The sequence below is a fragment of the Lissotriton vulgaris genome, chromosome 4_1 (assembly GCF_964263255.1).
Source record: "Lissotriton vulgaris chromosome 4_1, aLisVul1.2, whole genome shotgun sequence".
NCBI classification, from domain to species: domain Eukaryota; kingdom Metazoa; phylum Chordata; class Amphibia; order Caudata; family Salamandridae; genus Lissotriton; species Lissotriton vulgaris.
Genome location: NC_141691.1, coordinates 74,829,169 through 74,901,257, shown reverse-complemented (window position 1 = coordinate 74,901,257; position 72,089 = coordinate 74,829,169). Strand labels below are relative to the sequence as shown.

Below are 72,089 nucleotides of genomic sequence, written 5' to 3'. Positions count from 1 at the left end.
TCTGCACTCGGGTCTGCCGCCTCTAACCAGTGAGCCACACCTCTCTACAAGACAGACATGCACAGACATGAGTCCCGTGCTCTCCATGCCACTGGAATCAAGCTATCCTGGCTGATGAGGGCTGAAAGCCTGAAACCGGTCCTAGGATGCTTGTTTCCAGTCCAGGGAGGACCTGGCTTGGCAGTTCAGGCTGGAGTCTGGACTGTTCCCATGGGGCACAGGGTCAAGACTGATTTGCATATGGCTGGGTTCAAACTGGAATGGCATGGTGAGCAAAAAAACGATGGATTTAGCCCAGATCTCTGTACTGGGGTGAATGTATGACATATTTCTGCATTCTGTCCATCAACTGTTGTTTTTGCACTCCTTTCCTTGGGCCACTCTTCAACCGGGAGGTGGGTGAGGGATAGATTGAGCGATTCAGTGGAGGGAACACAGGGGAGGAAGAATGTAAGAATAAAAATGGACAGTGGAGAATCAAATACAGGAGTTGTATAAATGAAAAGAATTGGGGGCATATTATGAGCGAAGGCCACACCTGTCTGCGCAACCGATACCGACCAAAGGGCGGGCTATGGAACTTATTATTTGCTAAAGGGTCCAACCACCCCAGATTCTTCTACGGGAGCCTGGTAGGCTCAACTACATAAGGCCACCTAGTACAATAAAGGGAGAATTAAGACGTGCAGGATTCACGCTGACCCAATAACCCAGATAACCCTGATGAAATTGCCGGTAAAAGGAATTCGGCGATGAAACATGTTGGTTGTTTTTAATTAGAGCGGGCACACAGCACAGAATAAAGTTGGAGTTGCTATTGTAGCTCAGCTCTTTTTATGGTGATGGGACCAGATCTCGAGCACAGGAGGTTTGGTATACCACAGTGGGTCACTAACATTTAGAACACATTTAGTCTTTTCTTTTCATGCACAGTCTTTATCTCCATTCTTTTCGGTTGGCAGTTGCTGATGATGAGAACGTGAGGATCCAGGCGAGTACCAGTCTGCCATATCCTCCCCCGGGTGTTGCTCCCGTGAGGCACTGCCAACCCCCCTCCCCCTTTTTTCACAGGAGAAAGGTGTAGTGAGGTGTGGGGTAAACACGTGGGTTTTACGCATACACATACCCTGTTTTACAGGTTGTTCTTATTTTCTAAATTGTGACTGTAATTAGCACACACAGATAGAAGGTGGCAGTATACCCTCTGTTTAGTTGATTAACATATTAACAACTAGGGGTCCCCGACCCCATAGTTAGTAGGGGCAGGCCATTGATTGTCTATGGCATATTATCAAGAAACAGCATTAACATTATCGCTGCTTTAGCTGCAGAAAACTGCCGCTAAAGTGGCGATAATGGGCTTGATAAAAGCCCTTGTGAATTCCCATAGAAGCCCATGTCTGGTGTGAACATGGGCTTCTATGAGTTTAAGAAAAAACAGTGGTCCTTGACTATCAATTAGGAAACAAACTTTACATGAAAAACATTTTTGACTCTGAAAATGCAAATTAAATCAGCATACTTTGACTCAAGCTGGATAAGGGAGATATACGTCTTATCTGAATTGGCTCTATATACATTAAATGAAAATGAAATAGTACCCTAGCGTATCAACGAAATCAATAAATTGTCACCACACTCTGAAAAGTGTACTTCTGGAGAATTTACATATTTATTTACAGTTTTTATAAAACAATAGTAATCAAAAAACGGAGAAAGAAAAGGGTGCTCAAGTGTTTAGAAAAAGAAAGGAAAGAAATTTAGTATACAGTTCTGATATTTACAATAGAACAAAGCGGGCAACCTTCCGCTGTTGGTGTGTGCCTGTCCGCACAATTTGTTTTTGGGGGTAAGAGGAGGATGGGGACGTTATGGGTACAGGCACATTGGTAATAAAAGCGTCGACGTTTTGACCCTGATGCTCATGGGATGTTTGGGGCCTCGGCGGCGGGTCTTCCTCAGGACGGGGGAGGGAAGTGGGGAGGGGTAGAGAGCTGACTTGGCCGTAGTCCAATGAATGGTCTGGATCGGGCACCAATAGAGCTGGTCAACTGGGAATTCAGTTCAGGCTTCCAGGGTATGAATCACCTACTGTCTTGGGGAATGATTCACTGAGTAGGTCAATCTGTTCTTTATTATAATACCAATGAATGGATGTAATAGGGCAGTCCTACCGGTGCCCCCACGGGCAATCCGGTGGCTTAGAAGGAATATCGCCTCTGTTTCTGGCTGGGAATATTTTATGTCACCTCGAAGTAAGTATTCTGTGCCCCGGTGACCGCGAGCAGCGTCTAGCGCGAACAGCGTCTAGCGCGAGGAGCATTAGCTTTAAACGGCGGAGGGGCTTCTATGGGCATTCTCTACCGGCGTATTTCAAGCCCATTATCGCCATTGTAGCAGCAGTTTTCTGCCGCTAAAGTGGCGATGATGTTAACGCCATGCTTGATAATATACCCCAAAGTGCGGAACACAGGAGTTGTAAGCATGAAAAGAGTCAGTGGGGGGTCACAGGGGAAAAGAGACACTGGGATAACAAGGGAAGAAGAATGAATATACAGTATTAGATATAGAAATAATGAAAATAAATTGCAAAGGGAACATAAGGGAGAAAGAAGGAAAAGAGAGAATTGGGGAGCATTGCGAGGTTTATGAAGGGAGCACAGAAGCAAAATAAAGAATATATCAGTTGGGGTAAATATCATTATTATTCCTTACAGTTTCAGCAGCACACGTTTTTAAGCAGATCAAAAAGGTCTCTTAATTAGAAGTGCTATAAGACTCACCGGAATTATGGTACATATGGTCCCTATTATTCTCATTGAAATGCTGTTCAAGCAACTGGGGTGGGGGATTCGTGCCGCACTGTCATAATCGTTCAACTTGTAATCAATAGTGTATCCAATCCCCATACTGCTCAGTCAGTGCTGGAAACTTCGGAACAGATTTACTAACATTTTGCTTGTTTGTGACAGAAGTGACACAAACCTGTGCCCAATGTTTATTTGGGATTTTCTTTCCAAAAGTTGCCTGAAATTCACACAAGTCAGCGCCTTGTACTGCTTTTCACAAGGCGCTGCCTTGCATTGCTTTGTATCAAGGCCGTGTTCCATGGGTGGTACAAGGGCGTTGCCATGCAACCACCCATGAGTTCTGATGCAAAGTTCTATCGACTAACAATAATCAACATGGTTTTGTGCCAATAAAGAATGCCTCCTTGAGACAGGCGTTAAAAATGGAGAGAAAAGAAATTTCTTCTAATTTGCATGTGTGCTGCACTGTACAGCACACATCCAAAGTGGGCAAAGTTTTAAAGTTTGGGCTGGGTGGGGCAGGGTCAATGCTGATTTGCATATGGCTGGGTCCGCACTGAGGTGGCAATGAGTGCTAAATAACGATGGACTGAGATGCGGCCCGAGTAATTACCAGTGCCTGAGATTGATTCAATCATTCCATCCATCGCTGTTTGCATACTTCACTGAAACAAAAAATAAAGGCAGGCGAGGGGCTGTAGATGGAGGGTCGCATGCCCACTGTGCCACTGCAACCAACCAAGCTATACCTGGCTGATGAGCCCTAATACAGGTGAAACCGGCCCTTGGTTGCTTGTGTTCCGATTTAGTGAGGACCTGGAATGGCAGTTTGTGCTCGGGTGGTCCTATAGGAGCAGGGCCAAGAATGATTTGCATAAGGCTGGGACGAAATAAAGGTGTCATTGATTTTCAAAACAATGATGGACTGGGATGTGGCCCGAGTAATTAGCAGAGGCTAAGCTTGATTGTGGCATTCCAGGCATCACTTTTTGTATATTTTTGTGGGTCCCGTTCACACTGTGCTACAGGAACCATTCTATACCTGGCTGATGAGCCCATAATTTTGGGAATGGCACTCTTTGCAGGTTTCCCCCAAACCTTTTGCCTTCCTCCTCTTTTACTGACTTTCTTTTTGTTGTCTTTAGGTAACGTTGGGTGTAGTGGGCGGAGTGGTGCTACACGGAGCGCCACAGAGTTGAAATCAAACTCTGTGAAACTCCGTGTAGCTCTGCTATGCCACCCGCCTCCACCCTCCTATTACTTTAAACATTTACGGTAGTTAATACAAAATTAAATACACTTACCTTAAGCGCTATCCCCGGGCTGCCCTCCTCGTCTGTCTCCTCCGTGTCCAATACAGATTAAAGAAACTGCACATGCACGCGCACACCTGCGCATGTGCATTTCTCGCAAAGAAATTCGCATGTTCGGCGGGGCTCGCATCCGCAGTTTCCTTAATGTGTATGAACACGGAGGAAACAGACGAGGAGGGCAGCCCGGGGACGGCTCGCTTAAGGTAAGTGAACTGATTTTTTTATTAACTACTGTAAATGTTTAAAGTACTAGGGCGGTGGAGGCAGGTGGTGGCGGGCCAACTCCGCTCCGCTGCAGAGTGGTGCCTACTCCGTGTTCTCTGCGTAATAGGCACAACTCTCCACACTCCGTGGGCGGAGCAGAGTTCTCCACCCACCCTTAGCTTTAGGACTCTGAGCCCTTTACTACTGCTAATCAGTGCTAAAGTGCATATGCTTCTTCCCTAAATATGTGTAATTGGTGTATACCTGATTGACATATTCAAGTTACCTCTAAGTTCTTTGTAAGGTGGTATACCATATACCCAGGGCCTGTAAGTTAATGCTACTAGTGGGCTGTAGCACTTATTGTGCCCCCCACAGAAGTAGGCTTTTAAACGTGCCTCATGCCTGCCACTGTAGTGCCTGTGTGTAGTTTACTGCCACTTCAAATTGGCATTTAATACTACTTGTCAAGCCTTAAGCTCCCCTTTATATTAAACATGTCACCCCTAAGGTTGGCCCTATGTAGCCCTAAGGGTGTAAATGAATGGTAGGATATGCACTTTTATGTTTTGCATGTCTCGGTAGTGACAAATAGCTAATTTCGTTTTTCACTACTGTGAGGCCTGCTCTCCTCATAGGTTAGCATTTGGAATTCCTTAATACACGTTTGAGCTGTAATTCCTGATTAGAAAGGAGTTGCTCTTTCATGTTTTATATGTTTGGAATGGCATCAATAAATCCTCCTTACTGGTGGAGTTGGATTTAATTTTACTGTTTTAGAAATGGCACTTTTAGAAAGTGGACATTTCTCTCTACTTACGGCTCTCCGTGCCTGACAACCTGTCTCCAATACACGTCTGGACTGGGTGACTGCAACATTTGTGCATTCCCTCTACTCACACATCACAGGGCACTCAACTGCATTTGCATTCATCTGCATACTGATGGGTCATCCTGGTCAGGGAGGAATGGGAGGGTCTGACACTTACACGTCAATAGATAATGTCCTGTCCACACACAAATTGCTGATTACCCTCCACAGGTAGACCTGACAGACAGGAATGTTTTGAAAATGATCCTTGTGCACTTCAGAGGGCTCCTTTCAAGTCACCCCCCACAGCAGAGGCACTTTTGGGTATTAGCACTTTTTGGACCTGTAACCAGATACTGCTGGCTCTACATCTCCACACTGCCAGAAGGACGGCTGTGCTGCCAGGACGGACTGCCACTCTGTTAACTGCTCTGCTGTGTTGGCCTGCTGCTTGTTGAGCTGCAGGAAGGACTGCCACTTTGCTACCTGTCTTGCAGTGCTGGCCTGCTGCTTGCTGGTTTTTGCTGCCCAGACCTAGGTGTTCGCCATGGGCTTGCCTGCTTGCCCCCTTGCATGAATTTTCAGTGCCATCAAAGATTTCACTTGCTTGCCGTTGCTGTGGGACTCACTTGTGAGCCCGACAGTGGTACCTTTTTTCAAACAAGCAGAGCATGAGTCCCATGTAAGGAGAACGACCGCTTCACTTGAGGGCAACTGAGCTCCTTGGTGCTATTACATAGACTGTCCCACCGAGGGTAGCCCTCCAGCGCAGCCCCGCCTGACTGCCTAGATTAAGATCTAGTGCTTTCCTCTGTTAACACCCAAGCGCCCTGCTGTCTCACAAGACACCACATTCGATGCTTATGCTCAGGGATCTGATGATGCATTGCCTTGGCAACCCCAGAATTCGCCGGCAACTTTGCATCTAAGCCCCTCCCCCTACGGGGTTCCCCGACAACGCTGAGCCTCATTCCTCTGGGCCCATGATGCTGCATCACAACCACCCGTCTGGGGACTGTTGATGGAGAACTCCTCTCGAGATCACCGCCGTCCTCCCAGGTACTGTGTGAGCCACTAGACCCATAAGGTCCTTGAAAGCTGAGCTGTGTGCTTGAAGTCAGCGGAGATCCTTTACGCTACTGTGGTCCTGAGGGACCCCTGAGTGCCTTCGTCTAGACACCTGCTTTAAATATTACCACAATGGAAGTCCGAAGGGACTCGGAGCCTTCGAATATTTTGAACTGTTGATCGTGAGTGTTTTTAAAGGACAAGCACACGATTTTTGAAGGGAGCATTTATGAAAGAATTTAAAGAGTGGAAACTACTTACAATAAGCTGTCTCGGTGTCTCTTCTATTGGAAGTCTCTGTGTAGCTAAAATAAACAAAGGACTTCATCAGCTTATTCATCACCTTATTCAATGAAATGAACAACAGACTCTATATCTAACTGCATCTCATACTGCATCCCATATACATTAATTATTTTAGATTGTCATTTCAATCTATTATATTAATTAATTATTTTAATTAATTATTTTAGATTGTTATTTTAATTAATTGTGTAAGCCTATTATTTTCGCTTGTTATTTTTAAATTTAATTTACAGGTATGTCTGATGAATCGATGTCTGCACCTCCAAAATTTTTGGCAGTCCCTGGTGAACCTTCCATACCATGGAAACGTTGGAAGAACATATTTATAACTTATCTATTAGCTATTGGAGGGGACAAATATGGTCCTGTACGGAGACAAGCCATACTTTTACAACATCTCGGTGTGGAGGGTAGGAGAATATATGATGACTTGCCGGAAATATCATTGGGCACAGGAGATGGTCAAGCAGTGAATATATATGAAATGTCTTTACTAATGTTAGAGAAACACTTCACTCCAAAAGTAAATACTGTTTTTGAAAGACATAAATTCTTTTGCAGAGTACAAAGGTTTGATGAGAGCATCATGTCATATGTGGCGGATTTGCGTGGTCTTGCTGTCACATGTGATTTTCAAGGTTTATGTGATTCTTTGATAAGAGATCAAATTGTTAGATGCACAAGTAACAAAAGACTTAGAGAAAAATTGTTATCTAAAGATCCTACTTTGGAACAAGCTATTAGAATTGGTAGAAGTATGGAAAGTACTGACATGTGGGTCAAAGAAATTGATAAAGGTAAAAGTGTTTCTGGCAATCCGGTTGTGACGCCAAGCAAAGAGAGTGCAGTAGAAGTTAAAGAAGTAAAGAATGAAATGTATAAGAAACCTCAGATAAAAAGCAATGATAGTGGATTGACCAAAACAAGTGATAAGAGACCCATAATTTGTTATAGGTGTGGATGTCCAGGTCATGTAAGTTCAAGCTTTGCATGTGGAGCTAGAAATGCAACCTGCAGAATATGTGGCAAGAGGGGTCATCTGGCAAAGGCTTGTAGATCGAAGGGATACACTAAAAGTGCTACCATTAAGGAAATAGAGAATGGCGAAGAAGAAAAAGAAGAATTGTTTCTTTCTGTTGAAACTGTGGAAGAACCATCACAAGTTATTGGGTCACTGGAACACTTTGACTCTGATGTATCAAAGATTGGTGAGGCTTGTACAAATTTAAAAAGAGAAAGTACAACTAAATTAGAGAAACCTCACTGTGAAATTGCTCTGGGAAAAGGAACTGTAAATCTTTTGGCTGATTCTGGTAGCCTTTTTACTTTAATTTCAAAAGAGACTTTCATAGAAAAGTTAAATGGAGAAATAAAAGATTTGTTACCTGCGGATATGAGAGCTGTGGGGTACAATGGATCAAAAATTAATATTCTTGGAATGCAATGGATGGACATTGTTTTTAAAAAGAATGGAGTCCATGGAAGGGTATATATTACCAAAGAAGGATCTAATTTGCTCGGATGGCGTCATCAGAAAGACTTAAGTATTGTACTCAATCCAAATGCTGTGGAACCTGTGATGATTATTGAACAAGATGTGGATAATGTATCTTCTGGTGGGGAGTTGGAAAATGAATGGGGTAAAAAGTTAATGGAAAAACATTCTCAGATATTCTCTGATAAATTGGGTATGTTGAAAGGATTTTCACATCGTATAATTTTAAAGAAGAATGCTAAGCCAATAGTTCATAAAGTTAGAACAATTCCACACATGATGAGGGAACCACTTAGCAAGGAGTTAGATAAGCTATTGGAGGCTAAAGTTATAGAACCAATTGCATCATCAGAATGGTTGTCTCCAATTGTTGTCGCACCGAAGGAAGGGAACAAAATTCGTTTATGTATTGATTTGAGGGATTTGAATCGTAATATCTGGGTAGATAGACAACCTTTACCGAATATTGGAGAAATGTTGAGTAGAATGGGTGGAGGTTGTGTTTTTAGTGTGCTTGACATGTCTTCTGCTTATCATCAAGTGAATTTACATCCTGACTCACGGCCTTTAACATCTTTCGTAACTCCTTTGGGGGCATTTAGGTATTGTAGGATGCCGTTTGGGTTGGCGTCAGCCTCAGCAGTATTTCAACGTGTTATGCAGAATATTTTTAAGGGAATGGACAGAGTGTTGTGCTTTCAAGACGACATTATGATTGTTGGCAGGTCATTTGAAGAACATGATCAGTTGATGAATGATGTGTTGCGTAGAGTTTTGGAGCATGGTTTGACAATAAAAAAAGAGAAGTGTCAGTTAAGGCTAAGTCAAGTTAATTATTTAGGTCATCAAATATCTGCAGATGGTATAAGACCAAAAGGTAGTATTGTGAAAGCTGTCAGGGATGTTCCATCTCCCACTAATAAGGAACAGTTAAAGTCATTTTTAGGTCTCGCAGAATATTGTGCTAAATTTGTGCCTAAATTTGCTGACTTAGTGGAGCCTATGAGACTTCTTTTAAAAAAAGGAGTGTTATTTGAGTGGAGTGTTGGATGTCAGGACGCGTTTGTTAAGGTAAAGGAATGTATTTCAAAGGCTCCGTCATTAGGACATTTTGACTTTAAGAAGAAGTCCATTTTAGTCACAGATGCGAGTAATGTTGGATTGGGGGCGGTGTTGATACAGGTGTCAGATGGTAATGAAACCATCATTGGGTTTGCTTCACGTAGATTGCAGGGAGCAGAAAGATCGTATTCTACCATAGAGAAGGAAGCACTGGCATGTTGTTGGGGGATAACACATTTTAGGTATTATTTGTGGGGGTTGCCATTTGTGGTAAAGACAGATCATAAACCTTTAGTTCATGTTTTTAAAGGGGGACGAGGTCTGGATGGAAGTGTGACTCCCCGTATATCAAGATGGTTACTATCGGTCTTAGATTACAATTTTGTGGTGGAATATGTGCGAGGGAGTAGGAATGTCATTGCAGATTGTCTTTCTAGGATGCCAGTAGATGATGATATTTGTGTAGAAATATTAGAAGATTATGTGGTGAATATTGACAGTGAATTTGCTGTTAGTCAAGAAGAGTGGAGAGAAGCTTTGGAGTTAGATATGGAATACAAGAAGATAAAAGAGTTGATAATGAATTCTTGGAATGGATCTAATGAAGAGATTGTACATAAGCAATTTGTTTCTGTTAAGGATGAACTTAGTTTGCAAGGTGACAAGATTTTAAGAAGAAATAGGATAGTTCCACCAATTTTATTGAGGTCAAAGTTGTTGAGAATTGTACATGAGGGACATCTAGGTAGGAGTCTGACTAAACGTAGATTGAGAGAATTTTATTGGTGGCCAGAAATGGACAAGAATGTGGAGGATCTTGTGCGTGATTGTCATGCTTGTAGCAATAGTGATAAAGTGAAGATTACAAGGGAACCTCCGTTGAGGTGTGTGGAATTGCCCATGAAACCTTGGGAGAAATTAGCCTTGGATGTTTTGGGTCCAATTGATAAATTGGGTTGCAATAATAGGTTTTTGCTTGTGTTAGTGGATTACCATAGCAAGTGGTTTACTTGGAAATCTATGGGGCAAATTTGCACTTCAAATGTGATTGCATTCTTGAAAGAAGTTTTCTTGGAAGAAGGGGTACCCAAAACTCTCATAACTGACAATGGTGTTCAGTTAGTTTCTTCAGATATGACTAGTTTTCTTCTAAGTCTGGGCATTAGTCATGAGAGAGTGGCTTTGTTCCGTCCGCAAGCAAATGAACTTGTAGAGAGGGTCAATAGAATGATAATGGATTCCATACAACTTTCTTTGGCGAATGGTTTATCTTGGAAGGATGAGTTGCGAAGAATGATGTGGGGTCATAGAATTACATCACATTCAGTTACTGGAGTTTCTCCTTTTGTGGCTTTGAAGGGAAGAGAACCAGGTACTAAGGAGTCTCCAATGTGGTTGAAGGAAAAAAATCAAGTTTGGGTTGATAGGGAAAAAATGAGATCGAGAGCTATTGATTGTCAGTGGAGCAACACGTTAGAATTTGATAGTAGGAGACATGTGAAGGATTTAATTTTCAAAGAAGGTGATTGGGTTGTTGTAAGGAAGTTTGGTTTTGTAAGAAAAGGGGAAAGTAAGTTTTCTCAGCCACATAAAGTTGTTTCAGTTAAAGGCTCTGTGGTTGAATTAGATGATGGGAAGAAATGGAGTTTTGGTAGTTTGTGTAGAGTGTCTCATTTGTAAGTATATTTTGATGCAATGAAAACTGTGAATGTGATTTATTTGTGAAACAGTTCATTGATATGTATTGTACTTTGCAATGTGTTACATTTTCTAATGTTTTCTTATTTTCTTTCTTTTTTGATTCCGTAGGGGGGAAGATATGTAGTAATGCTTAGAATTAGATGATGCGGTCATAATGCAGTGGAATTGCATCAATGTGAATGTTCCAATTTAAACCAGTATTTGTGGGTTTGCTGATGGTTGCTGTACTTGACTTGTACTGAATAAAAGTCATCTTAATTCAACAACTTGAGTGGATTACTACAGTATTCAATCAGAATTTTCTCGTTTTGGTCTTGTTTTGCTGATAATACACTAAGCTATTTTTACAAAGCTGTGTGGTGGTTTCTGTGGTGTATTCGTTGTTTTACTGTGTGTGTTGCACAAATACTTTATACATTGCCTCTTTTGATAAGCCTGCCTGCTCTGTGCCAAGATACCAGAGGGTGAGCACAAGTTATCTCAGTTGTGTATCAGCTTACCCTGACTAGAGTGGTGGGTTCTGCCTGGTCTGGGTTTCATATCTTAGCCAACCACAAATCCCATTTCTAACACATAAGAATGGCAAATCAGGTTGTGGGTTGCGTGTGTTCTTGTTCAGGGAGGACCTGGCCTGGCAGTTCGGAGTTGGACTGTTCCTATTGGAGCAGGGTCAAAACTGATTTGAATATGGGTTGGTCCAAACAGAGGTGGCATGGTGTGCAAAATAAGGATGGACTGTGATGCGGTCCATAGTAATTATCAGTGGCTGAGATGAATTCAAGCTTTCCATCCATCACTTTTATGTATCCTTTAGTTAAATAAAAAATAAAGACAGACAAAGGGAGTGTTATTAATCTATGGCCGGAGAAAAGGAAGCATCCTACATGAAGTATTCACAGGCACAAATATGGTGACCATCACATAGAGATGCTGCAACATGCACCTCCAGAAAACAAATGGCATCAGATTTCACGCGAAACATACAGACCAGGCAGGTCAGCCTTGGAGTGGAACAGCCACAACCATCACACGCCTTTTGGCTTCTGAATGCCCAAATTACTTCTAGAAGCTCCTAATAGTGGTTTCGCCTCATTTTTAAAGATAGCAAATTGTTTCCAGTTGTGGGACTAAGTGAGAGGCATCAATATTATTTTGTTTCATCGTATCACATCACCTCATAGCAGAGCACCTCACTTTGGCATTTACAAAGGTTTCACATCTGAAGCTTAGAGTAGGCTGGAGTCGGAATAGTGTTTACCTTCCCCTAAAGCTCATAAAGGCAGGATCATTGTAAGGATAGCTTATCCTCTGATATGGGCAGCAATCAAGCAGCTCCTGTCCCCTCATGTGCTTTTGGTTAAGTAGGAGGCTTGCTTGATTGAATTGGATGAGGTGTGATGATTGGTCGCACTTGAATTTTTCCTGCAGAGAGGGAGGTGCAGAGGCACACACGTTTTAGGTCTCGTAGAGAGACCTATTGGGGTGAAACCAGAAAGTTAAACCAGGCGGATTGCGAGTGCGGATTTTCAACAGTTCACGTGAAATCACGTGACCACAAGCACGCGCATTTCCCCACCTCAACGCCATCAGCCTCCCTCCCACAGGCTTCCCCAGCGTGCGCAGTGCGCGCTGGCTTCCCTTCTCCTCCCCCTAATTGCTTGTTTTCACGGCCGCACTACATCAAAGGGTTCGGCTCCCCGCCCCCTGCTTCACGGACGCTTCTCAGGCCATCTGTTTTTCTCCTCTAACCAGGCTCGAGGCTTCATCCTGCCACTGATTACCCGTTCCCACCCAGGCAAGTCTTTTGTATCTCACTTCCACTCCCTTTCTTTTGGAGGCATGACACCTTCTGGTAAAGTCTGCACTATATCAAAACGCATAAATAAACAAATCTCGGAATGGTAACAAAAAGTCCCTCCATTGCCCGCACCCATATGCGTATCTCTCTGCATTCATTGTCCTGGATGGACCCCTCCCCCAACTCTTCTCATCCCTCTTTTACCCTGCAATCTGACCCTATTATCCCTCCTCCATGGTCACCTAATTGGCGCCCTTACTGTGATTTGCCCAGATTCACAGGATCTTGACCCTCCCGCCGAGACTCAAACTCTGTTCCCCAGCTTCAAAAGCGACCGCTCTAGCCGTTATGCCACATCCCGTCTTGCCGGCTGTGTCTCTCATTTCCCCTCCCCCTCCCCCTCCCCACAGCAATGCCAAGAGCATGTTATGCTAGCACATACGGCCGTCCTTTTGCCCCCACACTCAATACAAGTGCATGTGTTTGAACTCAGTCTCCTGTGTTTTTTCTTCACTTTAATATAACGCAAACTCGGCTTGATGGTATTGGAGCGCTTTACATGATGAGCCAGTTGCAGTGCACACACACAGATTCATTTATATGCATGGAGAGATTAAGTGATTTGCCCAGATTCACAGGATCTTGACCCTCCCGTCGAGACTCAAACTCTGTTCCCCAGCTTCAAAAGCGACCGCTCTAGCCGTTATGCCACATCCTGTCTTGGCAGCTGTGTCTCGCAGTTCCCCTCCCCCTCCCCACAGCAATGCCAAGAGCATGTTATGCTAGCACATACGGCCGTCCTTTTGCCCCCACACTCAATACAAGTGCATGTGTTTGAACTCAGTCTCCTGTGTTTTTTCTTCACTTTAATATAACGCAAACTCGGCTTGATGGTATCGGAGCGCTTTACATGATGAGCCAGTTGCAGTGCACACACACAGATTCATTTATATGCATGGAGAGATTAAGTGATTTGCCCAGATTCACAGGATCTTGACCCTCCCGTCGAGACTCAAACTCTGTTCCCCAGCTTCAAAAGCGACCGCTCTAGCCGTTATGCCACATCCTGTCTTGAAGGCCGTGTCTCGCATTTCCCCTCCCCTTCCCCACAGCAATGCCAAGAGCATGTTATAATACCACATTCTCGCCTTCATTCTCTGCCACACGTGGTTGGTGTCTGTTGGCTGTACTCCATGTAAGCTAAATATGGACCGACCTGTACATATGTAGGAAGCGAGTTTGACCAGGTTGTTTCCGATTTGGAATTGTTATACACTTTTAGACTTATTTTTGACTATATAGTTAAAATGTTGTGTGGCACAAACGCTCGCTCCTATTATCTTCCACTGCATACAGTATCATATGTAAGTTCAGTTTTTCCACGAGCTAAAATAATGTGTCCAACACTTGTTTTTTGCTGTTCTGGAAAATTTTTTCCCTGTTCATTTCATGCTGGTGTGGTGCAGCCTCCCCGTGTAGTAAAGCCTGCAAACCCCTTTCTCACATGCTGATCCTAACAACTCATTCCTTGGCGGCCCTGGGAGCTTCGAGTCATTCGATTTTGGAAAAGGGGGTGGTGATGGACAGAGTTTCTGAATGATGCAGAATACTCTTACCCAGTCAAGAGATCAGGGGTTGATCCATCACAGTTTTTTAGCTCACTGCACCATCCCAGCTCAGAACCTGGCTACATGCAAATTAGTCTGTTCCTGTCCCAGTGCATGATGGGAACAGGGCAAACCAAACTACAAGCCAATTCTTATACTGGGAAGGAAACAAGCTTCCGGGGACCAGTTTCTGGCATTTCAGCCGTAGTCCGCCCGGCTTGCTTGAATCTTGATGGTGCAATTAGCAAGGGACTCATGTCTGAGTATACCCTCCCCCACATAGTGTGGACAAAATCGATTTTGGAAAAGGGGGTGGTGATGGACAAAATCGATTTTGTCCACACTAAGTGTGGGAGGGTATACTCAGACGTGAGTCCCTTGCTCATTGCACCATCAGGATCCAAGCAAGCCGGGCCGACGACGGCTGAAATGCCAGAAACCGGTCCCCGGAAGCTTGTTTCCTTACCAGTGTAAGAATTGGCTTGGTAGTTTGGTTTGCCCTGTTCCCATGATGCCGTGGGACAGGAACAGACTAATTTGCATATAGCCAGGTTCTGAGCTGGGATGGTGCAGTGAGCTAAAAAACGGTGATGGATTAAGCCCTGATCTCTTGACTGGGTAGGAGTATTCTGCATCATTCAGAAACTCTGTCCATCACCACCCCCTTTCCAAAATCGATTTTGTCCACACTAAGTGTGGGAGGGTATACTCAGACGTGAGTCCCTTGCTCATTGCACCATCAGGATCCAAGCAAGCCGGGCCGACGAAGGCTGAAATGCCAGAAACCGGTCCCCGGAAGCTTGTTTCCTTACCAGTTTAAGAATTGGCTTGGTAGTTTGGTTTGCCCTGTTCCCATGATGCCGTGGGACAGGAACAGACTAATTTGCATATAGCCAGGTTCTGAGCTGGGATGGTGCAGTGAGCTAAAAAACGGTGATGGATTAAGCCCTGATCTCTTGACTGGGTAGGAGTATTCTGCATCATTCAGAAACTCTGTCCATCACCACCCCCTTTTCCAAAATCGATTTTGTCCACACTAAGTGTGGGAGGGTATACTCAGACGTGAGTCCCTTGCTCATTGCACCATCAGGATCCAAGCAAGCCGGGCCGACGACGGCTGAAATGCAAGAAACCGGTCCCCGGAAGCTTGTTTCCTTACCAGTGTAAGAATTGGCTTGGTAGTTTGGTTTGCCCTGTTCCCATGATGCCGTGGGACAGGAACAGACTAATTTGCATATAGCCAGGTTCTGAGCTGGGATGGTGCAGTGAGCTAAAAAACGGTGATGGATTAAGCCCTGATCTCTTGACTGGGTAGGAGTATTCTGCTTCATTCAGAAACTCTGTCCATCACCACCCCCTTTTCCAAAATCGATTTTGTCCACACTAAGTGTGGGAGGGTATACTCAGACGTGAGTCCCTTGCTCATTGCACCATCAGGATCCAAGCAAGCCGGGCCGACGACGGCTGAAATGCCAGAAACCGGTCCCCGGAAGCTTGTTTCCTTACCAGTGCAAGAATTGGCTTGGTAGTTTGGTTTGCCCTGTTCCCATGATGCCGTGGGACAGGAACAGACTAATTTGCATATAGCCAGGTTCTGAGCTGGGATGGTGCAGTGAGCTAAAAAACGGTGATGGATTAAGCCCTGATCTCTTGACTGGGTAGGAGTATTCTGCATCATTCAGAAACTCTGTCCATCGCCACCCCCTTTTCCAAAATCGATTTTGTCCACACTAAGTGTGGGAGGGTATACTCAGACGTGAGTCCCTTGCTCATTGCACCATCAGGATCCAAGCAAGCCGGGCCGACGACGGCTGAAATGCCAGAAACCGGTCCCCGGAAGCTTGTTTCCTTACCAGTTTAAGAATTGGCTTGGTAGTTTGGTTTGCCCTGTTCCCATGATGCCGTGGGACAGGAACAGACTAATTTGCATATAGCCAGGTTCTGAGCTGGGATGGTGCAGTGAGCTAAAAAACGGTGATGGATTAAGCCCTGATCTCTTGACTGGGTAGGAGTATTCTGCATCATTCAGAAACTCTGTCCATCACCACCCCCTTTTCCAAAATCGATTTTGTCCACACTAAGTGTGGGAGGGTATACTCAGACGTGAGTCCCTTGCTCATTGCACCATCAGGATCCAAGCAAGCCGGGCCGACGACGGCTGAAATGCAAGAAACCGGTCCCCGGAAGCTTGTTTCCTTACCAGTGTAAGAATTGGCTTGGTAGTTTGGTTTGCCCTGTTCCCATGATGCCGTGGGACAGGAACAGACTAATTTGCATATAGCCAGGTTCTGAGCTGGGATGGTGCAGTGAGCTAAAAAACGGTGATGGATTAAGCCCTGATCTCTTGACTGGGTAGGAGTATTCTGCTTCATTCAGAAACTCTGTCCATCACCACCCCCTTTTCCAAAATCGATTTTGTCCACACTAAGTGTGGGAGGGTATACTCAGACGTGAGTCCCTTGCTCATTGCACCATCAGGATCCAAGCAAGCCGGGCCGACGACGGCTGAAATGCCAGAAACCGGTCCCCGGAAGCTTGTTTCCTTACCAGTGCAAGAATTGGCTTGGTAGTTTGGTTTGCCCTGTTCCCATGATGCCGTGGGACAGGAACAGACTAATTTGCATATAGCCAGGTTCTGAGCTGGGATGGTGCAGTGAGCTAAAAAACGGTGATGGATTAAGCCCTGATCTCTTGACTGGGTAGGAGTATTCTGCATCATTCAGAAACTCTGTCCATCGCCACCCCCTTTTCCAAAATCGATTTTGTCCACACTAAGTGTGGGAGGGTATACTCAGACGTGAGTCCCTTGCTCATTGCACCATCAGGATCCAAGCAAGCCGGGCCGACGACGGCTGAAATGCCAGAAACCGGTCCCCGGAAGCTTGTTTCCTTACCAGTGTAAGAATTGGCTTGGTAGTTTGGTTTGCCCTGTTCCCATGATGCCGTGGGACAGGAACAGACTAATTTGCATATAGCCAGGTTCTGAGCTGGGATGGTGCAGTGAGCTAAAAAACGGTGATGGATTAAGCCCTGATCTCTTGACTGGGTAGGAGTATTCTGCATCATTCAGAAACTCTGTCCATCACCACCCCCTTTTCCAAAATCGATTTTGTCCACACTAAGTGCGGGAGGGTATACTCAGACGTGAGTCCCTTGCTCATTGCACCATCAGGATCCTAGCAATCCAGGCCGACGACGGCTGAAATGCCAGAAACCGGTCCCCGGAAGCTTGTTTCCTTACCAGTGTAAGAATTGGCTTGGTAGTTTGGTTTGCCCTGTTCCCATGATGCCGTGGACAGGAACAGACTAATTTGCATATAGCCAGGTTCTGAGCTGGGATGGTGCAGTGAGCTAAAAAACGGTGATGGATTAAGCCCTGATCTCTTGACTGGGTAGGAGGATTCTGCATCATTCAGAAACTCTGTCCATCACCACCCCCTTTTCCAAAATCCGCATCGAGTCATTCTACAGTTATGTGAGCTCTGATGGACCTTTGCCAACTGTTCATCTGTTATACTTTGACTGTGGGTAATTATTTCTGTCCTCTGGCACGACGCTGCAAACCCTACAGTTGTCCAACACAGGATATTGTTTTATGTTTATAAACATTGGAACTGCACCGCCTATGATCCCATTTTAATAGCGAATATATTTGAAATAACTAAAAACGGCAGACACGACATTAAGTTTGGGTGCTGGACGCATTTTTCAGCATCACTCAGCACCACCACAATATCACTCAGCGCCACCACATTATCACTCAGCACCACCACATCACCACTCAGCACCACCACAGCATCACTCAGCACCACCACTCAGCACCACCACAGCACCACTCAGCGCCACCACAGCACCACTCAGCACCACCACAGCACTACTCAGCGCTACCCCAGCATCACTCAGCACCACCACAGCACCACTCAGCACTACCACAGCATCACTCAGCACCACCCCAGCATCACTCAGCACCACCACAGCACCACTCAGCACCACCACAGCATCACTCAGCGCCAACCCAGCATCACACAGCACCACCACAGCACCACTCAGCGCTACCCCAGCATCACTCAGCACCACCACATTATCACTCAGCACCGCCACATTATCACTCAGCACCACCACAGCACCACTCAGCACCACCACAGCACCACTCAGCACCACCACATTATCAATCAGCACCACCACAGCACCACTCAGCACCACCACAGCACCACTCAGCACCACCACAGCATCATTCAGCACCACCACAGCATCACTCAGCGCAACCCCAGGTTATAGGTGTCACATTTGCGAAAGTTATAACTATTGGCATTGTAAATAACAAAGCTATTAATTTAGCTATTTTCAAAACCAACACATAAATAAAAGAATTGTCATTTACAAGACCAATAGCTCAAACTTTCCTAATGCGAGACCTATTGCATTGCAAATGCTTGTTGTAGATGAGGCGCTGGGGTCCGAAGCACCCCTGAGGATGCCGCACTTCAGCTGCAGAGGACCGGTAGATGCATGAAAGCACGTGCTACAAAAGGCGAGACACCCACGTACCAATTGGGTGTTCGCGCGGTCTGTCACCAGCTTGCCCTGCGCAGGTGAAGCTGACCTCAGCTTTAACGTCAATCATTCTGTGGCTAGAGTGCCATCTTCCCAGGAAGGTCAAGTATATTGCCCTACGAGACAGATCCGTGATAAGCAAATTCGGGTAGACAGCGATTTGTGAGACTTGCCCTGCCTCCGTCCACCCACAGGCGCGTTTGGTACAATTTTGAAATTAATCAATTCATTCTAGGGAATGTAAACTCTAAAAAAAAACTTCTGCAATACAAAAACGGTTGGTCATTTATTTATGACAGCAAAACAATCAAAATGAGAGCAATCATTGCAAACTATTTTTAGGAAGGAACACAGAGAGGGGTTGGAGGTTACAGGTGTATTCCTGTTTTCCAGGATAAAAAGAAAAAATGAGAACGTCAAGGGGACAGAGACAGGTGGTGGTGAAGCTCTATGCTCGTATGAGGTTTCAACCAGAAAGGAGCAAATGAATGCCCAGCCAGGCAAAAGTAGCTAGAAGAAGCGTAGTAAACAAGGGCTACTGCCCAGCAAAGGCGAAGGTGGGAAAACCACCTCCTCAGGCGGAAACATGACCAACATTAATAGACAAACAAGCAATGAATGGAGGTAAATGTTACAGGACAAAAGAAGGACGTCAAGCAATAAAAAGTTAATTACTGAAATATATGCTTTAAACTTTATACCAAACCCTAAAAACTTTGGGGCAGATTTATGTTAACTGGCAAAAACGGCACAGATGCGTCACGCATATGTGCCGTTAAGGTGGCGCATTGCTGGAGTTGCGTCGCGCTTGCGACGCAGCTCCAGCAAGGCTCGGGGGTGCCCCATTTTAACAATGCTGCGTCAAGACCTACGCCTGGTTCAAGCAGGCGCAGGCTTTTGACGCACCATTGGCCTGAAAGTGACTGAGTGAAATCTTATAGATTTCACTCAGCCACTTTTGCGAGGCGCACCTGCCCTGGAACGCCCACCCTGCGCCGGAACGCCCACAAGCGGCGCAGGGCTTTACAACATGACGCATCTGCCTAGATGCGTCACGTTGTAAATCGTTCGTAGGGATGCGCCACGTTTACGCCGCCTTGCGTGACGCAACAGCGGTGTAAACGTGGCGCAAGGGCCTCAGAAATCTGCCCCTTTGAACGCTCCGAATGAGATATCAAACATTTTACTATTTTCAAGTGAGTTGCTTGAGTAGGGTTCATGGTTTGAAATTAATTCTCTTAAGATTATTATAACGGTTAAACTATATATATATATATATATTCACAGAAAAAACCATAGGTTAAAGACCATATATAGTTAGGAATTTGCATTTACAAAACCTTGAAAATTCAATCAAAAAACCATAGGTTATAGACCATATATAGTTAGGGATTAGCATTTAAAAAACCTTATTTTATTTGCACAAAACCATTGAAATTCCATATATAGTTAGTTGCACTAACTATATATCGCGGACCCGCAATCCACTGCTAATGATGTCACATATTACATCATTCATGACATGGTCAGTGACATTGCAACTAACTATATATGGAATTTCAATGGTTTTGTGTGAGTAAAATAAGGTTTTGTAAATGCGAATTCCTAACTATATATGGTCTATAACCTATGGTTTTTTCAGTGAATTGTCAAGGTTTTGTAAATGCTAATTCCTAACTATATATGGTCTATAACCTATGGTTTTTTCAGTGAATTTTCAAGGTTTTGTAAATGCTAATTCCTAACTATATATGGTCTATAACCTATGGTTTTTTCAGTGAATATATATATATATACATACTTATATAAACATATATCATCTGTATATCTATATAAATACAAACATAAATGCATGCATACATATACTTATATGCATACAGATGCATGTTATTTACATGAAAGTTGAAAAAACACTAATAAAAGCAAAGCTAAAAAGCCACCTCATTACAAACAGAATGGCTTTAACTTAAACGAGGGCGAGATCTATTGCATTTTCAATGCTTGTTTACTTTGGTTCCATCAAGAAGGCATTCAGATGTGTCACACATTTGCCATAAATTCTGAATGTTAGCACTCTAGTTGCACATTAGATCACTGTAGTAAAGCTACTGCTCACCAGGGACGTCTGCTGCTGGTATTCAAAGTGCATGTTTCAGTCTGCATGTCAGAATTTTTTTAATGAAATAGAAGAGGATTTGAGAAGTCACTCAAAATGTGCCCTAATGTTTCATTCTGCAGCACTAATCATACTTTCTATGGCAAAATAATAATAATAATAATAATAAAGGATTTTATAAAGCGCCTGGTGACGCCATCTCGGCGTGTCCCCGCGCTGTGGAGAGAGAAGCAGGAGAAAGTAACCCCCTCATGTTGTTTCTTTTTAAATTAAATGTTTTAAGAGTTACCACTTTATTCCAATTATTATTATTATTATTATTATTATTATTAATGAGTTTTATATAGCGCCCGGTTACCCTTGGGCATCCCCGCGCTGATCCAAAGGAAGACACTGCCACTGAAACCAATCCTGAAGCCAATCAAGATGGCTTCAGGTGTGCCATACCTTTGTAATAAGTAGGACTGTTAGCGCTCTAGTTGTTCTTTAGAACACTCTAGGAGGCTGCAGTAGAACACAAAGGAATCAACTGACAGTCTCTGTCCTTGTTGGATGTACATGTTTTACTGAGAATGTCAGACTTCATTTTCACATGACTGAGAAAGATAATGTGAATTTACAGAAAATATGCTTTCAGTTTAGCTTATAGATCCCCTTCCAAACCACTGTGGGAAAATCATGAGATATTAGTTTTCTTTCAAACAATATTCATGATATCACAGCAGAAGGTTTTTTCACATGGTAAAATCACCTTAGAACCCACCACAATTCCTAAAACGAGTATGGAACCATCAACAAATGATTTATAATGTAACTAAAGTCCTAAAACCCTCTATTAACTACAATGCTTTTTAATGAGGTGCTATCATGTATATTGGTCCCAAGATGGCTGCCAACACTTCTTGGATGAAGTGCTGGCAGCCAATCAGATCAGATGTGTGGTTAGGCTCCGCCCAGATATATATCTTTTTTTGAACCTAAATTACTCAAAATCCACTGGAGCACATATATTGAGACCTAGCAAAGGCACATCGGGCTAACAGTCCCTACAATTTTGCCAAGTTTCGTGCAAATCCATTCAGCCGTTCGAGCTAAAAGTGAGGCCAACCGCCCTATGGAAATTAACATGGGAAAAACGTGTTTTGGGACCCCCCCTTTTTTTCTTGGCCCCCCCTTGATGAAACCCCCCCAAATTGTCAGGGGCTGCTCAGAAACAAAATGTTCCATTTTCCTGAAAATTTCAGCCAATTCCGTCCACAAACGCCAAAGTTATTAGACATAGAATTTTCAAAAATCACATAGAGAAAAAATCCTAACTATATATACCTACTGGCGACCGCCAGTAGGTTATATATATATATATATATATAAATATATATATATATATATATATATATATATATATATATATATATATATATATATATATTTCAGTGGGTAAGACCTGCACAGAAAATTCATCAGGTGTTCGCAATAGGGGCATTAATAATATGCAATATATTTTGTTGATGTAATACACTAAAGGACACATTTTAAAAAGTGAATTTCATGATTTAAAGGAGGTATGTCTGCACACTCGTATAGTAACCAGGAACTGGAACACCTTTCCATTGATCTTCAGTTCTGCCTCCAAACCCTCCTCACAGAAGACACACCTCTTGAAAGAAAACTAATTCACAACCCAGTAAGAGTCCTCTTTCACTCTCTACTCTTAATTGTATATGCCTTTGACCCTGTAGAGCGCTCCAGTGTCTTTTGAGCAGTTACGCACCATACAAATACTCCAAGCATGCATACACCACAGCTTATGTCTACAGATATGACTCTGCCTTTCAGTCTATGCCTCTCACATTAACCCATCAACCACTTCCTTCCTAGAAGATCTCCTGCTGTCCCCTGCCACCAAAGAAGACCGCAGATTCTAGGATATACAAAATGAAGGTTTTATTCATATACCAAGCAGCATAAGGCAGGAACAGATGGGTAGATTCACACAGGGGGATGAGTTCTGTCTCCTCGGTTTAGCCTACTCCTGGGTTACCCCAGCTAGTGCTGGAACCTCAAGCATCTGTAAGATACTGCGAGTACTGGAGACAGGCACATCCATGGCTTCAGCAAAGCGATGCAGGCAATGAGGAGCTGCAGGATGGACCGGCTCCTAATCGGTAGTCTCCAGGGGTTCCTCTTCCTGGACCTCCCTGCGATTCAGACGGTATTCGCAGATAAAGGCTTCCTTCAAGTTACAAGGTAGGTCGTTCCATTTCCCTGTTCCTGAAACAGAAATACTCAGTGTGAGGCAGGGACCAAACAGCAAAGAAAGTGTTGGAATGGGCTTGGAGATGGGGGGTTCTAGAAGGATTGGGGGTTCTAGTAGAGTGTGGGTTGGACTGAATCCAAGAGGAGAGTTTGTACAATAGTGACATCAGCTTCACTGAAAAAGGTGGAGAAGGCATGAAGCAAAAGTGGAAATTAGTATAAAGATGTCTGAGGATGGACTGATCATAATATGTATGTAAGGCGAAAGATGGAGAAAATGAAATACTTGTCTTGAAAGAGCAGATATGGTAAGTAAATCCTGGACTAAGATCCTTATTATCCAATGTAGTGAATCTGACATGCACAGTTGTACATACACACATGGGCCCAGTCGTGCATGAGAATATGGTACACGCTATACAACCCCACTCATAACAAAGTAAAGTGTTCATTCGTGGGAACCCTGGTCAACTGTTGTGATTTGAATAGTCGCCCTGGATATGGAAAATAGATATTTGAAGCTGTTGGTGCATAATCAATTTTATAGCTATCTAGAATGCCATTCCCCAAATTTTAGAATGTTATTGTCTATTAAAAAAAACAAAGAATTGCACTAAGATGGCGTCCTAAACCAGCCCTTTTAACATAATTCAAGCCTGGCGCAAATGGAAAAAGATATTTTTCCCCCACATGCTAGTAGCTGAACAGTTAATTACTGGGTATCTTCAATAACTAGAGTCAAAGTCAAGATGGGTCTCCAAATTAGTGTCAGCCGCTACAACACCATCTCATTGCTACTTGTGGGTGGTTCCATCAGCAACTACGCCTCTTCTAATGAAAATTAATGAAATAGGGAACTGTGTGTCAGCGACTGCCTACCAGTCAGCTCCCGATCCGCAGGGCATATTTGTCAAATGTTCACATTACGCAGCGAGCCTCCTTGCTGTGCTGCATGAAAGGGAGAAGGCAGGATAGCATCGTGTTTAACATTATATGGCGCATTCCAGCTCTCTGCCTGCGCTGGCGCACAAACTGCTTACTAGCACCAACGCAGGCACTCTTGCACTATGCTGCAAAGGTGCCTGCATTGTAGGCAGACTTGTTTTTGTGCAGCACAGACAGAAAGAGGAAAAACAAGGAGAAATAAGCATATTTTTCCTTGTTAAGCCTCTCCTGGGGAGATGTAGCATTTTGATGCATTCTCCGGACAACCACTAATGATATATCTTTTGATATGTGCCAAAATCCATGGCTGGATACATGGGAGCACCCACGGAATGTCTTCCTGCGGCAGAGACACAAGGCAGTGACTCAAACAGCCTTGTGCTACTCCACATTTACCAAGTCAAGCAGGTCAATGCAAGGTGGCTTTGCATGGCTTGGGAAATGATAGTCTAGGTTTTGCGTCCCCTTGCGTGGCGCAAGGGCGATGCAAAACTAGCATAACCATGGCCCCCTGATTTCTCCCACACAGGTGAACAATATCCTATCCTTAGCACAAACTACCCCTGCCAAGAGGAACGCTTCCCAAAACTCCTGAAAGAAGATGCGAGTATCTCCATTCCAAAAATTCTAATTTAGTGCTCTCTAATGTGGGCACGGTTATACGTTGCAGTATTAGCAATAATTCTAGTGAAAATCGTTGTCACAGAACTTCAGTAGCATTTAGACAATGACATTGATTATGGTTCTGGACTGCTACTCCCGTCTTGGATAGGTTCCTGGTGCTGATGCCCTTCAGATTTTGTGGCTGATGTCATGTCCGCCTCTTTGTCATGTTGAATCTGCCTACTGCATTTGACACCACGAGAAGGTTATCTACAGTTGCAAGAGCTGAGATATCACCATCAGATAGTTCACACCTTTTCTCAGCCAAAGATCTCAGATGGTCTCCTTGGTTCGTTTTCTTTTGTTAAAATGGCCACATCACTGTGGAACACCTGACAGCTCTCCTCTTTCACTCAGAGATGTTTTAAGTTCTGGACAAATTTGACATTGTCCAGGGCCTCCCCCTTCCAAGAGCTCTCCTGTGAAAGTGAACATTATCTCTATTTTACCACTATCTATTCTATTTCTCTCTCTTTAAACTCCCCTCTCTCTGTTATCCTCTACCACTGGCTCAGGCTCTCTACCCAGTGTCATCTTAATGATTTTTAGTGTCCTGGGTAAAATATATTTTAACTATCACCCTGTTAAAGCTTAACATATAATGTATTATTGTTTGCCACCATGGATAGTGTGAATTATCAGGAAATGGGCTATGAAATATTTTTTTTCCACACATGGACTCTAAAAACATTTTCTGGCTTGTGCCCTTAAAGATCTCAAGATTACACTGCTCTCACTGCCTAGTTCATCCCCTTGTTCAGACTCCCAACAGTGTGGAATACTTTGCAGTTGGCCTGGGTGGAAAATTCCGTTCCGCTCGAGGAATTTGGGTAATGTCGCGTTACGCAGAGATCGCCAAATTGCCCAAAATTCTGCATTCCGCGGCTTTGTGGAGTTTTGTGCTTGTTCGCATTCGCAAAATTCGTTCTCAAAAGCAGTGTTTTAAGTGGGCAGGTTCCTGTCTCTACTGAGCCCTCATTTCTTTAATTTACTGTTCTGTCTCAGCAAAAAAAATCTTTTAGCTAAAAAACAAAAGACTCTGGGTAACAGGATTGGAGGGTGTAGCTGAATAAAGCCATTCTGGAGGGGGTCTACTGGGGAAGGAAGGAGTAGGACCAGTAGGAGCAGGATGAAGATAAGTAGCAGAATAAGGGCCAGAAAAAGGATCCCAAGGATGGCTAGTATGACGACAGCCACAAGGAACAAGACAAGAAAAACCAGGCTCAGGGAGACCTAATCCATCGGAATCAGTGTTATCAATGCCAGAAGGGACCAGGAACAAATAGACAATAAGGAACAGGGCACAGACAAACAGGACTAGGGGCATCAGGACATGGGTGAGAAGGTTAAAGAGGGTCAGGATGATATGGAACAGGGGAATCTTGACTCAGTGGACAAGGGCCCGAAGGAACAGAAACACTAGGGGTAGAAGGAACAGAAGGCCAAGGGCCATAACAACAAGGAGGGCTAAGAGCGCCTTGGTCACCATCCAGGAGCAGAGGACGCGGACAACCAAGGGCAGGAGTAGCAGACCTAGGTAGACAGATCAAAGAGGACCAGTACCAAGAAACCAATAGAAAGAGGGCCAATACCACAGAGATCAGATCAAGGAGGACCAGTAGCTAGAGACCAATAGAAAGAAGGATCAGAGACAGGAGGGCCAGTACCACAGAGATCAGATCAAGGAGGACCAGTAGCTAGAGACCAATAGAAAGAAGGATCAGAGACAGGAGGGCCAATACCACAGAGATCAGATCAAGGAGGACCAGTACCAAGAGACCAATAGAAAGAAGGATCAGAGACAGGAGGGCCAATACCACAGAGATCAGATCAAGGAGGACCAGTAGCTAGAGACCAATAGAAAGAAGGATCAGAGACAGGAGGGCCAATACCACAGAGATCAGATCAAGGAGGACCAGTACCTAGAGACCAATAGAAAGAAGGATCAGAGACAGGAGGGCCAATACCACAGAGATCAGATCAAGGAGGACCAGTACCAAGAGACAAATAGAAAGAAGGATCAGAGACAAGAGGGCCAATACCACAGAGATCAGATCAAGGTGGACCAGTACCAAGAGACCGATAGAAAGAAGGATCAGAGACAGGAGGGCCAATACCACAGAGATCAGATCAAGAAGGACCAGTACCAAGAGACCAATAGAAAGAAGGATCAGAGACAGGAGGGCCAATACCACAGAGATCAGATCAAGGTGGACCAGTACCAAGAGACCAATAGAAAGAAGGATCAGAGACAAGAGGGCCAAGACACACACAGATCGGATCAAGGAGGACCAGTACCAAGAGACCAATAGAAAGAAGGATCAGAGACAGGAGGGCCAATACCACAGAGATCGGATCAAAGAGGACCAGTACCAAAAGACCAATAGAAAGAAGGATCAGAGTCAAGAGGGCCAAGACACACAGAGATCGGATCAAGGCGGACCAGTACCAAGAGACCAATAGAAAGAAGGATCAGAGACAAGAGGGCCAAGACATACAGAGATCGGATCAAGGAGGACCAGTACCAAGAGACGAATAGAAAGAAGGATCAGAGACAGGAGGGCCAATACCACAGAGATCAGATCAAGGAAGACCAGTACCAAGAGACCAATAGAAAGAAGGATCAGAGACAAGTGGGCCAAGACACACACAGATCAGACCAAGGAGGACCAGTACCAATAGACTAATAGAAAGAAGGATCAGAGACAAGAGGGCCAAGACACACAGAGATAAGATCAAGGAGGACCAGTACCAAGAGACCAATAGAAAGAGGGCCAAGACCACAGAGATCAGATCAAAGAGGACCAATACCAAGAGACCAATAGAAAGAAGGATCAGAGACAAGAGGGCCAAGACACACAGAGATCACATCAAGGAGGACCGGTACCAAGAGACCAATAGAAAGAGGGCCAAGACCACAGAGATCAGATCAAAGAGGACCAGTACCAAGAGACCAATAGAAAGAAGGATCAGAGACAAGAGGGCCAAGACACACAGAGATCGGGTCAAGGAGGACCAGTAGCTAGAGACCAATAGAAAGAAGGATCAGAGACAGGAGGGCCAATACCACAGAGATCAGATCAAGGAGGACCAGTACCAAGAGACCAATAGAAAGAAGGCTCAGAGACAAGAGGGCCAATACCACAGAGATCAGATCAAGGTGGACCAGTACCTAGAGACCAATAGAAAGAAGGATCAGAGACAGGAGGGCCAATACCACAGAGATCAGATCAAGGAGGACCAGTACCAAGAGACAAATAGAAAGAAGGATAAGAGACAAGAGGGCCAATACCACAGAGATCAGATCAAGGTGGACCAGTACCAAGAGACCAATAGAAAGAAGGATCAGAGACAGGAGGGCCAATACCACAGAGATCAGATCAAGAAGGACTAGTACCAAGAGACCAATAGAAAGAAGGATCAGAGACAGGAGGGCCAATACCACAGAGATCAGATCAAGAAGGACTAGTACCAAGAGACCAATAGAAAGAAGGATCAGAGACAGGAGGGCCAATACCACAGAGATCAGATCAAGGAGGACCAGTACCAAGAGACCAATAGAAAGAAGGATCAGAGACAAGAGGGCCGAGACATACAGAGATCCGATCAAGGAGGACCAGTACCAAGAGACCAATAGAAAGAAGGATCAGAGACAGGAGGGCCAATACCACAGAGATCGGATCAAAGAGGACCAGTACCAAGAGACCAATAGAAAGAAGGATCAGAGACAAGAGGGCCAAGACATACAGAGATCGGATCAAGGAGGACCAGTACCAAGAGACGAATAGAAAGAAGGATCAGAGACAGGAGGGCCAATACCACAGAGATCAGATCAAGGAAGACCAGTACCAAGAGACCAATAGAAAGAAGGCTCAGAGACAAGAGGGCCAATACCACAGAGATCAGATCAAGGTGGACCAGTACCTAGAGACCAATAGAAAGAAGGATCAGAGACAGGAGGGCCAATACCACAGAGATCAGATCAAGGAGGACCAGTACCAAGAGACAAATAGAAAGAAGGATAAGAGACAAGAGGGCCAATACCACAGAGATCAGATCAAGGTGGACCAGTACCTAGAGACCAATAGAAAGAAGGATCAGAGACAGGAGGGCCAATACCACAGAGATCAGATCAAGGAGGACCAGTACCAAGAGACAAATAGAAAGAAGGATAAGAGACAAGAGGGCCAATACCACAGAGATCAGATCAAGGTGGACCAGTACCAAGAGACCAATAGAAAGAAGGATCAGAGACAGGAGGGCCAATACCACAGAGATCAGATCAAGAAGGACTAGTACCAAGAGACCAATAGAAAGAAGGATCAGAGACAAGAGGGCCAAGACACACACAGATCGGATCAAGGAGGACCAGTACCAAGAGACCAATAGAAAGAAGGATCAGAGACAAGAGGGCCAATACCACAGAGATCGGATCAAAGAGGACCAGTACCAAAAGACCAATAGAAAGAAGGATCAGAGTCAAGAGGGCCAAGACACACAGAGATCGGATCAAGGAGGACCAGTACCAAGAGACCAATAGAAAGAAGGATCAGAGACAAGAGGGCCAAGACATACAGAGATCGGATCAAGGAGGACCAGTACCAAGAGACGAATAGAAAGAAGGATCAGAGACAGGAGGGCCAATACCACAGAGATCAGATCAAGGAAGACCAGTACCAAGAGACCAATAGAAAGAAGGATCAGAGACAAGTGGGCCAAGACACACACAGATCAGACCAAGGAGGACCAGTACCAATAGACTAATAGAAAGAAGGATCAGAGACAAGAGGGCCAAGACACACAGAGATAAGATCAAGGAGGACCAGTACCAAGAGACCAATAGAAAGAGGGCCAAGACCACAGAGATCAGATCAAAGAGGACCAATACCAAGAGACCAATAGAAAGAAGGATCAGAGACAAGAGGGCCAAGACACACAGAGATCACATCAAGGAGGACCGGTACCAAGAGACCAATAGAAAGAGGGCCAAGACCACAGAGATCAGATCAAAGAGGACCAGTACCAAGAGACCAATAGAAAGAAGGATCAGAGACAAGAGGGCCAAGACACACAGAGATCGGGTCAAGGAGGACCAGTACCAAGAGACCAATAGAAAGAGGGCCAAGACCACAGAGATCAGATCAAAGAGGACCAGTACCAAGAGACCAATAGAAAGAAGTATCAGAGACAGGAGGGCCAATACCACAGAGATCAGATCAAGGAGGACTAGTACCAAGAGACCAATAGAAAGAAGGATCAGAGACAAGAGGGCCGAGTCACACAGAGATCAGGTCAAGGAGGACCAGTACCAAGAGACCAATAAAGAGACAAGAGGGCCAAGATGCTCAAGTGTACAGAAAATCTAGCCAAGCGAATTCCTCAGTAGCGTATCTGGGATAAGACGCACTTCAAGACACTGAACTTTATTTTCCTGATTCCATCATAGTTGGAAATGGGTCAAACCACCTAATCACTCTTTCTTTCAATCAAATTATAATAGCTAACGACTGATGACAAGGTTTGTGTCTCTGTTTACTTACTGTACATCTCGATACAGAATTCCTTTCCATGCTGGTTGTTGGGTTCTCCAGGAGCCCAGTTCTGATAGTTGAAGTCAGTGCCATCGGTCCAAATAAAGGATCTCCCCTATAGATAAAGAGAGAAGATGCTTAGACAAGAGGCACACAGAGGTCAAGTGAAAGGATGTAATGAAAAGACCAGCAAGAAGATAGTTTGGAGGTAAATTGTTCCAGGCCTTGCAGTGATTTGCAGATTAATTGTAACCAAGAGGAAAGATAAATGTGACAGGAATATTTCTTCATTCAAAACATCTTCTGCCACATATATTTATCCACTGGAAAAGTAACCTAATGTAACTGGCACCAGTAGTGTCTATTTTGGGTCTCTCCTAGTGGTTGGTCTGCAACATTATACCCATGATTAGATTTTTTAGACACATTTTGTCTGTTGCACTACCTGGTGTTTTCCAGTCCTGGAATCTGTCTCTATAACTACACTGGCTCTATTTTATTATCAAGAGATTCCTTTTGAAGGAATGTTAGTATTTTACTGACACCAGTGGCCTTGTTTTAATTTTAAAATTTCAACCTAATAAAAGTGGCTTTATTTGCTATACATACCCTGAATATTGACTGGAGGCTTAGAAGGCTGAAAAACATTTAAAAATCTATAGACTGTATTAAGAAATATTTGCAGTAGTACAAATGCTTTTATTTTGATGCACGTTTGGTTTTGCACAAAATAAGCCAGATGCATATGCAGGGACACACTAGTACAAGTGCATGAACAGGTGTTTATTGATAAATATTCATAAACCTTTGTGTGCATGAAAACGGGTGGGCTTTTGTAATTGAGCGTTCAACATATTGATGCATCCACACACAAATGTAACTTTTGTTCGGTTCTTGGCCCAAGTGAAAGCTCACAGACAATAAGGGTCAAATTGTAAAGTTGAGCCATAAGCCTGATTCATGAATTTTAATTGTACCCATTTAGTAGAGCTGCAAATATACATGCCTGCCTGCAACAGTAGTCTTCTAGGGGATATTAGTGGGCAGGTACATATTGACTGGTTAGCCAGATAAATAGTGTAAAGGAGAGCCAGATTTAGCTGGCCATTAAGAAAAATGGGACAACAAGCAATGGCGGGATGGCGGCCATCTTGTACTGGGGATGCAACATCTGTGAGGCATTTGCATGTAAGTGCATATCCAGATGTACAATAGTTTGTAAAAAGGAGAGTACTTATTTTATTAAGATTAAAAACTGTAAAATCAGTTTTGGATAAAAACTTGTTATTTTAATATTCAGATAAGATGCAGGAATTACACTTCTGTTTCAGGAGCTTCAAGGTATGAATGAGTATGGGTTTAAAACACGTTTCATATGTTTTATTCATTTATGATAATACATTTTTGTAAATGTTCATGATCTTCCTTTTGGTGATTTTTAAGGCCTGGACTTTTTGGACTTCTTATGGAAGGCCTTGTGCTAGCTTTAGGCTGCTTTTATGTTCAAACCTGGCAACACACCAGCAGTTGACAAGCACCGGCAAATAGGGAATGCAGCAGACAGGTGGTAGGTGGACCCCGGATGGAGGGGCATGTACAATAGGCCAATGTTTCTTGGGTACACGTGCTGTGGGGCACTTGCAGGAGGTTAATTGAGTAATGGGGTTTCAGTGGAATGGGGAAGTGAAAGCAGAACACAAGAAAGTAACGCATCTGGATTATTCACAGTAGGAGTTCACTCTGCTGCTTGTGAATAAATGTGTTCATAGTATTCTCCCATAAGAGGGGTTTCAGGCATAGATTCTTATTGATCCCATGGCCCTTTCAGTCGCACTTATATTTTACTCAGCTGCACAATGTATCTTGGGAATGGTAGTTTTGATTTTTAACATGCTGAGCAGTGTTTTAAGTGGGCAGGGTCCTGTCTCTACTGAGCCCTCATTTCTTTAATTTACAGTTCTGTCTCAGCAAAAAAAATCTTCAAGCTAAAAAACAAAAGACTCTGGGTAACAGGATTAGAGGGTGTAGCTGAATAAAGCCATTGTGGAGGGGGTCTACTGGGGAAGGAAGGAGTAGGACCAGTAGGAGCAGGATAATGACAAGTAGGAGAATAAGGGCCAGAAGGAGGATCACGAGGAAGGCTAGTATGACGACAGCCACAAGGAACAAGACAAGAAAAACCATGCTCAGGGAGACCTAATCCATTGGAATCAGTGTTATCAATGCCAGAAGGGACCAGGAACAAATAGACAATAAGGAACAGGGCACAGGCATACAGGACAGGGGGAATCAGGACATGGGTGAGAAGGTTAAAGAGGGTCAGGATGATATGGAACAGGGGAATCTTGACTCAGTGGACAAGGGCCCGAAGGAACAGAAACACTAGGGGTAGAAGGAACAGAAGGCCAAGGACCATAACAACAAAGAGGGCTAAGAGGGCCTTGGTCCCCAACCAGGACCAGATGACGCGGACAACCAAGGCCAGGAGTAGCAGACCTAGGTAGACAGATCAAAGAGGACCAGTACCAAGAAACCAATAGAAAGAGGGCCAATACCACAGAGATCAGATCAAGGAGGACCAGTACCAAGAGACCAATAGAATAGAAAGAAGGATCAGAGACAGGAGGGCCAATACCACAGAGATCAGATCAAGGAGGACCAGTACCAAGAGACCAATAGAATAGAAAGAAGGATCAGAGACAGGTGGGCCAATACCACAGAGATCAGATTAAGAAGGACTAGTATCAAGAGACCAATAGAAAGAAGGACCAGAGACAGGTGGGCCAATACCACAGAGATCAGATCAAGGAGGACCAGTACCAAGAGACCATTAGAAAGAGGGCCAAGACACACAGAGATCAGATCAAGGAGGACCAGTACCAAGAGACCAATAGAAAGAAGGATCCGAGACAAGAGGGTCAAGGGCCAGCCGCGAATGGACCAGTCCCAGAAAGTCTATGATCGGAAAGGGCCTGAACTAGTAGGACCTGGAGACCCTATATCGGATTGATCAGGGATGATATAAAGGACCAGGAAGTCTAGGCCCAGAGGGGCCAGGATCAGTAGGTCCATGAGGGTCAGACTCGAGGGCGATCCTATATCAGGGTGACAAGGACAACATTAACCAGTGTGACCGTCAACATGGGAACCAGGAGGACCTGTGTAAAGGGGGTGAAGAAGTCCAGACCCAGAAGGACTTTAATAGAGGGGACCAGGGTAAGATTTACAAGGATAAAGTGGATCGGGCAAACCAGGAGGACCGGGGAGACATTTGTAGAGCTAGGGACATTAAGAGCAGTGGCTGCAAAAAATCTGATAGTTGAAGACCAGAACTAAGACCAGGACTAGATGGACCAGGATAACAAGGAGCAGAAGGATTAGGAAAAGGCAATCCAGGGAAATATATGAACCAGCGGAGCAGGAGAACTGATGGATGAGAATTAGGGTGAAGGGAGTGAAAAGGTCCACGGCCGGGAACCTGTGAAACAGGAGACGTAGGATACAAAGGACTAAGGGCCATATTTATGACCTGATTTGCATTGTTCTTGAACCACACAGTGTGGTGCAATAGCGACGCAATCCCTAAGTCATATATTTGAAGCCACGCAAACCCACTTTGCGTGGCTTTGAGTGGCTCAAAGAAATATGGAGTAACGCAGGGCAGCACAAATCACTGTGTTGTGTTAGTGTGCCCTGGGTAGGCGCTGCATGGGGGTTCCCACGCTGCTCCCATGGTTTTTTACATATTCCCAGACTTATAAGACATTGTAAATCTGGGAATGTGCCACATGGATACGGGGAGGCATAATGAGGAGAAATACCTTTATTTCTCCTTGTTTTTTTCCTCTTTCTCTGCGTGCTGCATTCTGCAGCACGCAGAGAAAGAGTAAAAATCTTCTCAGTATTGTTTTAGTGCCGGAAGGTACCCCTTCTTGCACAAAAACTATCCTCCCAAAGTGGCACCAGCGCAAGGGAAAAGGACAGGAAAGCGCCATATTGGATACATATGGAGCATTCCTGCCCTTTCCTTGTGACACCAGGCAGAGCAGCAAGCTGACTTGCTGCACTGCCCTGTATCACTAAAGTCATAAATATAGCCCTAAGTGCAGGAGTACATGGGCTGATGACCAGACAGACCAGTAAACACAGAGACAAAGACTTCTAAGGCTTCCATGCAGAACCATGAGGGCAATGTGCAGGGGGACTAGGGCTAGGAGGAACAGGACCATATTGAAGAAGACTACAGAGATCAGGACCTGGAGGGCAATGACCAGTAGTACCAGTAATTCAAGATAAGCAGGACAGGGACAAGAAAGACCAAGAAGATCAGTAGCAAGGGCTCCCAGAACACCAGAGCAAATAGTACTAGGTGAGCTAAAACGATCATGACCAGGAGGACTGGAAACAGGGCTAATTGGACATGAAGATTAGGACCTAGGGGACCACGGTTTAGATTACAGAGTGTGGCAGAGTAAGGGGAATTGGACAGTGGTGGCCAAGAGGACCAGGACCACAGTGACAAGGGTCAGAACGACCCAAATAAGGAGAACCTGGATCAAGAGCCCAGGGTCAATGGCGCAGTACTAGTATGACTAAAATGACACAAAAAAGGAGGACCAGGACAACCCAAACAAGAAAGACTAAGAGTCAGAACACAAGAGGCCAGAAGGGCATGGACCTGCAGTTTCAGACGTAGGAGGGTCAGGGTGAAAAGAACCAGGTCAAGGTGACCAGGGCCAAGAGGACCAGAAAGATTCAGAGCCAGGTGGGCCAAGGCTGGGGAGCCAGGAAGGGCTAAAAGGCAAGGTTTCTGATAACACGCACAATAGGACAAGAAGTACCAAGAAAACCAGAACTAGAGAGACCAAGGCTAGGATGGTGGGTGAACCAGGTCCATAAGAACTAGCCCAGGATAAACCAAATCTTAAGAGCCAGGACTAAGGAGATCATGACCAACAGACACATAATCTTGAGAAAGGCTTTTATAAGCCAGGAATGGCAGGTAGGTGAGTAGAGGAACACAAGAAACCAATCAATCAATCAAACAAACAGGATTTATAAAGCACTTCTATTCACCCGCAAGGGTATCTAGGCGCTGCAAGCTGTGCTGTTCAGGAGGAATTAGTTGAATAACTAGTTCTTGAGTCCCTTTCTGAAATCCTTAAGGGAGGATGAGGTGAAGGGGGAAGGTGTTCAAGGACTTAGCTGCGAGGTAGGAGAAATAGCTTCAGTGGATGCAAGGGTGTGAGCGAGGGAGAAGTAGGCGAAGTGCCAGGTGTCTGGAGGGCTGGTGGAAACTCATGCTGTGCTTGATGTATGCTGGTCCTGATTGTGCAGGGATTTGTAGGCCCGGGTCAGCATCTTTAATTGACATCTCTTGTGGAGTTTCTTGAGGAGAGGGTTGATGTGGGTTTGTCTATTTAGCTCAAGTAGGAGCCTGGCTACTGAGTTCTCTATAGTCTGAAGTCTCTTCAGGAGGTGTGCGGTAATTACTACGTAGAGTGTGTTGCCATAGTGCAGGCAGCTAGGGCTACCACAGGACTACTACCAGAGCCAGAAGGAAAGCATTCTAAGAGGACCAGGAAACAAAGACTAGGGGGGCCGGGAAGATCAGGGCAAAGAGGATGAGGATCTTGAATATCAGGATCAAGAGGACCAGGGCAAAGGTGATCAGGAACAGGATGATCACAGCCCGAAGGGCCTGGCCACAGGGATAGGAACAGGATGGCCAGAAAGATAAGCAACATGATGGCCAGGCCCAGGAGAACCAGATAAAGGAGATGATTGTATAGAAGCATAAGGTCAATGAGCAGGAAGACAGGGCCAGAAGGATCAGGACCAGTTCCAGAAAGGCCAGATTGAGGCAAATAGGACCAGGTGGTTGGAATAGTCAAAGAAAATGAGGGTAATCTGTACCAAGAGTACCAGGCGGCCCAGAGCCAGGAGGATTCGAAGGACCAGCACCAAGATGGCCAGAAACTAGCCTAGGAGTGCCAGAGGGATCATGATCATAGGAACAGGGACCAGAGTACTAAATGAAGCAGAAAGACCAGGACCTGTGGATAGCAGGACCGGGAGGAGGAAGATAAGTAGGACCAGAACAGTCAGTGTCAGGAAGACTAAGGGGACTAGACCTGGATGTCCAGGAGGATCACCAACCAAATGACAAGGCTCTGAGGGACACAAGCAAAGAGAACCAAGACCAAGAGGGTCCAGACCATTGGATTTAGTGAGGACCATGAGGACAAGGATGATCCAGACCAGGAAGACAAGGGCTAAGAGGGCAAGGCCTAAGAAGGCCAGGACACAAAAGGTCAGGTAGAGTGAGAGGACCAGCAGGACCAGGAACCGATGTACTAGGAATCAGATGAGCAGGGTGTGAAGGATCAGAAGAACCAGGTCAAATGGACGAGGGTCAAGAGAAAGAAAAGCAAGAGCTAGGAGAAGGAGGCCTGAATGAAAGGATCAGGATGGCCAGAAGGACCAGGACCAAGAGACATACAAAGACCCAAACAAGGAGGGGCAGAAACAAAAGGACCATCAGGACCAGAACGAGGAGGAAAGGGAGGACCGCGACGAGGAAAGCCAAGATGACAGGTGCCATGATGACCTAGGAGGGTGGCTAAGAACAGAATGACCTGAACAAGGAAAATCATGGCAAAGTGGACAAGTTACTCCAGGATGACAACGAGCAGGAGGACCAGGTCCATGAGTTGCATGACATGTTGGAGGAGGACTCAGAGAACTAATCAGGATCAGGTGGACTAAGGTAATTAAGTTCAGGGACCAGATGGGGAAGGATTAGGTGGCCTAGAAGGCTCAGAATAAACCGGAACAGGTACAGGGGGACCAGAGAGGTCACAACCAAGGGAAGCAGGATCTGAAGTTCCAAAGTGAAGCAGGAAGACTAGGTACTAGGGTATTAGGACTAGGCTGACAAGGATCAGAGGAACTAGGACAACCAGAGCCATGAGGACCAATGGGACCGGATCTGGACCAAAATGACCAGGCCCAGCCCAATGGAATCTAATAAAGAGGACCAGGATCAGCGGGAGCAGTACCAGGTGGACCACAAGGACCAGGGCAAGTAGAATTAGGATGACCCAAACCAAGAAGACTAGGCGTGCCAGTCTCAGGAGAACCAGGATAATAGGTCTAGGTAGATATGGACACAGCAGACCAGCAGGGTCAGGGTGAGGATCAATAATAACATTATCGGGAGGTCCAGGAAGGGCTAATGCATGGATAATCCAGGAGCAGGTCCAGGAAGACCAGGGTCAGGAAAGACTACAAACCAGATAACAGATTCAGGAAACCAGTACCAGGGTGACCTGAACTATTTAAACCAGAGCCAGGATCAGGAGAACCAAAATAGCCCAGAAAAGTAGGACTTAGAACAGGAGTAGGAGGAAGACCAGCACCTAAAGGCACAGAAGGACCTGGAACAGAAGAAAGAAGACAGAGGGCAGGAGGACACCTATGTTAGTCTAGGACACATGCATTAGGATATCCCTTTTGTAAATAGTTCTAATTCATGTTTCTTATGCTGCCAACCCTGAGAAATCCCACCTCTTCAGCCCACATATAGATCTGGTAAGTATTTGCTAACAAATTCGAAGCTGCAATATGAGTAAAAAGCAGGGACTGTTACGCTCTTACTTCTGAGTGATACCATAAGCTGGTACTGGCACAGTAGTCTGAGGGCATAGGGACTGAAACTTGGTGGAGGAGTTTAAAGGTGGATAGGTGAAAATGAGTGTGGTCTGTGAATGATGTCAGAAAGTGTTTGAGAAATGTAAATGGTTGATGTCAGGAAAAATGGTTAACAAAGGTGTTAAAAGCAAAATGACAACCGTGAACATTACCTACGCCATCTTGTCTGGTGGAAATTTCTATGTGCTCATAAGCTGCAGTCATTTGTATCTACCGCAGCCATTTTGTACTCTGTTGGTCACCTTTGTTTCACCCTGCCCTTACTAGAATCCCTCTGACCGACTTGGTATGTGTTCTGGGGGCTATAAACTCTATAGCCACGACAAACCTCAACACCACTTGCTGCCACAAACTCGTTTTTCCTCTCATCTCTGTTTACAGGCAAACCTTTGGACACTCTTACACAAACAGGTTCCAAATACCAAACAGACTCTTGCAAACATGGTGTATTGCACTGCAAACAGCAAGACTTGTTTTTGCCAACAATGGGACTTGTTTTTATCAACAGAACAAACTCTTAGATCTGGCTCGTCTCACATGTTTTAGACCCTGAAGCAAGGTCCAGCTGCAAGATAAGATTGTCTGTCTGACCTGGGTGGGAGGAGAATTACTGTTGGGCTTGTGTGACAACCTGCCCGGGGCGGGGACTCCAAGCTTGTGTAACCATGTTGATGAAACAAATGCATTGTGTCAAACTTGTATAAAAGGAAGAGCCAAAGGAGTTGCTGGCAGAACACCTCCCTCATACATCCTGGTGTCTGCAGTTGACGTGGTCTCCTCAAGAGAAATAAACCTTTTTCTTGTCTTCCAGTTTCCAGCGCTTGCCTCCTTATTTTGGTAATGAACCCAAGGTGAATTAGAGGTGGAAGCCTGCGCCGGGCAGCATTGGGTTTCTTAGAAGACTCGCTGCCTTTCACAAAGGGGTCAAAGGGCTCTGTTAACCAGCAAAGGGGAGCTCAGAGTAAAAAAGGTTCTGATGAGCAGAAGTGTGCGGTGATGGATGCTCCACATAGATCGTCTTAGATGGCCTAAAAATGGATTTTGGGTGACCCCCAGATTCCATGTGTGTGTGTATGTGGGGTGGGTATGGAACAAGTGCGTAGTAGTAAGAACCTTTTTGTGATGAAAGTCTAAGTGCATGGACCAGTGTGATGCATTTTGCTTTACATGATAGAGAGCAGATACAGCTTCATTACATATAGGGCATGTATTGATTGCATCCCTGTAGGTCAAGGGTGGAGACCCCGAACTGAAGTGAGGGAGAACTGAGAAAAGACTACCCAACAAAATTTTGGAAAGGATCTTTTGCAGCAAGGGGCTGTTGATGAGCTCTTCCTGAGTGACAACATAGGATAGATGTTAGGATTAAGGGATAAGTAAATGTGTCAAATTTTCTACGTAGGGCTGCCCTTTTGCCTGCGTATGATGACTGCTCAGGAACGATGATGCCAGCCAGGTGCTGAGATCTCATGCATCATTGTGTCCTTGTTTGGGATACTTCTGCTTGGAGCCAGCGCTATTGCACTTGTTCTGCAATTGCTGGGTGAGCCATCACATACCAACTAGGCTGTGTCTGAACTGCAGTCAGAAAATGATATTTGAAAGAGAATCACCCCAAATCAGTTCTGAAACCTCAAAAGTGGATCCACATCCCCTGTCTGGAAAATGAGTTTTAAGGTTGAACTGTAAAATAAACGATTTGTAGGCCGCAGGAATTGAGGTAACAAAGTGCATATTTGATCCCTGTCTTATTTCTTACAATATTTGTAATAATGTAAATGAATACAAATCTGGGAGTTTGTTGTTCTGTGTCTTTTATGCCTATATGTCTTTTTCTGATTTACTGGGAAATCAATTGATATTCCAATAATATTCAGGTCAAATAATTATAGCCCCATTCCTTTGCTTGTGGCTCCTCGACAGAAGAGTTCCTCTTTTGGCCCGACACAGTAGGGGCCGTCGAAGGAAGCCCTTTGTACTGTCTACCGTATTTAGAGTAAAACCTGGCTGTGAGGGACAGGGAAAAAAATGATGACCCTGGAACACTGGGGGAAATCTCCCAGTGTGTGGGACCATTAGCATTTTTGTTTTTCAAAAACAAACTCCTGCGTTTAGTATTTTTTTTAAAAAACAAAACATGTTTGAAAAGTTTGCTACCCAGCCATCATGTCTGACAGTTCTGTCCTGCATACGTTTTGTGCATAGACAGGAACGGACATGACAGCGGTTCCTGTCAATCTGGAGTGTTTTCCTCAAGACCTGATGACAAATCTAAATTTGACAGGCAGAGGTCCCTCTGGATGGCAAAGGTAGTGTCCTCTACTATCCTGAGAGAGTTAACTCCATCCTCAAAACTCTAAATGAGGCCCGTAGTTTTTCTTTGTTCTGTCATGAGATTGAAATGAAACCTCTCAATTATACTATTCTGGTCGCTTCGCAAGGAGCAAACGACATTTCCATTTCTGGATTTTGCTTTTACAATACATTGTTTTCAGTTGTTTTTTCTGATTTGTTTAATTGAACTGAACCAGAATGAATAATTCGAGAATACACTGGTTTGATGCAGAAAAAGAGATATTCTGATAAGATGGAACCTTTACTAGACCTATATCTGGCCCTGGTGCATTCCCATAGCTTTGTGAGTAAGAGTGAATACATAGCTATAGAAAGCTAAATAGCTTTAACTAGTCTTGCAAAGGTTTTCATCATCTTTATCAATAATCGCCTCTGTATTCTAATTAGTCACTTCTGCAGGTAAACCTAAATGAGTAGGAGAATTTGTGTGGCACAAGACAGATCCACAAAGGGCCTCTTGAGTCGCAATGTCTTGGCCTATGGGCTACAAAAGTGGCATTCTGTGCAATTTCTGTGAAAATAACTTAGAAACAATCAAATATTTGCAACCTATAGACCTATGAGTTAGTGCCTGCATCTAAGCCAGTTTTAGAACTTAGGGCCTCATGTAGCAAAATCATACGGTTTCTAACCACAAAAATGCTTATCATTAGGCACAAAATCCTTTTTATGAGTTAACAATTATTTCGACTAGTGAAAGGACTTTTGCAATTGATTCTAAATTGCAAATAGAAGGGTTGGTGAAAGGGATTTTCGCCCGTCTTTTCCAATTCTGAAAGGACGTTTTTGATAGTTTGTGACTGCAATTACTGTTGCAAACCATTTACGAGCTAACAACCCCTGAGTTTATGTGGTAGCTAATCTGCAAAGTGAAAGAGGTCCCTTTAGGACCCTTTTCTTTTGGAAATCATTTTTTCAGCCTCAGGGGGGAAGTTATCCAATACCGAAAAAAAAAATCAAACCATTACTGGTTTCTTTAAGAAAATCAGCTGCTTTGAAAAAAAAGAATGTTTTCCATTTTGGATTGCAGTCACAGAGATGATGATACGCTGAACCTTGCAAGCCACCATCTCTGTGATTACAACCAATCACAGAGGGTTGCAAATTGGCACCTGACTTGTAAATATTATGGAGGCAGGTCACAGTCAGTATTTTTTGGACTGACCGAACAGTACATAGGTCAGTTTGCAAAAAAGTATTCCATTTACAAAATTAATGTGTGGAATTTGTGGACACTTTTTGTAAGGGTTGGCGGAGTACTAATACACAGAATTCTGCAGAATTTATCAAAAACTCCGTGGATTCGGCAACTCCATTCTGTCTCACCACAATTAATAAAACAGAAACCTCACATACCCTTGGTAAAAGACAAGTAACTCTGTTATTATGTGCTAAAATGCCTTTAATCATCTCGCAAAAGTGAAAATGAAAATACAGCAAGCAGTGAGAGAGGTGATGATTTTGATGTCCTCACTAACCTAGGGAGAGAACCAAGCAGATGCCTTGAACACAAAGAGCACATCATGCTGAACGATTGGTGGTGGTCCAATCCTTCTAGGACCACCCCAAGCAAAGTGATGGGCAAAAAATACAATCCCAACCAAAGGCCCTGCAAAGCATTGTGGGTCAATATTCTAGGGTGCAGTGCATATTATAGTATCCAATATCAAAACATTCCTCAAGGGGCAGGCTCTCGGGCTCAGCTGCTAGCTAATACTATAATATTCACTAAACTCTAGAATCTCGCCCCATAATGCCTTGCTGGGGCTATGGTTGGAATTGTATTTTTGCCCATAAATTTGCTTGGGGTGGTCCTAGGAGGATGGGGCCACCACAATCACTAAGCTTGATATGCTCTTTGTGTTCAAGGCATCTGCTTTCCCTCCCCCTAGGTTAGGGGGGACCCCAAAATCATCACCTCTCTCATTTACTGATGTTTTTCAAAGCTCACTTTTTTGAATTGGTTTCATGCTTTGTAGCATGGAAATGTAAAGTTGATTTACCAAAGGGTTGTGGGTACAGAAGGTAATTCCATTGTGTTTTCAATGAAATACGTAGTTACCAAATCTCCGCAACTTCGAAGCAGAGTTCATTGCTCAGGATTAGTAAATATAAAAGTAATGCTTAAGGACCCTAATTTTCACAAAGATATGGACGCCAGTTGTGTTCACTCCTTGTTTGAAGTTCCACCTGGTGTAGGTACCTGTTGAAATCTGCATAAGGCGTAATAAAACAAAATTATGCTGTTTAGGCTTCAGCTGGCTAAATAGTGAAGTTCCTCTGCTACCTGGATGGCGACTGGCCAGGTTGAGCACACTGTCTACTATTTAGCAAGAAACCGGGTAAATGAGTTAAGGTTTTTGTTTGCTTGACTGCTGGCCAAATAGTACAAAACCGCTGCTATTTAGCAAGTTGGCAGGTAAATAGTGAAGCTCCTTTTTATTTGCAAGGCTGCCAGCCGAACAGTGCAGCATCTATACTATTTAGCCTGAGGCCGGGTAAATAGGGAAGTTTTTCTGCTATTTGCACAGCCTCTAGCTAAACAGTGCACAGTCTCTACCATTTGACCACGGCCGGGCAAATAGTGGAATTTTTATGCTATGTGCACTGTCGCTGGCCAAACCGATATTATTTAGCCAGTGGCTGGGTAAATAGCACATTAAACAAAAAATAGTCACCCGTATTGTGCTGTTGGGAAACTGGCAGCTTTTGCAACTTTGCGGGGTCTTGTTAATGTGACTGCTTGCGCTCATTAGCTTGCGGGTGTACCTGATGCTAGGCTACGAAGTTCTAGGATTTGATGAAGGTAAAAGGTAAGGGTGTGATGAGAAACATCAGAGACATTCAATGCACTGTTTCCGAACACCCATAAATTCTGACTTCTTAAGTATTCCTTGAGTTCCACAATGCACTTAAAGTTTTTAAGACATTTTTGCACTTTATGGACTTTGAATAGAGAGTGAAATGCATCTATCATTTGGAAATTCACAAGAGGCTGTAAGGAAGTGGAGGGTCAGACAAGAAGTGGAGGGTCAGACAATTAGCGGGAGAATGGAGAAATATTGAATTTTCATTGCACAAAAGGACAATAAAAAACGTAAATCATAGAATTTGTCATTTCCTAGCTATACGCATGTGTTCTTTACAGAATGTAGAATTTACAGGCGTACTGTTAGAACAAAAGTTACATCTTTTGTTCTAAATGCAATATATATTTCCACCAGTATTACCTTCAACAGCACTTGCATAGTTAATGGACAAACAAAAATGTTTCTGATTTAAGTGTTGACTTAAAGCACTCGCATCACAGTATGCAAGCTTACTGCACAGGTTTCAACCAATCTCAAAAGTTCAAGAACGCCTCATCCCCCCCTCCCCCCCGCTCACCCCCCCCCCCTCCCCTTCCCCCCACCACCACCACCACAGTTGCTCCGACAGTAGTACAGGTGTGAGGTGAAACGTACCTGTTGTAAGTGGATTCCTCCCACCCAGGCACGTGGGACCCCGCAGGGGAACAACGTTGAAAGTAATTGGTTGTCCCTGTGGGAGTGTATGGAGGCCAGGCGACCACCGCTGACGCGCCTCCTGCAGTACAACTGGCAAAGAAAGGGGGAATAAGATGTTAGCACACCACGTGGCACATTGGGTAGTCAGATCTATAGAATATGAAACAATACACCTGCATGGGGCCTTATGTTCGACCGATCTAAAACACTTCTTTCAAACAACTCACAGGATCCCTTCTCCATCATGGCTGGATGACAGGGCCCCTGTTTGCGGGAGCGCACCGTGCTGACGCAGAGACGCACAGTGCGCCATCCTACGTGTCATTTGCACTCAGAGGCCAGAGCAGCACTCTTAGAGGCTCTGGTCCTTTTCAGCTGCTGCTTCATCCTTCAATGCGGGCAGAGAGAGGCAAGGCTTCCCAGAAGGAGAGTGAGGCCCTGTCTGCCTGCATTTGGATTCAGTTGGAAGCTTGGGAGGGAGGAGGCGTTTAAAGGGCTGCACATCTAATGCTAAAAGGTCTTCTCAAAGCAGTCTCCTGCCAGTATTTTACAAGACATTTTTAGATGAGCCCCACACTTGGCTAAAAAAGATCACACTATAGACCAGCGGGATGTGTATCATGTTGCTTTAAATTAATTTCTTGTCATGTTGTAGAATGTTTTGATTCAACTTGGTTCCATTGTAGTTTGCATTCTTGTACAGAGCCAGCAGGACAGTTGCTGGGAATTAAGTCCTGTGTAGGCTGCGCCCTACCTTGCTCCTGTGCTCTTTTTAATAAACCCGACAGTTTCGGCTTTCTTCATATCTGGAAGAGTCATACTTTACAATGTGTGGCTCAACTGTACTATTTTGCATTACGTTGACCGATATGCACTCTCAGTAGAGCAGCCGGGACATCCACCAAACCCTAAATACCCCTTAAATCCCCTCTCCCCAGATCAACCTCCAATGAGGAGAATTTGTCTACATCTGATGAGGACTCCCTGATGGTTCTAGCTCCAAAAGAGCTTTCCTCGATGCTCGGTCCTCTGCGTTTCTGGACATCAACGGCAAAGCTCTTTCACTTGAAGTGCAAGCCCTTAAGCCTAGGGACTGGTTCCCTTCATCACCTGTGGCTAGGCCGCCCTTTAGGCTAGGATTCTGTTTGCTGAGCTGAGTTTCTGAGCAACTTTGCAATGGAGATCGGTCTACTTCCTGCTGGAGTCTGTTAGAGACTCTTAAGAGGAGCATTGGACCACCCTTTAGATGCCATAATATGATGTCTCATTGCTTAGGGTGGCAATTGAAGAAGGCATTGCCATATAATTTGCACCTCTATCTATAAAATCCTTTTTGCTGGCACATAAAATACTGTCGAGATTCACTGGGAATGTAGGATCTGCCCTAGGGCGCATTTCCAGACTATCTTCATTCACAAGCAGTGCTTGTAGTGCTTAAAAATATATATGTAAAATTTCATAATGTAAAAGAAAATATTTCCATCCAATTAGGTTAAAATGCATTTCGTTTTCCGTTCAGGTATCTGCATTATTTTATATGCAAATAACTGAAAGTGAAAACAAGTCACTTATAGAGTAGTTTGTTCCTTTTTAGACACATTTTTGAGACTGCCACCAGTGGATAATCGGATGGAAATATTTTCTTTTACGTTATGAAATTTAATTTGGTTAATGGGACCTCCACAGATGTGGAGAATTGTGACTTGTGTATTTATAATGCTACGAGGTCCCAGCCTGGAACTGAAAGCACTGTGAATATGCAAGTCGTGATTTTGAAATTGTGTTATACATAGAATAAGATTGCAAACTGATATGGTGTTTTAAGATAAAACACGTTTTTTAACATATATCATTTAGTAATCGGTAAACTGGACCTAGTGCAAACTTTTTTATTTTGTCTATTAAGAGTATATTTTCTAGAATTCAGCTTATAACACCCTGACATTACATATCAGAAAGATACAGTGAAGCTTCGAGGCACTCCAAAAATTAAGGCCTATACTGGCTCCTAAGTAGCCTTTACATTTGACAGTTAAAACATTGCTCACATTTACATTTCTTTCAGGTAGCAGGCACTCTGGTGAGAAGGCCTGTTTCTTCCTTAGCTCGCTGTCACTCCCTTAGCTCTCTGACCCTCCCTGAGCTTCACAGCACAGGAAAACCCCTCTCCACCCCAACCCTGCCCTCCCTTCACTTATTCGTGGAAGCACCTCAAGGGTCTCAATTATTGTTCAGGAATGTTTTTTTTTATTATTGGTTTTCATAACAAATAAAACAGGGCATCAAAGTATTTTGCAATAGACAGCATTTTATACAATTAGTACAAGAAACACATTTCTGATGTGGCTTCTGGGGTGCATTGTATCAGGTTTGGTCGCCCTCATCACTGTCTTTTCCCGCCATTTCGATTGATGGGGAGATGCAGATCTCTCCTCTATATAGATTCCACTTACCCCACTTTTTATCCCATTTTTTGGGACACACTCTGTTTTTAAACATTTCCTTTTCAGCAATCATACATTTATCCATTTCTTTTGCCCATCCCTTCGAGGTCGGTGCATCGCTTGCCCCCAGCGCATCGCGATATGTCGTTTGGCCATTGTGAACCCCAATGTGGCCAATTGTTGTTCTGTCGTAGTGAGATCTGTGTCGTCCCATATATTGAGAAGTCTGACCGTAGATGTTAAATGGATTCCTTTACCAATTGCGTTTTGTAAATGTCGTGTGACTTTTCTCCAGAATGGTACTATATTATGACAACTCCATAACACCTGATAGAATGTGGCCTCTTCGCTGCAGTCCCAGAAGCCATGTGGGTTATCTCTACACTCTATAGGAATGGTTCTTTTTTAATGGAAAATGTGGGAACTGCTTTTGTAAAATTAAAAAAAGCATGGCCATGTGGCTCCCCCTAGAACCTGTCCACTTCGACCTCTGTTTACATGCAGATGTCCTTCAAGTTGTGTCGAGGGGGTTGCAGGGAGGAGGCAGCAGGGTCGCCTTCAGATGCAGAGTTCTGATTCTTCAGACCCATCAGACCTCTGAGAAATGGCCAAGAAGAAGGAGTAAAGTATTGAGATCCTTGGATAGCATCGAAGCGATGGCCCAGAGGAAGGGGCTCTAAATGGGGGATCATTTTTTAGTTAACAAATGGCAAAGAAAGCTTTCTTTGAGAGATGTCTTGAGGAAGATAGGAAGTTATTGGGGATTTTTTTAAAGTGCCATTGGTGCAGCAGGTGCTGAGGCACTTGGGCCATGGTTGTGATGGGCCACCACATCCCAGTTTACTCCAGTATTGGAACTTTCATAGATTCCCATTGCTTGTATCATTCCCCGTCGTCGGAATGGGAGCCTCGGTAATAATATATATATATATATATATATCTATAGGTACATACACCCTAATAGGTGTAAAAAAGGTAAAAAATTAGGCCTAGGCCTCATTATCTTTTGCAGCCTATAGCTGTCATTATGTAAAAAGACCCAAAGTCCCCTTAGCAACCAATCAGATCAGCCTCACCCTGTAGAACCTTCCTGAGAAAGCTCAGAGCCTCAGATTTTCTACCGCTTCGTTGGTGACAGGGAGTCTCCTTAGAGCTCTGCTCTAACTTCAACTTGAGGTACTGTTTAAACAGTTTTCTTTAAGGATTTCTTTCAGCTTTGTCATGGCTGATAAGGAAAAGAAGAGCCTTTTCAGGTCTTGTGCCACTTGTGGCAAAAAACGACTTTATACAGAGGATCAACATCAAGACTGTATTTACTGTCTATACCCAGACCATAAGGTCGATAAGTGTAGTATATGCAGGAGAATGTCTGTTAAAACCCTCCGTGATCGTGAAGGACGGCTGCTTCTGTGGCTCAGGAAGTTGGAAAGGAGGGAGGAAGTAGTGTCTGGTGATGAGGAAGATGCCAGATCAACATCTTCAAAAACTTCATTGAAGAGGGGCGGATCGTCTGTGGACACTTCAACTGAACCCCCCTTAAAGGCTGTGCGTGTGACCTCTGATAGGTCTGGCAAGCCAGGGCCTATCGAATCTCCTCACGTGAGTGTAAAGGAGAGGGAAAGGCAGGCACTGCAGGTGCAGAAGGCTAAACTGGATGAGAGCTCGGCTGGGCCTTTCCACCAGGTTAAGGTAGCCAAGTCCGTCAAAAAACCGACTGTAGAGGCTTCTACAGGGGTCAAGAAGGACTCTAAATCATCTGAGGTGATTTTGTCTCCTCAGTCGTCGACGAGCCATCCAGCGACGACGAGGACGACGACGAGAGCGTCGACGAGGACCTCGATGTCGATTCCGACGACGAAGACTGGATCGACGACGGCGTCGTCGACGATGACCACGTCGACGGTTACCACCACGTCGACGAAGACCATCCCGTCGACGATGACTATTCCGTCGACGGTGGCAATCTCGATGACGACGATCCCGTCGACGAGGACGACGAGCCCGTCGACGACGACAGCTCCGTCGACGAGCCCGTCGACGATGGACCCGTCGACGATGACAGTTCCGTCGACGATCCCGTCGACGGTGGACCCGACGACGATGATGGTTCCGTCGACGATGCCGTCGACGGTGAAGGGACTCTCGTCGACGTTCCCGTCGACGACGATTCAGAATATAGAAACGGTGGATTTGTTTTCAACGCCGTTGACGACAGGAGCGCCAGAAAACAGCAGAAGGAGGAGGATAACCCCAGATATGACTTCTCCAAGGAAGGTACCATCATTACCTCCACCCCTTTTGTTGGATGAAGATGACTACTCAGAAGAGGAAAATGAGATGTATGGGGACGCTTACAGTCCATCACAATTGAATCTGAAATACCATGATTCGGATTTGGATGAGGAATATTATTATCAAAAGGAACAGCGGCCAGAGAGACAGGTTGCATACCAAGATACCCAACCACAGCAGGGGATGGTATCGATGCCTATAAGTCTTTTGACAGACTTGAGGGCTATGCTGGAGGAGTATAGGAGCAAGAAGGGGTCGCAACCTGTGGAAGGTCAAGCACAGGTTCAACCGCAGGTGGTGGCAGCACAGTCAGTGCGGCCTGCACAGGAAGAACATGAGAGGGCATATCCTCCGCAAGTCCAAGTGGATACCTCGGATGAAGATGAAACGGGGCAAAACCAAGATCAAGAGAGTGAATGGAACCAATATATTGCTCCGGATCCGGCTTCACCAGTGCCAGACCCGGTCGATTCGCCTCCGGCTGATGTAGGAGGTTTCTTCAGCCTGATGGAAAGAGCCACAGCGCGCTTTAAGTTAGCGATGCCGACAACATCTACAGATTGTTTTTTATACGATTTCAAAGAGGCATACCGTAAGGCCGTGCGCTCGATTCCCATTGTGGAGCACATATGGGAGGAAGGGAAGAAAGTGATGCAGACCCCAGCGACGGTCATTCCAACTCTTCCGCGCTTGGAGAAAAAATATAAAGCTCCAGATGACAGTCCCGCCTGTTTGATTGGACAACCTAGACCTGACTCGGTCATATCGCAGGCGGCACAGAAGAAATCGCGGAATCCTTCGGCCACCCTCACGACTCCGCCGGATAAGGAGGGTAGAAGGTTGGACAACGCTGGGAAGCGTTTTTCGTCGATGGCTAGCTTGCTGGTCAGAGCGGCGAATGCCTTGGCGATCCTAGCAAGGTACGACCGCCAGATGTGGAGTGATGTGGCACACTATGTGAATCTGCTAGCGGATGACCAGAAAGCGGAAGCACAGAAACTTCTGGAAGAGGGACAACGTTCCTCTTCGGAAATGATTGACTGCGCGATGGACATCGCCACCATCTCTTTCCGTGCCCTAGGCAGTGCAGCGGTTCTTCGGCGACAAGGATGGCTGAGAGCTACATACTTCCGGCCAGAGGTCCAGAATAGGATTTTGGATTTGCCCTTCGACGGGGACATGTTGTTTGGGAAACATGTCGACGATACCCTACAGGGTATAAAGAAGGACACAGAGACAGCAAGGGCTCTGGGGAACCTGCAATATAGAAAGACACCGTTCCGTGGAGCACGAGGAAGAGGTTTCTCTTCACCTAGAGGAGGTTATCAGCAACAGCGATATTCACAGCAGTCGCAGTCTTACAGGCCCCAGTACGGCAATCAATACTATCAGAGGCAGTCGCAATCCCAGTCTTTCTCTCGCCAGAACGCTCGTGGACGACAGGGGCGTCAGGGCAAGGACGCTGGCAAGCGTCAATAGCGGCCTCCCGACTCTGCCAACTGTTCCTTCGCTTCTGGGATCTCCAGTGGGCGGCAGGATATCACAACATCTGAGCAGCGGGGAAGAGATTACATCGGATCAGTGGGTATTAAATATCATCCGAAATGGGCATACTCTAGAATTCCAGGACTTTCCACCTACAAGAGCTCCCCACGCCGCTACTTCCAACCATCTGAACCTTCTTCAAGAGGAAGCTCAACAAATGCTTCAAAAAGGGGCGATCCAGCGTGTTCCCCTATCACAAAGGGGAGAAGGTTTCTATTCCAGATTTTTTCTGATCCGAAAAACAAAACAAAAGTGGCGTCCTATCCTGGACTTGAGGGAGCTCAACACCTATCTCACGAAACTATCGTTTCGGATGATTTCACTCCAGGACATATTGCGCCTCTTGAACCCAGGCGACTACATGGCAACATTAGACCTGGAAGATGCCTATTTTCATATCCCGATCCATCCAGCTCACAGACGTTTCCTTCGCTTTACAGTAGGCAAGAGTCACTTCCAGTTCATGGTGCTCCCATTTGGATTAAAGTCCGCTCCTCGGATATTCACAAAGGTGCTGGCACCGGTAGCGGCATTTCTGAGAAGACAGTCACTGGAAGTATTCCCGTACTTAGACGACTGGCTGCTGAAGGCCCCAAGCTTGCAAGAGGCATCGAAGGCAGTGGACACGTGCTTGAACCTCTTTATTCATCTGGGTTTACAACTCAACAAGGAAAAGTCAGTTCTTCAGCCTGCAAGTACGGTGAAGTTCTTGGGAGCGATACTCAATACTCAGGAGTGCAAGGCCTTCCCATCGGAAGAGAGACAGATGAAACTCATATCGTCAGCCACCCGTTGCCAAAAGAGAAGTTGGATGACAGTCAGGATGTACAAATCTCTTCTAGGGTCGATTTCATCCTGTATTCAATTGATTCCGCATTGCAGACTGCGAATGCGCCCCCTGCAGGAGGAGCTGGACCTTCAGTGGAGACAAGTGGAAGGTTCGTTCGACGACAGGGTGACGATAACCCAGCGGATGAAACGGTCGGTTTCATGGTGGATGAAAAGATCTCACCTCACTGTGGGACTCAGTTTCAAGGCTGCAAGGGCTCCTCAGGTCATTACCACGGACGCTTCTCTTCAAGGTTGGGGAGCGGTCATGCAAGACCTCCAGGTCAGTGGTCACTGGACTCCGGAAGAGCGTCATCTACATATCAACGTTCTGGAGCTAAGAGCTATTCGACTGGCAATGTTGGCTTTCCTCCCAAGGATTACAGATTCAGCAATCCTGGTGCGGACGGACAACACCACCGCAATGCATTACGTCAACAAGCAGGGAGGCACAAGATCGCCACTGCTTTCACAGGAAGCCCAAATACTGTGGGAATGGGCGATAGCGCAGAACATCACACTCGTAGCAGAACACCTTCCAGGAGTATGCAACACGAAGGCGGATACGCTAAGCCGCCTGAGAGCAGTCTCGCACGAGTGGGAATTGGAGGACGCAGTGATCAAGGACATCTTCTCCCGTTGGGGGACCCCAGCGATCGACCTGTTTGCAACACCAGGGAACAAGAAATGCCGGTGTTACGCAAGCAGGGAACACCATCGAGGGTCACTGGGGAATGCCCTTTCGATGTCCTGGTCAGGCGCGTTTGTTTACGCCTTTCCGCCATTTCCCCTAATTCCTCGAGTCCTCAAGAAACTCAAGATGGACAGGTGCAGGATGATACTAATAGCGCCTGCCTGGGCTCGCCAGTTTTGGTACACGGAGTTGCTTCTCCTATCAGAGACACCACCCATTCATCTGCAACCCAAACTGACACTTCTGTCTATGTACAACGGCCAAGTTCTTCACCCGAACCCGAGCTCGCTTCAGTTGGCGGCTTGGCTCCTGAATACAGAGAGTTTAAGGATTTAAACATCCCAGAAGAATGCAGGACCATCTTGGCACAGGCACGAGCCCCTAGCACTAATAAGACATATAGAGCGAAATGGAAGAGGTTCCATTTGTGGTGTCAGAGGGAAAAAGTACATCCTTTCTCGTCAGCTCCGCATCAACTCTTACCATATATTCTTTCATTGGCACAAGCAGGTCTGGCTCATGCTTCTATCAAGGTCCACTTGACAGCTATTTCCAGGTATAGGAGGACAAGATCGGGTCCCTCTCTATTATCAGCGAGAGTAATCAAACAATTCCTGAAAGGACTGTTTAGAGTTTTCCCGCCAGTTAGGCCCCCACCTCCGGTGTGGCACTTGAATGTGGTCCTGGCTCAGCTAATGAGACCGCCATTTGAGCCAGTGCATAAAGCGGACCTGAAGTTCCTATCATGGAAAGTGGCGCTTCTTTTGGCACTCACCTCTGCAAGGAGAGTAGGAGAGCTTCAGGCTTTAACCATCAAAGAACCCTTCTTACAGTTCAAGAATGATACAGTTATCCTGCGGATGAACCCCAAGTTCATTCCGAAGGTACCGACAGACTTTCATCTTAACGAGCCAGTGGTTTTGAAATCTTTTTTTCCTCGGCCTTCAACCCAGGCTGAGAGGACACTTCATTCTCTGGACGTTCAGAGATGTTTGAAATTCTATCTACAACGCACAGCTGGATTTCGAAAAACACCCCAACTGTTCGTGGCTTTCGGAGCCCCAAGGAAAGGATTTCCTTTGTCAAAACAAGGGATATCTAGATGGATAACTAGTGCGATCCGGTTCTGCCACCAGGCGGCAGGCAAACCTTTACAAGGACAGGTGAAGGCACATTCCACAAGGTCGATCTCAGCATCAGCGGCGCTGTTTGCTGGAGTATCCATAAAGGACATTTGCAGAGCAGCCACCTGGAGCAGTACGCACTCCTTCACGAGACATTACTGCCTGGAGGCGGCTGCAAAGGAGGATTCGGCTGTAGGACAGGCAGTCCTGAGAAATCTCTTCCAATAAGAGGTGAGCTTTCCTCTCTTCCCTCCTCCTGTTTTTTCAAACATTTCGTTTATTATGCTTTGTTACTGCTTTATAGTGGTTATATCTGTGATGTCAGTAGCTTATAATGATTCTGTACTGTGCACGAAATGTTTGAGGTATGCTAACTGCTATCTACTCTGATACAAGCAATGGGAATCTATGAAAGTTCCAATACTGGAGTAAGAAACAAGTTACTTACCTGTAACTTTAGTTCTCCAGTATTGGTAACTTTCATAGATTCCCATGCGCCCACCCGCCTCCCCTGGGAAAGCTCACTTTAGGGCTAGGTGATTATGTGGCAAAGCAACGGCTACGAAAATCTGAGGCTCTGAGCTTTCTCAGGAAGGTTCTACAGGGTGAGGCTGATCTGATTGGTTGCTAAGGGGACTTTGGGTCTTTTTACATAATGACAGCTATAGGCTGCAAAAGATAATGAGGCCTAGGCCTAATCTTTTACCTTTTTTACACCTATTAGGGTGTATGTACCTATAGATATATATATATATATATATATATTATTACCGAGGCTCCCATTCCGACGACGGGGAATGATACAAGCAATGGGAATCTATGAAAGTTACCAATACTGGAGAACTAAAGTTACAGGTAAGTAACTTGTTTCTTATGGTGTCTTACTAGTAAAAAGGGGGTGGGAGCTATTTTCTTTGCTAGCGTTAGGGGCAAGGTCACTCTTGTTCACAGGTACCAAGCAACACAGGGTGGGAGATGGGACTCGCCACCCACCCCCACCCTTTTTTATAGAAAGGGGTAGACAGCCTGCTTTGGGCCTGAGACTTAGGAGTGACAGTCCAGTAGAGTGGGCAGAGGACTCAACCTACTTTGCAGGACTGGAGTTATCATTAGTGCTGAAGGTGCAGTGGTACCAGGGCCCAAGAGTATGAAGGGCCAGCTAAACCCCAGTTGTGGCTGTTGGGCTATTCTGCCTTGATTGCATTAGGGCCCAGTGCACATTTGTTTTGCCAGTGTTGCTTTGGGACTTGGACCAATGGCCCGATGGGGATGAAAACGGAAGCAGAGGAGATATCTTAGCTGGGGCTCAGAGAGATGGCACAAAGGGGGTGGGGCAAGATGGAGGCCCATGTTTTTAGCAAAAGATAGAGGAGACGTCCTGCTTCTCAAGACAGTACCTTTAAATTGTGAAGCAGGAACAGCGGCACTGGAGCCGCAGTCTGTGAGGGCCCCGCTGTATCACAGTTATGACTGTCTGCTATTAAAAAAGGGGCACGGGCCTTATTTTCTTTGCTAGTGTTAGAGAAGAGGGCCCCCTTGCGGCAAGGAGTTGAGTTGAGTTATTATTTATTTAGCGCACGAATCCTGTGGCGCCTTGGCGCTGAATGCAGTACATGGTACATGGTACATGGTAGAGCATCACAGGTAAGACATTAGCCAAGGAGGGGTCAATACTTGGGGGCTAATTTTTTTCTAAGAGACACAGAGTTTGTTTCAAGATTGGAGTGATGGCCAGGCATGCAGGAAGGGGTGAAAGAGGCAGAGGAGACAGCCTGCTTCTCCAGGATACAGCTACCATTAGAGCAGCAGGTGCAGTTGCATTGGGACCCAGGCTCACAACACCCCAAGGTGGGGCCAGTGTTTTTGGCTTGTTTCTGTTTTTGTTTGATATATTTGCAAAGTCTCACTTCCAGTGTGGATTTTGGGCTATAGACAAAAAAACCTGAAATGATCTCCTAAGCTCCTGTCCCTGGTGCTCAATCTTTCCCCTCCTTCTTCCCCTATTCGTACCGTACATTTTTGGAGGGGGGCCTGACTTCAACACATTATGCTTAGGGGGGCTATGAGCAAAAATGTTTAAAGACCTCTGCGCTAGAGAGATAATAACTATTTCCAGACCACAACAGGTGCTCTTTAAAGAAGAGAGATATGTAGAAGCGATCTTTACGTACCTCAGCGCTGGCGTATGAAACCCTGGAATTGAATAGTTTATAGCAAGTGTTCCCAAACCGGCTCCAGTCATGGATTCCACACACCGGGCACCTGGTGGTATCAGAGAGGTTCATTTTTTCGCATGGTTCTGGTGCTGGGGCCTCCACCACAGCGTCTTCCATCAGTATTTCTGCAGAAACCAATGGTAAAGACACTCTCATTATGCTGCAATGACCTCTGATTCTACTGCATGGCTTGTGCCATGGATTGCCACCATCACTGCAGATGCCCCTTATACTGGGGACTCTGGTCCCTAAAGGTCATGATCCAAGAGGGGATCGACTGTCACCTTGATTGACCTCCTGTCAAGGCTGCTCATTAGTGAAGGATACTTACATTTGAGTTCATTTGTTCCCACGTGCCACTCACTTCTCAAACATCCCAGCAGGTGTAAGACACGTATCATGGCCAGTTCTGCTGCCAGCCTACCAGATGTGGGGCTAATCTCCTGGAGGGAGCTCTGCCAGAATTTGGACCATCCCTGACCTGTATCAGCACCCTGGACATGTTTGGTGATGTAGGGGTGTGCACGTGTTTAAGAATGTTTTCGACTACCATCTCATGGACATTCAGATAGTCCCAACACAGCAATGTATCACTCACAATAGTGGGCGTGGCCTGATGGGCAGTCAAGGTGAGGCCATTAGCACTTTCTCTGCTGTACCAAAGAGGAGACTCGAGAATGCTGGATGTGGCACAGCTTCCTTCTCTTCTTGGGAAGAATGTAAACCATACTTCAGTCTGGATGTTGGCATGTTTTAGGATGCCCTCCGCTCTTGTTGATATGCAGCTGGGGTCATGCCTCCCTCCTACCCATGTCCAAAGCTTGAGGGACCTGGACCACCCTCTACAGAAGGAGAAGCCCCCAGCTAAGGAGGGCATTAAACCACCCATTCCCCTCCAGGCACCAGATGATTGACAAAATATCACTCCTTGCATCACTATAACCCTTGATACACATTCAATTTAAAGGGCCACAGATCACAATAGAAGAATGAACATTTCAGCCTAAATCAACCTATAAATAGATATAATAGAGATAATGCACTTTTACTGGGCTTCTCTTATCCATGCATGGCACCCCTTCCCGACCTTTCCTTCCATTTTCACCACTCTATGTCGTCATATTATGTCCCCCAAAGTCATGCTATGCCATGCAGAGCCTTATGACATCCCTAGGTCCCCTGAAGGTGCTAAGAGGGGAGAAGAGAGATGGAAAATGGGGACCAGGAGAATGGAAACGCAGTAATGAGTTTGATGGATTAGTATGTGACAGAACCTAGAAATATTAAGTTAGGAGCTGCCCTAAGGCTTACGGCTGTTACTTTTTGTCAGTTGGCCAATCATCAGTGCAGGCTTTTAGGAGCTGACATAGTGTGTGCAGCTGCCAGAGATAAGAAAGTAACAGCAAGGTGGTTTTCCGTTATATATAAAACATTACACACTTGTCATTTTCAGAGATAAAATGATAGGTTAATCTACATTGTAGACGCTTATAAAGTTAAAACGATCAATTGGGATCTATTGGTATACAGCTCAGGGAGAGAATAGCCAATAGAATAACATGCCTTGTGAATCATACAAGCAGACAGACCAATAGGGAGAAGGGCCTATTGAACTGTACATGGAGATAGGCCAAGAGGGAGACAGGCCTTTTGAATCACAAGCATTGGCATATAGGGTGTAGCGCTTGTGAATTATACATGAACTAATATAGTAAAGATAGGCTGATAAGGTGAAGCGCCTTGCCTATGAGAATGGGCCAAATTGGCAAAGCACCTTGTGAACCTGCTATACTGATGAACCAATGAATAAAGAACTGTGAGATCCATATATGGCTTGTCAATCTTTTCACATAGTTAAAAAGTGTCAAATGTTTTGCTTGAGATTCCATGGATTAATGGAACCCATACCTGAATCCATCTTTACCTCAGGGACATTTCCAGTGTTATGCCCATGCTCACTCCATTATACGTCTTTTGAGACCTCCCTTATCCTTGTCCAGTAGACACCATATTTTCACGTGAAAATTCCATTAATTTTCATGGCATGTCCTTGGCAGAGCCCTGTCTGAGTCCTCCTCAACAGTGTGAGCTTCTCATCATGCACACCATTGGGCATTATCCGGCTCCTCCCTGAATGGAGTTCAGTGCCCAGGTCCAATCAATCTTGAGCTTCCCAGAAAGAATGTCAACAAGAGTGTCAGTTCTGTTTTGCCTGTTATGAAGGTTTTGTGGGAAATAATATCCACCAGAGAGTAGAGAAAGATCAATGCAAAAACAACAATTGATGGACAGAATGCAGAACAATGTCATTCAATCACCACAGTAAAGAGATCTGGGCTTAAATCCATCGTTTTTGCTCACCTTGCCATTCCAGTTTGAACCAGGCCTTATGCAAATCAGTCTTGACCCCACGCCCAATGGGAACAGTCCAGTTCGAACTGCCTTGCCAGGTCCTCCCTGGTTTGGAAACAAGCAACCTAGGCCTGGTTTTGGGGTTTCAACCCTCATCATCCAGGATAGCTTGACTCCAGTGGCATGGATAGCACGGGACCTACGTCTGGGCATACCTGTCCCTCTCGGAGTGAAATGCAAAAACAATAATAGATGGACAGAATGTCGAACAATATCATACATTCACCCCAGTACAGAGATCTGGGCCTGAATCCATCATCATCAGATACAAGGGAAATGGACCAGGGAAGCCTAGGGAAATCCTAGCTCCGTGCCAACGTCAATGGAAATTATGAAAATGATGTGATAAAGGTGAGGTTAGAGGGCATGGGGCACACCTGCCTGAAAAGAGTAGACATACACTTGCATGCTGCTCCACTGCCAGCCTCCCAGAGAAGTATCCGATTACCTTGAGAAAATGGCTCAAAGACATAAATTTCCATCCTTTCGTATCTGAAAATGACTGGGACATATGTGCTCATACTCCTCCCTTTTGCATGCACCAAATCTAGACCCTAGAAGGCGCTTTGCGCCTTCAGGTGATTTACTCTGCTGCGTATAGTGCACAGGGAAACCCTTTCCTCACTGAACAGCATGATAATTGTTTTAGACTCAGATCCATTACAGTGCAGTAGCACTGACATCTCTCTAACTTAGGGGCCTATTAGGATGTGAACAGACTTGCGTCCGTCCGCCACCCCCGAGGAGGAGGGACCATCCACAAGGGCAGCGGCGTTCCCTCCATGCCAATTAGGATGTGACCGCCACCCTGGCGGTCACATCCTGTATCTTTAACATTGCGGCGGGTGCTGCTTCAAGCAGCACCCGCCGCAATGGTAAAAATGCATGCATTGCATTTGCATGCACAAAGCGGCAGGCACCGCGCGGTCCCTGCCGCTTTGTGCATGCAAATTCAGGAGGGTACCATAGGTACCCCCCATGTGCACCACCACCAACCCCTTCACCCTGGGGGCCTGCAAGGGCCCCCCCAGATGCAAAGGTCCACATGCTTTTCCACGGCGGAAAAACCGCTGCGTAAAAGCATGTTTACACATGCGTCCTAATTTGGCTGGCGGTGTCTTGCAGACACCGCCACCAAATAGCAGGCTACACCCCGCGGATCAGCGGCGGACGGACCTGCCGTCCGCCGCTGATCCTACCGCCATCCTGATCTGGCGGGTGGTGTTTACAGGGATCGCGGCAGTGAATAAACATCCTCCGGGCCGGTGGTGGCTTCCACCGGCCCGGAGGATGCGGATTCACCGCCATCCTAATCGACCCCTATGTTATGATTCCTATTAGCAGACTCCAGTGTCACAGCATCTCACTTTAGAAGAATGATCTCCTATTACTGTCACTGCAAGGTTCTTCCCATGGGGTAATCTTTTCTTCCTGCCAATTCACAGCACTTCACATGAATTGATCTTACTGTCACTGCCTGGCACTTCACATGAATTGATCTCACTGTCACTGCATGGCACTTCACATAAATTGATCTCACTGTCACTGCATGGCACTTCACTTGAATTGATCTCACTGGCCCTGCATGGCACTTCACATGAATTGATCTCACTGTCACTGCCTGGCACTTCACGTGAATTGATCTCACTGTCACTGCATGGCACTTCACATGAATTGATCTCACTGTCACTGCCTGGCACTTCACATGAATTGATCTCACTGTCACTGCATGGCACTTCACTTGAATTGATCTCACTGGCCCTGCATTGCACTTCACATGAATTGATCTCACTGTCAGTCCAAGGCACTTCACATGAATTGATCTCACTGTCACTGCATGGCACTTCGCATGAATTGATCTCACTGTCACTGCCTGGCACTTCACGTGAATTGATTTCACTGTCCCTGCATGGCACTTCACATGAATTGATCTCAATGTCACTGCATGGTACTTCACATGAATTGATCTCACTGTCAGTTCAAGGCACTTCACGTGAATTGATCTCACTGTCCCTGCATGGCACTTCACATGAATTGATCTCACTGTCAATGCATGGCACTTCACATGAATTGATCTCACTGTCACGGCATGGCACTTCACATGAATTGATCTCACTGTCAGTCCAAGGCACTTCGCATGAATTGATCTCCCTGTCTCTGCATGGCACTTTACGTGAATTGATCTCACTGTCAGTCCAAGGCACTTCGCATGAATTGATCTCACTGTCGCTGCATGGCACTTCACATGAATTGATCTCACTGTCGCTGCATGGCCCTTCACATGAATTGATCTCCCTGTCGCTGTATGGCACTTCAAATGAATCGATCTCACTGTCGCTGCATGGCACTTTACATCACTTGCTACAGCCTCCTGTTCCCACACAATGGAACATCCTTAGTTTTTGTTTCAAAATTTCGAGGCCCTACACGTCCCCCAGAATACACATTTTATGGAGTAAAGCTTTCAGTGCCTTCACTCACAGAGATATCATGTGTGAAAAGGACAAGATACAAGAAATAGCCAGCCACAAGGTGGTGTATGATAAAATGTGATGCTCCCCAAGTGAGGACATAGCAACCTGTGAAGAGTTGGAGGTATCAAGCGAGATAACAAATGAAACGTAGAGCTGGAAATACTAAATACATTGTAACACTGAATATATTTAGTGAAGTCTTGGGCTGGAGTGATGTGTAGAGCTGGAGATATCAAGTGAAGAGCTGGCAATATGAACCTTAGAGCTAGAGATATCAAGTAAAGAGCTGAAAATATGAAGCGTACAGCTGGAGATATCAAATGAAGTGTGTAGAGCTGGAGATATCACGTGAAGTGTAGAGCTGGAGGTGGATATCAAGTGAAGTGTTGAGCAGGAGATATCAAGTGAAGTGTAAAGATAGAGAAATCAAGTGAAATGTAGAGCTGGAGATGTGAACCATACAGCTGGAGATATCAAGTGAAGTGTAGAGCTGGAGAAATCAAGTGAAAGGTAGAGCTGGAGATGTGAACCATACAGCTGGAGATATCAAGTGAAGTGTAGAGCTGGAGATATCAAGTGAAGTGTAGAGCTGGAGATGTGAACCATACAGCTGGAGATATCAAGTGAAGTGTAGAGCTGGAGATGTGAACCATACAGCTGGAGATGTCAAGTGAAGTTTAGAGCTGGAGATATCAAGTGAAGTGTAGAGCTGGAGATATCAAATGAAGTGAAGACCTGGAGATATCAAGTGAAGCGGAGAGCTGGAGATATCAAGTGAAGCAGAGAGCTGGAGATATCAAGTGAAGTGTAAAGATAGAGAAATCAAGTGAAAGGTAGAGCTGGAGATGTGAACCATACAGCTGGAGATATCAAGTGAAGTGTAGAGCTGGAGATATCAAGTGAAGCCGAGAGCTGGAGATATCAAGTGAAGTGTAAAGATAGAGAAATCAAGTGAAAGGTAGAGCTGGAGATGTGAACCATACAGCTGGAGATATCAAGTGAAGTGTAGAGCAGGAGATATCAAGTGAAGTGTAAAGATAGAGAAATCAAGTGAAATGTAGAGCTGGAGATGGGAACCATACAGCTGGAGATATCAAGTGAAGTGTAGAGCTGGAGATATCAAGTGAAGTGTAGAGCTGGAGATGTGAACCATACAGCTGGAGATGTCAAGTGAAGTTTAGAGCTGGAGATATCAAGTGAAGTGTAGAGCTGGAGATATCAAATGAAGTGACGACCTGGAGATATCAAGTGAAGCGGAGAGCTGGAGATGTGAACCATACAGCTGGAGATGTCAAGTGAAGTTTAGAGCTGGAGATATCAAGTGAAGTGTAGAGCTGGAGATATCAAATGAAGTGAAGACCTGGAGATATCAAGTGAAGCGGAGAGCTGGAGATATCAAGTGAAGCAGAGAGCTGGAGATATCAAGTGAAGTGTAAAGATAGAGAAATCAAGTGAAAGGTAGAGCTGGAGATGTGAACCATACAGCTGGAGATATCAAGTAAAGTGTAGAGCAGGAGATATCAAGTGAAGTGTAAAGATAGAGAAATCAAGTGAAACGTAGAGCTGGAGATGTGAACCATACAGCTGGAGATATCAAGTGAAGTGTAGAGCTGGAGATATCAAGTGAAGTGTAGAGCTGGAGATGTGAACCATACAGCTGGAGATGTCAAGTGAAGTTTAGAGCTGGAGATATCAAGTGAAGTGTAGAGCTGGAGATATCAAATGAAGTGAAGACCTGGAGATATCAAGTGAAGCGGAGAGCTGGAGATGTGAACCATACAGCTGGAGATGTCAAGTGAAGTTTAGAGCTGGAGATATCAAGTGAAGTGTAGAGCTGGAGATATCAAGTGAAGTGAAGACCTGGAGATATCAAGTGAAGTGTAGAGCTGGAGATGTCAAGTGAAGTTTAGAGCTGGAGATATCAAGTGAAGTGTAGAGCTGGAGATGTGAACCATACAGCTGGAGATGTCAAGTGAAGTTTAGAGCTGGAGATATCAAGTGAAGTGTAGAGCTGGAGATATCAAATGAAGTGAAGACCTGGAGATATCAAGTGAAGCAGAGAGCTGGAGATATCAAGTGAAGCAGAGAGCTGGAGATATCAAGTTAAATGTAGAGGTGGTGATGTCAAGTGAATTTTATTTAGAGCTGGAGATATCAAGTGAAGTGTAGAGCTGGAGATATCAAGTGAAGTGTAGAGCTGGAGATGTCAAGTGAAGTGTAGAGCTGGAGATATCAAATGAAGTGAAGACCTGGAGATATCAAGTGAAGCGGAGAGCTGGAGATATCAAGTGAAGCAGAGAGCTGGAGATATCAAGTGAAGTGTAGAGCTGGAGATATCAAGTGAAGTGTAGAGCTGGAGATGTCAAGTGAAGTGTAGAGCTGGAGATATTAAATGAAGTGAAGACCTGGAGATATCAAGTGAAGCGGAGAGCTGGAGATATCAAGTGAAGCAGAGAGCTGGAGATATCAAGTGAAGTGTAGAGCTGGAGATATCAAGTGAAGTGTAGAGCTGGAGATATCAAGTGAAGTTTATTTAGAGCTGGAGATATCAAGTGAAGTGTAGAACTGGAGATATCAAGTGAAGTGTAGAGCTGGAGATATCAAGTGAAGTGTAGAGCTGGAGATATCAAGTGAAGTGTAGAGCTGGAGATATCAAGTGAAGTTTATTTAGAGCTGGAGATACCAAGTGAAGTGTAGAGCTGGAGATACCAAGTGAAGTGTAGAGCTGAAGTTTATTTAGAGCTGGAGATACCAAGTGAAGTGTAGAGCTGGAGATAGCAAGTGAAGTGTAGAGCTGGAGATATCAAATGAAGTGTAGAGCTGGAGATATCAAGTGAAGTGTAGAGCTGGAGATATCAAGTGAAGCAGAGAGCTGGAGATATCAAGTGAAGTGTAGAGCTGGAGATATCAAGTGAAGTGTAGAGCTGGAGATATCAAGTGAAGTTTATTTAGAGCTGGAGATATCAAGTGAAGTGTAGAGCTGGAGATATCAAGTGAAGTGTAGAGCTGGAGATATCAAGTGAAGTGTAGAGCTGGAGATATCAAGTGAAGTTTATTTAGAGCTGGAGATACCAAGTGAAGTGTAGAGCTGGAGATATCAAGTTAAATGTAGAGGTGGTGATGGGAAGTGAAGGGTAGAGCTGGGGCTATCAAGTAAAGAGCTGGAGATATGAACCTTAGAGCCGGAGTTATCAAGTGAACAGCTGGATCTATGAATTGTAGAGCTGGAGATATCAAGTGAAGTGTAGAGCTGGAGATATCTAGTAAAGCGTAGAGCTGGAGCTATCAAGTGAAGTGTAGAGCTGGAGATATCAAGTGAAGTGTAGAGCTGGAGATATCAAGTGAAGTGTAGAGCTGGAGATATCAAGTGAAGTTTATTTAGAGCTGGCGATACCAAGTGAAGCAGAGAGCTGGAGATATCAAGTTAAATGTAGAGGTGGTGATGGGAAGTGAAGTGTAGAGCTGGGGCTATCAAGTAAAGAGCTGGAGATATGAACCTTAGAGCCTGAGTTATCAAGTGAACAGCTGGATCTATGAATTGTAGAGCTGGAGATATCAAGTGAAGTGTAGAGCTGGAGATATCTAGTAAAGCGTAGAGCTGGAGCTATCAAGGGAAACATAGAGCTGGAGACATCAAGTGATGTCACATGAAGTGTAAGGTTGAATGTACTTAGTGAAGTTTAGGACTGGAGTTATCAAGTGATGTGCAGAGCTGGATACTCTGAATTGAAGTGTTCCGCTGGACGTGCCTACTAAAGCGAAGACCTGGATATTCTGAAAGGAGCTCCCCTGGCCTGCAGCACAAGGGAAAATTCACTATAAACCAAAACATAACACCAGTATTGCCAACTTGATTAAACTTGGACCACGGGTGATCACTCGACTCACTGACTGAAACAGTGACTCTCGGAGAACAGTTTTGTCCGAAATAAATCCAAAATGTTTTTATTTTTTATAACACATATACCATATCGATGGGCAATTTTTGTTTTTTAGATATACATTTGAATGACTCCACAGTAATATGTCAAAACAACAAATGAGAAAACGAATACAAACGGACACTTTTTAACAGATTGACACCTTGCATTCAACATTCATACGGGACAACAAACATATAAATAGATATATATACACAATTGAACAGTTGTATTTACAGGATATATTTTGAAAAACAACGCATTGGAACAAACAACTAAACCATTGTCATATGTTTGGGAATAGATCAACAATTCCTAATGCTGGATAGAGAAGGTCTACGCGTTTCGATGACCCCTTGTTGTGGGGAAATCTCGTCAGGACCAAAAAAGCCTGTGAATGGAGAAACAAGATTGGGTCAGCTAAGGGGACCGGACTCTACCTCTCAACGTATCAGAAAGCACAAGGGAAAATGTCATAATAACGAGTCTGGACTTTTTAATTAGGTGGTGGCACATTGCCCAATTATGCTTTGTTTGTGCTGGCATGGATGCTCCTTTAAACCCCCTCTGAGCTGGCCTGGCACTCCATTAGACACCCTTTCAGTTGGCACAATTCTGCTATTACACTTTATCTGTACTGGCATCATAGAACCATCAGTGTCTACTGACCTGCGTAATGCCACCCATGGTCTCCCCCTGTGCCCAGATTGTAGAACAGTGCATTCTGTATTCTAAAATGGGATCCTGGTTATCAGAACACAGAAACTAAGATTCTGCACTTGTTCCATTAGACTCCCTTTGTGGCTTATTCCCATAACTGTGCTCTGGACACTTTGTGCCTGCAGATCACCTCCTATGCATCTCTAAGTCTCTCTCCCCCGGGTTTACTAATGCTTTGCATCAGGTTTGAATTACTTTTGTAAATTAGACCAAACTCAAAATCCTTTTTACAAGCCAACACAAATTGATATTTGAGTTGGTTTGTGAGACCAAGTAAGGCATACCAGTGCAATGTGCAACATTGTGTTACTCTGCCTCAAAGAGGCATTCCATGAGGAGTACATGGGTGTTTCAATGCAACTAGCCATGGTTTTTTATGCAAAATCCTATCTAGTAGCAATAGTATACAGAGCTTTGCATCAAACATTAACTCCACTCGAAAGCAGATGTTGAAAGGGAGGAATGCATTGTATTGCACACATTCAAAGTGGGAAAAGTTTTAAAGTTAGTGTAAGCCTATAAGGCACAGGGAGGTGAAGGCCCTATGTCCCTAGGAGGACTTGGTTTTTGGACACAATCAGGTGATACAACAGACACTTGTTCTTACCCAGAGTGCGGCACGCCCCCAGACCCAGAAGGGTGAAGAGGATGAGCAGGGATTTCATCTTGCCAGATGATGGATGATCCTGTCCCACTGTAAGCACCGGCAGGAGACGCTTGCCTCAGGAGATCAGCCTACGCCTTGCTCCTTCACTCTTTTGTGGCAGTCCATTTATAGAAGAAATTTGCAGAAGTGTTTAGTTGAGCCACCTACGATAAGTCCCTTATCATCACCAGTATCACTATCTCCTCTCAGCCAGGTTTAACTGAAGGTGGAGCAACCCTTGCCAACACCCAAGGAGGTTAGGACTGGCTAGGGGCAGAGTGTGGAAAGCACCACACACAGGACATGATGTACTTCTTATTATCTGATGACAGACAATATGTGAAGGTCTCCAGCACTTTAGCACGTTAGAATGGAATATATGTTGAGTTTGTGATCGAGCCTGTGTTCATAGAAATATACATTCACCTAGAATATACATTTAGCACCAGCATTTTGGACACATAGCAGTGAACGCTTAACATACCTATACACGGGAGACACTGCTTTAGTAATAGAAAAAGTTATATGATGTCCTTAGAAATAGGGGTGCTCCGTGGATTTAAGTGGATTGTGTGAGGTCTTGGAGATAGCAGAGGTTACTGGTCAGTATCCTGTGTGAATGCTGTCATTTACCACTGATGTTGCAGGCCCAGCAACATTTGCACTCCAGTTAGATACTCCACCCACCCTGGGAAAGGTAAAACATTTACACCTGGCAAGAGTAAAGCATTTTCATTGAGGGAGAGGGAAGTTCTCCCAAGCGGGAACATATTTACCCTGGAGACAAAAGGAATGCAAGCTTTAACCAGTACATTTTCTCAGTAGATTTTTACCTGGACTAATATCCGTATAGACGTGCTGATGGAAAATTTTAATTTACAAAGATTTGTTAGGGCCCCTTCAACTCGCACAGGTTTCCAGGCCCGCTTATCTTGTCATTTCATGGAAGTTATAAAACTGCACCAATGCGAGGTCATAGAATTGCAGGTGCATTTTTTTTACTTTGAATTGGGCACTTACTAGTTGTACAAGCCCCATATTGGTATTGCACTGATTCTCCAGTTACGTGTTTTTTAACGTTGGCGTGCATCAAACACGTCTTATAAAATGATGCCATAGAGAATTGTTAGTAAAGTAGCCCGTAGTTTAGTAAAACTGTCTGCAACCATTGCTGCTGTAATATTTCAAATTGAAAATATTTTTGGCTGCAGTAGTTGCTTAAAATATATATTGATTCTTTATTCCATTCTTCTATATGTATATTCATAGAATATAGGAGCATTCTGGAAGCATTCTAAAAAAATAAATAGGGGTGCTCAGAGCACAGGTGGAAAGTCCTTTGACAGTGGCACAATGTCCATTTTGATGCGGAGTCCTGCAGTGATCTAATACCCTCACCTCTACACATCAACAGTTGCACTGAGGTCCGATGAGCTCACAGCCATCCCTGCAGACCTAGGGTCCTAACACACAGGGTGTCTCTCGTCTGAATCTTCCAGATTGTTCCGGTGCTTAGGTCATTCCAATCCCTGCAAGCTGAGAGCTTCTAGTATGCAAGTTGCCCCTCCCCTGAAGCTTCCATATTAATCAGGTATTGAGTCACACCCATGTCTACAACTCAGGATCTCAACATTTTTATATCACCTGAAGCTTCCATGTTGCTCCAGTAAGGAAGTTACATCCATTGCTTGCAAGCCAGGGATTCTGACCACAGGGTGTTTCTCCTGTTTCTCACCTGAAGCTTCCATGTTGCTTCGGTAATGAAGTTACATCCATTGCTTGCAAGCCAGGGATTCTGACCACAGGGTGTTTCTCACCTGAAGGTTCCATGTTGCTCCGGTAATGAAGTTACATCCATTGCCTGCAAGCCTGGGATTCTGACCACAGGGTGTTTCTCACCTGAAGGTTCCATATTGCTCCGGTAATGAAGTTACATCCATTGCTTGCAAGCCAGGGATTCTGACCAGAGGGTGTTTCTCACCTGAAGCTTCCATGTTGCTGCGGTAATGAAGTTACATCCATTGCCTGCAAGCCTGGGATTCTGACCACAGGGTGTTTCTCACCTGAAGCTTCCATATTGCTCCGGTAATGAATTTACATCCATTGCCTGCAAGCCTGGGATTCTGACCACAGGGTGTTTCTCACCTAAAGCTTCCATGTTGGTCCTATAATGAAGTTACATACATTGCTTGCCAGCCAGGGATACTGACCACATGGTGTTTCTTACCTGAAGGTTTCATATTGCTCCGGTAATGAAGTTACATCCATTGCCTGTAAGCCTGGGATTCTGACCACAGGGTGTTTCTCACCTGAAGCTTCTATGTTGCTCTGGTAATGAAGTTACATCCATTGCTTGCAAGCCAGGGATTCTGACCACAGGGTGTTTCTCACCTGAAGCTTCTATGTTGGTCCGGTAATGAAGTTACATCCATTGCTTGCAAGCCAGGGATACTGACCACATGGTGTTTCTTACCTGAAGGTTTCATATTGCTCCGGTAATGAAGTTACATCCATTGCCTGCAAGCCTGGGATTCTGACCACAGGGTGTTTCTCCTGTTTCTGACCTGAAGCTTTCATGTTGCTTCGGTAATGAAGTTACATCCATTGCTTGCAAGCCAGGGATTTTGACCACAGGGTGTTTCTCACCTGAAGGTTTCATATTGCTCCGGTAATGAAGTTAAATCCATTGCCTGCAAGCCTGGGATTCTGACCACAGGGTGTTTATCACCTGAAGCTTCCATGTGGCTCCGGTAATGAAGTTACATCCATTGCTTGCCAGCCTGGGATTCTGACCACAGGGTGTTTCTCACCTGAAGCTTCCATGTGGCTCCGGTAATGAATTTACATCCATTGCCTGCAAGCCTGGGATTCTGACCACATGGTGTTTCTCCTGTTTCTCACCTGAAGCTTCCATGTTGCTTCGGTAATGAAGTTACATCCATTGCTTCGAAGCCAGGGATTCTGACCACAGGGTGTTTCTCACCTGAAGGTTCCATGTTGCTCCGGTAATGAAGTTACATCGATTGCCTGCAAGCCTGGGATTCTGACCACAGGGTGTTTCTCACCTGAAGGTTCCATTTTGCTCCGGTAATGAAGTTACATCCATTGCTTGCAAGCCAGGGATTCTGACCACAGGGTGTTTCTCACCTGAAGCTTCCATGTTGCTGCGGTAATGAAGTTACATCCATTGCCTGCAAGCCTGGGATTCTGACCACAGGGTGTTTCTCACCTGAAGGTTCCATATTGCTCCGGTAATAAAGTTACATCCATTGCCTGCAAGCCTGGGATTCTGACCACAGGGTGTTTCTCACCTGAAGGTTCCATATTGCTCCGGTAATGAATTTACACCCATTGCCTGCAAGCCTGGGATTCTGACAGCAGGGTGTTTCTCACCTGAAGCTACCATGTTGGTCCTATAATGAAGTTACATCCATTGCTTGCCAGCCAGGGATACTGACCACATGGTGTTTCTTACCTGAAGGTTTCATATTGCTCCGGTAATGAAGTTACATCCATTGCCTGCAATCCTGGGATACTGACCACAGGGTGTTTCTCACCTGAAGCTTCTATGTTGCTCCGGTAATGAAGTTACATCCATTGCTTGCAAGCCAGGGATTCTGACCACAGGGTGTTTCTCACCTGAAGCTTCTATGTTGGTCCGGTAATGAAGTTACATCCATTGCTTGCCAGCCAGGGATACTGACCACATTGTGTTTCTTACCTGAAGGTTTCATATTGCTCCGGTAATGCAGTTACATCCATTGCCTGCAAGCCTGGGATTCTGACCACAGGGTGTTTCTCACCTGAAGCTTTCATGTGGCTCCGGTAATGAAGTTACATCCATTGCTTGCAAGCCAGGGATTCTGACCACAGGGTGTTTCTCACCTGAAGGTTTCATATTGCTGCGGTAATGAAGTTACATCCATTGCCTGCAAGCCCGGGATTCTGACCACAGGGTGTTTCTCACCTGAAGCTTCGTTGTTGCTCCGGTAATGAAGTTACATCCATTGCCTGCAAGCCAGGGATTCTGACCACAGGGTGTTTCTCACCTGAAGCTTCCATGGTGGTCCGGTAATGAAGTTACATCCATTGCTTGACAGCCAGGGATACTGACCACATGGTGTTTCTTACCTGAAGGTTTCATATTGCTCCGGTAATAAAGTTACATCCCATTGCCTGCTACCCAGGGATTCTGACCACAGGGTGTTTCTCACCTGAAGCTTCCATGTTGCTCCGGTAATGAAGTTACATCCATTGCTTGCAAGCTAGAGATTCTGACCAGAGGGTGTTTCTCACCTGAAGGTTCCATGTTGCTCCGGTAATGAAGTTACATCCATTGCCTGCAAGCCTGGGATTCTGACCACAGGGTGTTTCTGACCTGAAGGTTCCATATTGCTGCGGTAATGAAGTTACATCCATTGCCTGCAAGCCTGGGATTCTGACCACAGGTTGTTTCTCACCTGAAGCTTCGTTGTTGCTCCGGTAATGAAGTTACATCCATTGCCTGCAAGCCAGGGATTCTGACCACAGGGCGTTTCTCACCTGAAGCTTCCATGTTGGTCCGGTAATGAAGTTACATCCATTGCTTGCCAGCCAGGGATACTGACCGCATGGTGTGTCTTACCTGAAGGTTTCATATTGCTCCGGTAATGAAGTTACATCCATTGCCTGCAAGCCTGGGATTCTGACCAAAGGGTGTTTCTCACCTGAAGCTTCCATGTTGCTCCGGTAATGAAGTTACATCCATTGCCTGCAAGCCTGGGATTCTGACCACAGGGTGTTTCTCACCTGAAGCTTCCATGTTGCTCCGGTAATGAAGTTACATCCATTGCCTGCAAGCCTGGGATTCTGAGCACAGGGTGTTTCTCACCTGAAGCTTTGTTGTTGCTCCGGTAATGAAGTTACATCCATTGCCTACAAGCCAGGGATTCTGACCACAGGGTGTTTCTCACCTGAAGCTTCCATGTTGGTCCGGTAATGAAGTTACATCCATTGCTTGCCAGCCAGGGATACTGACCACATGGTGTTTCTTAACTGAAGGTTTCATATTGCTCCGGTAATAAAGTTACATCCATTGCCTGCAAGCCAGGGATTCTGACCACAAGGTGTTTCTCACCTGAAGCTTCCATGTTGCTCCGGTAATGAAGTTACAACCATTGCTTGCAAGCCAGGGATTCTGACCACAGGGTGCTTCTCACCTGAAGGTTCCATATTGCTCCGGTAATGAAGTTACATCCATTGCTTGCAAGCCTGGGATTCTGACCACAGGGTGTTTCTCACCTGAAGCTTTCATGTTGCTCCGGTAATGAAGTTACATCCATTGCTTGCAAGCCAGGGATTCTGACCACAGGGTGTTTCTCACCTAAAGGTTCCATATTGCTGCTGTAATAAAGTTACATCCATTGCCTGCAAGCCTGGGATTCTGACCACAGGGTGTTTCTCACCTGAAGGTTCCATATTGCTCCGGTAATGAAGTTACATCCATTGCCTGCAAGCCAGGGATTCTGACCACAGGATGTTTTTCACCTGAAGCTTCCATGTTGCTCCGGTAATAATGTTACATCCATTGCTTGCAAGCCAGGGATTCTGACCACAGGGTGTTTCTCACCTGAAGCTTCCATGTTGGTCCGGTAATGAAGTTACATCCATTGCTTGCCAGCCAGGGATACTGACCACATGGTGTTTCTAACCTGAAGGTTTCATATTGCTCCCGTAATAAAGTTACATCCATTGCCTGCTAGCCAGGGATTCTGACCACAGGGTGTTTCTCACCTGAACCTTCCAATTTGCTCCGGTAATGAAGTTACATTCATTGCTTGCAAGCCAGGGATTCTGACCACAGGGTGTTTCTCACCTGAAGCTTCCATATTGCTCCGGTAATGAAGTTACATCCATTGCTTGCAAGCCAGGGATTCTGACCACAGGGTGTTTCTAACCCGAAGGTTCCATATTGCTCTGGTAATGAAGTTACATCCACTGCCTGCAAGCCTGGGATTCTGACCACAGGGTGTTTCTCACCTGAAGGTTCCATATTGCTGCGGTAATGAAGTTACATCCATTGCCTGCAAGCCTGGGATTCTGACCACAGGGTGTTTCTCACCTGAAGGTTCCATATTGCTCCGGTAATGAAGTTACATCCATTGCTTGCAAGCCAGGGATTCTGACCAGAGGGTGTTTCTCACCTGAAGCTTCCATGTTGCTGCGGTAATGAAGTTACATCCATTGCCTGCAAGCCTGGGATTCTGACCACAGGGTGTTTCTCACCTGAAGCTTCCATATTGCTCCGGTAATGAATTTACATCCATTGCCTGCAAGCCTGGGATTCTGACCACAGGGTGTTTCTCACCTGAAGGTTCCATATTGCTGCGGTAATGAAGTTACATCCATTGCCTGCAAGCCTGGGATTCTGACCACAGGGTGTTTCTCACCTGAAGGTTCCATATTGCTCCGGTAATGAAGTTACATCCATTGCCTGCAAGCCAGGGATTCTGACCACAGGATGTTTTTCACCTGAAGCTTCCATGTTGCTCCGGTAATAATGTTACATCCATTGCTTGCAAGCCAGGGATTCTGACCACAGGGTGTTTCTCACCTGAAGCTTCCATGTTGGTCCGGTAATGAAGTTACATCCATTGCTTGCCAGCCAGGGATACTGACCACATGGTGTTTCTTACCTGAAGGTTTCATATTGCTCCCGTAATAAAGTTACATCCATTGCCTGCTAGCCAGGGATTCTGACCACAGGGTGTTTCTCACCTGAACCTTCCAATTTGCTCCGGTAATGAAGTTACATTCATTGCTTGCAAGCCAGGGATTCTGACCACAGGGTGTTTCTCACCTGAACCTTCCAATTTGCTCCGGTAATGAAGTTACATTCATTGCTTGCAAGCCTGGGATTCTGACCACAGGGTGTTTCTCACCTGAAGGTTCCATATTGCTGCGGTAATGAAGTTACATCCA

At 45.1% G+C, this 72,089-nt stretch overlaps 1 protein-coding gene across 1 annotated transcript; it reads right to left on the bottom strand.

Annotated features, from left to right (window-relative positions):
- Window positions 1–22,772: 22,772 nt before the first annotated feature.
- On the bottom strand, window positions 22,773–65,341 carry LOC147718398 (C-type Lectin CRL-like). Its single transcript, XM_086918337.1, has 5 exons — window positions 65,091–65,341; window positions 54,913–55,082; window positions 43,773–43,904; window positions 30,250–30,355; window positions 22,773–23,116 (listed from the first exon to the last, which is right to left on the bottom strand). Exons 1-5 carry the CDS (start codon window positions 65,146–65,148, stop codon window positions 23,004–23,006), a joined length of 579 nt encoding a protein of 192 aa, XP_086774463.1. The 5' UTR covers window positions 65,149–65,341; the 3' UTR covers window positions 22,773–23,003.
- Window positions 65,342–72,089: the final 6,748 nt, after the last annotated feature.

What these genes read in the sequence shown, in the direction of transcription:
- LOC147718398 (XM_086918337.1), bottom strand. Translation starts at nt 65,148, where the DNA reads ATGAAATCCCTGCTCATCCTCTTCACCCTTCTGGGTCTGGGGGCGTGC. An exon ending in TTTCATACGCCAGCGCTGAG is followed by an intron (nt 43,905 to 54,912) that starts GTACGTAAAGAT and finishes TTTCTTTGCCAG; the next exon opens with TTGTACTGCAGGAGGCGCGT. An exon ending in GAGGAATCCACTTACAACAG is followed by an intron (nt 30,356 to 43,772) that starts GTACGTTTCACC and finishes CTTTATCTATAG; the next exon opens with GGGAGATCCTTTATTTGGAC.